Source organism: Megalopta genalis, chromosome 4 (genome assembly GCF_051020955.1).
Source record: "Megalopta genalis isolate 19385.01 chromosome 4, iyMegGena1_principal, whole genome shotgun sequence".
In the NCBI taxonomy this organism is placed as follows: Eukaryota; Metazoa; Arthropoda; class Insecta; order Hymenoptera; family Halictidae; genus Megalopta; species Megalopta genalis.
The window spans coordinates 7,831,150-7,903,238 of record NC_135016.1 but is presented as its reverse complement, the minus strand read 5'-3'; the positions used below and the strand labels follow the sequence as shown (position 1 = coordinate 7,903,238).

The window sequence follows — 72,089 nt, the reverse complement described above, 5'->3', positions numbered from 1 at the left end:
CGCCTACCAAACGGGGGGACGCAGGTTGGCCAACCGCTCTCTGGCGCAATTAACATTAGCCGATCAGACCGCGGCCGACTCAACGTTAATTAACGAAACGAAACGAAACGAAACGTTCCTCCGGTAGGTACTCGGTGACTTCGGCGACAGAGGGAACTAACTGCGGGAGCACGGTGCCGGGGTAGGAGGAGGAGGAGGAGGAGGGTGGCAGCAACTGTTTGAAGCGCAAAGAGTCGGCGGCACCTTTCGTCTCTAGCAGAAACTATCCGCGGCGGAGCTATTTAACAGTTTTCAGGCTGTCGGCAAGCGTCAGGAACAAGACAGGAGACGAGGACAGCGTCCAACCTTCGTCCGCGATGCTATGCATCGTTGCACCGGCTGCTAGCCGCCGCTGAAATCCTTTGCGGCCAGGCGGCTGCACTTGTTCATTAAAAGGGGAGGATTGTCTATCCCCGGGTACTAGGTCTTTTTAGATCCGTCGGCGGAGCACGCGTCACTCTATTGTCAGCTCGAACAAAGTCGAGCCCTCCGCGATTCATTAGAACGAGCCGTACACCCCCGCCCACAAGTATTAGAATCGTTGAAACGTTGCAGAACCTCGACCACGTGTCTGCCTTGGAACGTCAGGGTGTTAATTAATATTCAGGTGTCATAAGCCAGATTAAAATGGCGAATTAGCAGACTTGATCTTTATGGTAATTTTATGATGACCTTTTATCATGATTTTATCGTGACCTATGCGCCCTTTTAGTCGCCTCTTAGGACAAGCAGGGGTTACTGTTAGTGTATTTCGATTCCCCACCTACTGGAATGTGCGAATTCTAATCTCCGTTAATCGTTTTAGTAATATCTGAGAAGGGAAAGTGTTAGTTTAAAGATTCCTTTGAATAAATAATAAATTCAGTAAATAATTCAAGAAAAAATTAATATACAGGTTTCGTTGTATTATACAAACTTTTAATTGACCTTTCAGAGAAATGATTAAATCGATCACAGACTGAATACACGTTTTCAGAAAAATTAATTGAAAAAACTCAACGCGAATGGCACCTATTTATTCTGAAGTGCACTTTGACACGTCTGACCCATAGTGGGGATGTTTAGTAGACATAGAAACATAATCGCGAAAATTATGCATCATAATTTTCAACGTTGACTTCATACGTTCCAGAAAATTCAATCTCTTTAAATTTTTTAATTTGTTGATAATTTATATGCAGTGATTTACATGCACTTTCTGATTTCGAGTTGCATAAACTTTTTTATAGTCATACGAAAAATTCAGATCATAAAGGGATAAGTATGAATGTTCTTCTTAAGTTGTAACATAAAATTCTGTTCTATTCGTAATAATTTTAATGAATTGAGAACACGATACAACGAAATCTTGAAATTCTTTAAACACTTCTATTCTTTTTAATTTCAGCTACTCACTTTTGCCATAAACTCATAAAATTCGCAGCCTAATTATCACAATCGAAAATCCTCTGATCATTGCAATCATTGTGCAGAAAACGACACGGCAAGAAATTAAGAAACCGATTTTAATTCAGTTGAAGCTTGTTTGCAGGAAACCGATGGCTAAGTATTATACTTGTGGACGGAGGTGTACATAACTGTACCCGCGCGAACCGTCCAGAGCGGGAAACAAAGGGCCGTTCTCCTTCTCCGTAGCATATTATAATAATAAAAGTCACTCGTTACTCGACAAGTCATTCCGGTCATGCACCTACACCTCGGCAGCGGACGAAACGCGGGCCACGCTTAGCCGGGAGATCGTTTCTTCAATGGAATGGTGGGCGATCTACCATGAATGGAGGTCATTTATTCGCATTCAGCGTCCTCCGACTGCATCGTGGACCTGCCATTGTGTGCAGGAGGACCAAGACTGTACCGGGAGCAAAGTCTATGATCCGACAAAAAGATGATCGGACACCCCGTCACAGACTGGCCGGAGGTGACGTCTGTGTTTCCTCTTTCGTTTGTTCTCTCGCATCCGTTCTTAAACCGCCGCTCCTGTCTTCCAATGAAAGATTATCCCTTTACGGGACCTTAACACTCGCTTCTGACAGTTGCAGGACACGACTATATTACAATCGTGTTTGGGAGACGGCGGGACCGCGAGAATCTTCTTTTTTCCGTCCATAGAGAATGCCACGGGTCAGCGACCTTCGGCTGAGAAATTTCGAAGTGCAGTCGGTTTACTGAAGCGTGTATGCAGCTGATGAGAAAAAAGCATCAGCTTCGGAGTCCTTCGTTGAAGTTCCTATGCGACACTGTCACGATTAGTCTGCGGATTTTACGCATTTATGGCAAAATCGACTGCATAAAATTTGCAGCAGCAACAAGATAAAAAGATACCAAGAACGTCGATACATTATTTCCAATATATAAAAATTGTTACAGGATGAAACAGCTTTCTCATGGGTTTCAATCTCCGTTAATTAATGCAGACCATTTTTACTTTGCGTAAAAATCCGCGATCTAGTGACGATCATCGATGCATTGCAGATATTATGCACTTACGATGCAAATAAATGGGTACATATTTTAAGACAATGAAAAGATTGAAAGAATCGAATGGGATCACCTTATTATTCTTAATTTCTAGAGTCGATCTTCCAGTGTTCTGTGAAATTGATCCGCACTATTTTGAATTCGTAGAAACGTTTCGCGAGCAATCTAGAGCTATGAATCTTCGATATTTGGTGAATGACAATGCCTGGAGGCAGGCCGGCTAGAGCCGCAAGCACCGGCAGCGTTCGTGTCACTTGTATCTACAATCTAGCGAAAGAGTGTACCGAAATAAAGTATGAGGAGCAAAGGAGGAATGTTTGTAGCTCTCGGCCACAATGGATAGAGCGTCCCGGACCGTATCTTCCTGCGGCCGGCGCGCGGCGCATGAAATTCAAAGCAGACTCGTGTGAAACTGTTTGTGCCTCAATAGCTCAATGCGCGGGGAAGGCGGCGTGGAGCAGGCTCGCGCAACAATGTCCGGGTGGCTCATATCGCGTAATCAAAGGCGAACTGCTGAGACATTGGTCCCGGGTACGCGTCCACAATGCGAAACAAGTGGTAAGCACCGGCGCGGCGCAACACGTGCTATTGTGCGTGGCCTCGGTCCACGCACAGGGAACCCCGAAGAAAAGGCTGTAAATCCCCGGCGTTCTCTCATGCGCGTTTCATTGTGCGTTTCTGCTTACAATCTCGCTCGTTTCATGGCAAATCCTTCGTCAGGATAACCTGCAGCCTTCGCCGTGTGTGGCCCCGCGGCCGCGCCACGAAAATCCATCGTATTCATGGATCCCACGCACTCATCGCAACGAGAACATCGCCAGGCGATCAGGATCTCGGAAGACAACGTTGCTGAATTCTCGGGCGTAATGCGCCTAGGCGTGGCTTCGTCGCTTCGCTCTGACACCGATTGCCTGGCCCTGGCAAATCGTCCGAGATCATTGTCTCCGTTCGATCGCGCTTCTCCGGAAATCCTTTAGGTGACCTGTTCAGTGAATGAACCACTTAAGTGGCTATTCTAGTATGAATTTTGAAAAAATCCTGTTTTTTTGCATTGTCTTGAAGAATATAGATCCAGTGGTGAGTTTACAAAATTTTATATCAGAGGTCTCAAAATTAGGAAAATTGCAGTTGGTTGAAGGATGCAACGTAAAATGCGACTAAAATTAATTAGCAACCGCAAGTATAATATTTATTATATTATATCTAAGCTTTTTATTATAAGAAGCTTCGAACAAGGTAGATAATTTTAGTATGAGAGCTATTCTGTTTAATCTGAAAATGGCTTACCTCAGTTCACTAAATAGATCAACTGTTCCAAAGCTACTTTCACGATAGATGAGATACAAATTTTTGTTGAAATAAACTAAGTTTTGTAACAAATTATAATATTAAATAATTATTGAATTATAAACATAAATCTGAAGAAAAATGGCTTACCTAAATTCACTAAATAGTTGAACTATTAGAAAATTATTGAGAGAGCTGCGGTCGTAGAAAATTCCCTAAATTTTAGGGTCGAGAACGAAACAAAGATATTTCACAGAGCGTGTCGAACCCGACATTAAATGTCCATTAGGTGGGGTCCGGTGTTTTCCAGCTATTACGAAAACATAGTGATCGCTGCAGGCAACAGGTGGGCCACAGAAAAGCGGCATCGATCCTCCCCGTGGACCCTCGCCATTGATCGAGGAGGCCCACATACGAGCAAGGGTGGTCGAACCCAAGGGGGTGGATAAACTCGACCGTTTTCCCGACACGAGGATCGATTTATTATTGGCAAGGTGGCGGATAGCTCGTTCCAAGAGCCCGAGAGGGTGCGCGTGTAGCGCCAGACACGCGCCATTTGGAAGCTGAACTCGCTGTGATATATTGCGGGGGTGCTTTCGAAATTCATGCGAGGAATCGGGCACAATTCATCGTGGGCGTCACCGTGAAAATTAGGAAAACAAAAATAAATGAAGTATCGGCTGAACGGAGTTCTTAATGGTCTTGATCCCGGGATACTGACCATCCACAACGTAGATAAGCGATTTTCGATGAAAGAATGTTCGGTAATTACGACCCTCGATATCAAAAGGTAATCGAAATGGGTTCGATGAATATTGGGTTTAACTGAATATTGATACTTTTATAATATAAAATGCTTTTGTACGAAAGGTATTTATTCTGAATCTGTAGCGACGACTGACTTTGGTACGCCGAAAGGAAAACTGTCCAAAATCTTTAAAATCGAGCATCGATACATTCCATATTGTTCCTATATTTATTTTAGAGACGATTTCCAGGATTTTGAACTATCTTTACTATCGGATAATAACGATATTCTAATTCTAATAACGATATTGCTTGTTAATAAGAAGTCCGATAAAAGACAAGCAATAAAAATGTTCCACGTTTCATGTTTATTAAAGAATCATCCCCTAAGTTTTCTAAGCTCTATACTCAGAGTATACTTAAAATATGTTGATTGTGTCATTAAGGATTTTACTGCAGTTATCAGGTAAAATCTTCTGTGAAGAATCATCCCCTAATTTTTTTATGCTCTGTATATCCAGAAAATACTGATAATATTTCTACTCAGGAATTCATTTTTACATCGGAAACAATTCTTCAACTGCAGCTTCAGGTGAAGAAATCATTTTCTAAAAGTGTTCTGGAGGAAATTTCCGGGAATGGCACCCCAAGAATAAAAAATACCTGATCGACCGGAGATCATGTCGACAGCAGGCAACGAAAAGAAGCTATCAACCAAGTTGTCGAATTCGAAGATGCAAGATCACGGTGACGTTTCTTGGGACGAACAGCTGACACTTAAATGACATACGAGATCGTCGGTGAAAATCAAATGAAGTGCGCAGGGTGGGTCAGCGAGCTCTGGGCCCGACAGTTGCGTCGAGAAATGAGCCTGAGCGTATCGACCTGCTTCGGATGGCCACATGGTGCAATTAAAAACGGCGCCGACGCTCTTTGTGCCACGCGACCCGAGGTGCCATATGGCCCTTCGGCACCCTCTTTCAGTCCTCCGGGACTCCTCTCTGCCCTCTAAGGGCAGCAGATAGCAAAGTGGTTAAAGATTACCGGCTCGTGTTGTGGATCGTTGTGGATCCTCTGACATCGTCCGCCAGCCTCTCGAGTCAGAAGGATAACCATAGCACCAAAATTCGTGATTTCGTGGCTCCTCTCACTCGCAAGGGATGATCTCCGATCCGGAGATTCAAAAAGTTCTGAAACAGTGGGGATATGTAGAGCGCGCGTAGATATGTAACACGCAATTTTTGTTTCTTATGTAAATTCATGTTAAGGTATAGAGATTAACCCTAAGGTATTGGACTATTTTTTTATTTTATTGCTATAAATCGCAAACTGTACAAGATGAACAAAAAGTTCTTCGAACGTTCTTCGTTACTTCTTTTGTCCAAATCTATCAGTAATACAGAAAAGTGCGAACACAAATGCATTCGTACACTTTTTAAAACGCAATAACTTTTTTAGAATTAGTCTGAATGACTTTGATTTTTTTTTTTAGATGATAGAGGGACTAGTCTACTAGACAATGACTCAAAGGCTTTTTTTTAAAGTTTGCTATCACTTGGAATGAAAAAATGAAAAAATAAAAAATTAAGAATTACAAAAAATTCTCGTTTTTAACTTTTTTATCTGAGCCTGTAACGAAATGTAAAAAATGTCCATTCGAAATAAAACCCTCAAGAAAAATTGTAAGTTATCAATAGCTTGTGAGAAAGAAATTATTAATATGTCGTTGAATCGATGCTTGTAATTAATAGTTTGTCGGAAGCGTGCACCCTCTTGGAAGTCCACGTCCTCGAGGTCTATAGCATTCTTGAAAAACACGGCATTCGTTTGCCCGGCCGGCTCTGCAATTCTAGGACATTATTCGAACGATCCGATAATCATGTTAATTCGGTCCGTGCCGAGGTTGGCGCTTTTAGCCGCAGAAATTCTGGTGGAAAGTACTGACCTTTCGGGGAACGAAGGGCGGGCGATGAGGGATCTTAAAACCATTTCCGCGTGTAAAGACCGTTAACTCTGTTCGAGGACTGCTCGCGGGCACGGCGGTTAGAATAATTTCTGCGTTTCTGTGCCAACCACCGAGGACTCCGCCTTTCGTCCTTCCTATCTTCCTACCGTTAGCCCCGCTGGTTTGGAAGTGAACGGAGCGAAGCCAGCCTTTCGAACCGTTCGTTAAAATAAAACATGCCGAGGAGACTGCTGGATGACCAGATATCTGCATGAAGAGATATCTGCGGCCTTGGTGAAAGGGTGGGCTCGAACTAGTGCAAATGGGATCGCATCATTTTATAAGTCAAAATGGATCAGAGCCCAGACCATTTGATTTTCAAAATCTGGATAGAAGTCTTTGTCAACTTTAATCTATTAATGAAGTGCATTCCTTCTTTTTAATTAAATGAACAGTAGTTTCTATCGAGAATAATGCAGCCATAAATGAATTAAATCCGTAGTCCACTCTTTTCTCCGATTCCAACGAAACTCTAATTCCCACGATTTGGACTCCGTTCGTAATGCCGCCCTCTGCACCCTTTCCTCGTAAAAACGGAAAGTATTTACGGAACGAAAGAAACCGAGATACGTTTGACAAGATCGAAGGGATCTCGGACGGAAGAGAGCTCAGGTGTGAAGAAGGTGAGAGATCTTACGTGAAAATCTGAAAGGATTGCGAAAGCTGCGTTGACAACGGCCGCGTCAAAGATGATCTCGGCGTTTCACGAATAAAGAAAGAGGAAACGCCACGGAAAACGCGTCCTTTCTGCTACGCTCGGGCTGCATTCCCATGCGCCGTTCTGGCCGCAGGAAGGGCAAGGGCGGAAAAAAAGCGCGGTGAATAGAAAAAGGTTTCCTAGATTCGGGCAACTCTGTGGGAAAGAAATAAATGAACTGCGCACCGGTGTCCTGCGGTGCTCTAGTATTATTCGCCGGGACAATGGGCTCTCAAGGACGCCCTATTTCGACAAACCCGGGGACACTGTATTCTTCGGAACGGATTAATCGGACAAATTAAAAAAGGGTTCCCCCCCTCCCTCTGCTCCGCGACCCCCTTCGCCGGCAACCTCGAAATAAAATCATCCGCTTCGCTTATCGCGAGACTTCTTCTGAATGTGGAAATCGTTCGACTGTGAGAGATGTTGATTTAAACGCTGGATCCTTGGGAATTTGAACCAATTTATGAACAGTATTATTGTGTACACGGAATTTGTAAATGGTTTTGTTAATTCGTTAATTTCATATTTCTTTCGCTGGAAGCAGAAGCAATCTGAACGACCATGTTTGGACTTCCTACGTGAACTTGTGACTTCTAAGTAACAAATGTAATTCTTTGAAGACTGACGAATTACATCAACACCGAAAAATGCATTTCTTCATGCCCAAAAATTGTGTCGAAGGAAATGGGTCCGTCAAAAGCGATTCACACTTGTCAAATATGATAGTGTACATTCATAACGCCATATCACCGGGAAAAACGAATAAAAATGAAATTAAAAAATGTTTTTAGAATCTCGATTTATAACAGAACAAGGCCCACGAACACTCTGCACCGTGGGGTGCCCGGTTCTCCGCGTAAAAATTCCTGAAACCGCCAGTTTCAGGAAACCTTGGCCGAGGGAGACGAGCCCTTAAACAGCGACGTTCCACGTCACCCGGCGCGCAATTCCGAATTCCCGCGGTCCCAAATGGGCCCCGGGGGATCAGGTGTGGTCGGTGCCTTTGCGTTTTCTGCATAGGTGTCGCCGCGTCGTCGCGACAAAGGGCCCGAATCCGCGTAAAAGCGAGCACGGTCGCCGGATAGACAACGCGTCGGCGAAACATCAGAGGAGACTGCGGGCCCCGAAACGGGGCCAGGTTCCCTGGGAACGGGGAAGAGTGACGAGAGCGACAGAGAGAGGGAGGTGAAACCTTCGTCGCGCTGGTTCGCGATGCGCTCGTCGCACCCGAGAAAAAAACTTGTCAACAACGAGGCCTCCGAGGAAAAAGTGCGTTGTACAGGGAAGAACGGGAGAGAGAGAGAGAGAGGGAGAGACCGCGGACCGGAGACGAGAGATTAGCAGCGAAGCTCGCCCGGTAAAAAAGCCAGTCCACCGACTGAATAATGCTCGAATACTCCGAGGAACTCGTTGCGAGGAATGCGGGGCCCGAAGGCTGGCCCCGACGCGTCCAAGGGAAGCCTCGTACAAATTTGCTCTAATATGATAAAAACGTAGACACGCTGATATTTACCTCACAAATTTGACCGGCGACGGAATAAAGGATCGCAACGAGCGACGTGTGCTGCGTGAAACGCGGACCCCGATTACGGTACGCGCAAGGCTCGCCTTTTTCGGGCCTGAATCTCGATTTCATGATTTCGCGGTGCATCCGCATGCTGGATTAATCAGTGACCGCCTGCATTCGGATTTCGTCTCTCAATTTTTGTTTCACCGAATCTGTATGACCATAAATTTCACTTAAACAGTCGAATTTTATACTGAACAGTCTATTATTTTATATTTTCTTTTCAACGGTACTTACTGCATCGTGAATAAATACGTTCAACCCTTTTGACTGATGGTCACAGAAAGTTCTCCGAGTGCAAAAGGTTCAAACCCCATTCTCTCAATATTCTCTCTCTCAATACAGTAAATTCTCCCTAATTGACGATCAGATTGTACACAAAAATGGGAAACTTGAGAAGAGAAGATACAATTATTCAAGCCTTGCCACTTGTTTTTATAATTACCGATTGCCAACGACGATAAAAACGGGCCGCAAGGCTCGAATAATCGTATCTCCTCTTCGCAAATTGTCCATTTTTGTGTACAATCTGAGCGTCAATTAGGGAGACATAAAGCACGTCACGACTGAAATACAATTGTTCGAATTGAAGTATGACACGAAAGTGTGTAAAAACTGTACGACATTCCGTTCAGCAATTTTCGAAGGGATGCGAACATCGTAGAACGGAGATAGCAAGCCTGTAAATTCCGAAAACGTCGAAGCCTGGGTGAAGGTTTGGGAACCGATGTGCACGAAATGGTTAAAGAAAATAAAGGAGATCGTATCAGGTGGAGGCCGCGATAAGCCAGATTTCAGGGAGCAGCTTGATTTCCTTCTTTTTTTACCGAATTGTGCGGGTCCCGGCCTCGGAAAAGGACCGCGCAGTCTATTATTTGATCCGCTGGGTAAACTGTGGGGGGAAAGGATCCGTGGTGCACAGTGTGGGGGCGTTCTTTCGTGAGAATAGGTCCGCGCGCGGAGTAAGAAGTAAATCCGTGTATGGAAAGGAAAGAAAGAGGAACGGACAGGTCGGCCCGTAGAGAAAAAGACGTTCCCCGAAATGTAAACACGATAAAATCAACAAGAAAACGAGAGAAGGACCGCGGACGGGGCGGACAGAGAGGCGCAAGGAGAGCGAGATAATTCTCGATACCGTGACGACACGATCGAGAGGAACCGTGAACCGGGAGGACTCTCTTTTCTATTCTGTCTCGTTTTTCGGTTTCAATGGAGCTGGAACGTTCGACCGGTGTCCGATGCCAGGGCCCGGTGTGTACCCTGTGCACGAGGGCCGCAACGACAGGCTCCTCTATGGAAACGTAAGGTGCAAGGTATTGTCGCGCCGGCATGAATGGACGAAAGAATGGAGCCTGGAACAAGTGTACCGACCCACAATGCCGGGAATGCGTGGAATCCCGAGTGATTTATGGAGTCACTCTTCTTCGGCCGCGAGCTCATCGACGCACGCCGCAGGTTGTACTCCGCAAGAATATACACCGACGGACAGAGCGATAAACTACTTTTAAGAGCACCGGGATTCAATTAATATTTATTTACCTTCGGCCGAACATTGTAGTTCGACGCGTCACGACGTAAATATTTCAGCCAAGCGGAGCAGCGAAATCATTTTCGAACGATCTTGAAGTAAATTCAGTTAACGCGTTGATCGCCGCGTCAGTCACACATGGGTGACGCTAATTTTTGACCAATGTTGAAAATTCAGTTTCATTGTAATATATTCGAGCAAACTGAATTTCACCAGGACGTTAGAACTCTCAGATGCAAAAGAGTTGTAACGTCATCCGCTATGATCAATTTTAATTTTCTAGTTTCGGTTTAATTAATTAAATTGCTTTGACCTTGTAGGACTTTTACGAAGAAACCATTGTATCTTCCTAATTTTATTAGGATCCATAAAACAAGAATATTGAAAAAGTAATTCGTGACATACAGCTTAACTTTCCAATTCTTAACTTTTCAAAGATTTCCGCATTTTGATGAAAATTTGACAAATTTGTAGGACTGTGGAAAGTTTAAAAAAATTTCTTTCGCAACTGAAATCAACGCGGCTTTAAAGAATCAAGTCTGCTCTTTGCAACAACGTCAAAAAATTTGCTGCACGTATTTTGGTTACCGCTTGGTTACCGAAAAGAACACTGCATATTCAATCATTTGCATTCAAATCAATTATTTTCCGTAAGAATTCCTGTACGAATAAATTCTTATTCGAATAAAATCGTATTCGAACGAATTCTCGTATAAATTCGTATGCAGATAAATTTTTATTCGAATATTTATTCGATAAGGTCGAATAAATTTTTATCTACATACATTTTTATTCGATAGCGTCGAATAAAACTTTGGCCATCTCTGCTACAAAGGGATCGAAGCTGAAATCAATGGTTGAAAAGCACTGTTTCTTGACACTCGGCATTGAGAAAAAGTGCGACGCTGGATCCGACGACGAAACGACGACGACGCCCAGACAGCCCGAAGCGTCTCTATACCCGCTGCCAATTACCGATACCGTGAACATTCATAAATCGTAATTCGTTAATTCGCGGCGTTCGTGAGCGGCGCGAGGCGAGCGTGGCTGCGCGCAAGGCCTAGCGGGATTCAAAATACGAACGTCCGAGTCCGCCTGCGGCCGGAATGCTATTCATTCGGTTCGAGAGATTCTCGCGGCCATTGTTCATGAGTTATGTTCTCGTAACGAGAAACGAGGCTCGGAGAACGTGCACGGTGTTAACAGTCGCCAATCCGATCGTCCCGTCGCGAGTCTGTTTCGTGCACCTCGAGGAAATCGAATTTTCGAAATGCGAGGACAGAGATTGCGAAAGACAAACGTCGAATATCAACTAGCTTCCTTCGAAGACTCGTTTTGGAATTTCTCTGCCATTTGCTCGCTGGTTGAAGCTGTAGAAAATAAATGAGCACGAATTTCTTTCTCCCATAACTGCAACTAGCCCTTAAACAATCCGCAATTTAGTTATCGCTGGACCGCGGATTTTTGCGCAAACTGAAAATTCTCTGCCTCGATAGCGACGAACAATTTTCATTCTCAATTATTTTGAATAATTCAGATATACAAGGTGTCCCAAAAAGGTGTTCCTCTGGTCATTTGAAGCAACTTTTTCCTTTACAAAAATTTTCTCCGAGGCACCGTTAACGAGTTATTAACGAAAAACAGTGACCAATGAGAGGCGAGCTCAGCTGGCGCGAGGCGACCGAGCCAATGAGCGGAACTGGGCTGCGTGCGATGGTTGGCTGGGCCGCCTCGCGTCAGCCGTACTCGATTCTTATTGGTCACTGTTTTTCGTTAATAACTCGTTAACGGTGCCTCGGAGAACATTTTTGTAAAGGAAGAAGTTGCTTCAAATGATCCGAGGAACCCGCCATTTCCGGATTGCGAGACATTTTTGGGACACCCTGTATTCCGACGGCATTGTCGTGCGGCTCGTCGGAAATCGATGTCTGACAGCTAGCAAGCAGGAGAGGCAGACCGCAGGTATTTCCATCGTTTTCAAATATTTCCTTTGAGAATTTTCGCTGGCCACGGGCAAGGTGCGCGGAAGATTAACGCAGAATGGAATGCAGTCTCCTCCCAGCGGTTATTGAGATCGGTACAATGCTCCTGTAAACGTCTACCTATCAGAAACGATACTGGCCCTTCAAAGGTTTTCGTTACTTGGCTGAATGAGGCCATTATTCGGCTTTTACGGTCGCAGGTTGTGAACGCGGCGTGTATGCGACCCGCTGCCGAAGTCGGATTACTTTATGGAGTTTCTGGAGTATCTCAAACCTAACCCGTGTTACCTGGACTACGCCCCCTCCGCAACTTCTTCCTCGTCGCATTCTACCTGCTCGCCGCACAAATGCACCGTGCAACGATGCGCTATAACTTCGAGGATCCCGTTAATTTTTTAACGATCCGAACACTCGACGGGAAAAGTCATTGCAAAGAACAAGTCGTTCAATATTTCTCTAACTAACGAACCTGTTGAGGTTATTTTTGAGGCTATCGATCGACAAAGATCATTCGGGAGGAATTTTTCAGCTTTCGTTTATCAACATCGGTCTTGCATTTTTATGGAAAATTGTCCGAGTTTATTCTGAGACACGCTAGTCAGACGATAATGTCTTTTCTTGTTTTTAATAATTGTAATAAGTTGGAAATAATGTAACGATGCTCTTGAGTTCTTGAAACGTTTTTATAGTTTTGTGTTTTATCTATTCCTTTCTTGTGAAAAATGCATGAAAACCACATTTGCATTTTTAAAGAAATCAATGATGAAAAAACTCGATACAATTTATTTCAGGGATTAAAATTGAAATACCGATCTCGAAATCCTGCTGCTTCATGCTAGAACTGCCAAATCAGTCAAAATGATTAGTTCGCGATTAATGCTTTCAAAATTGTTATATAATAAATATCTAGAATTGTTATATATAATAAACTCGTTTATTCGAACATATATTATCACAGAATTCCAACGAGTTTAACAGGAAGTTTAACACTGAGCCTACCATGCTGATCGTTTTGGCAGGTTTCACATTTTTTAGTTTAAGACTGTTGGCATCATAAAGACTCCTTTTTAAAGAAATGATCGAACATACTGCTCGATTCAATCAATTCAATACATTATGATAAAAACAGTGAAATGCTTAAATGAATTCAGTTTCGTTACTCTCATAAGACAACGCACTTCAGTCTCGTTTATTGTTCGGTAATGTTAAATAAATCCGATCTTGACATTCTTACAGCGATATACATTATTTATTTAAAAAGATATTGTACAGTTACCGGAACGTGCTCGAAAGGTTAATCGAATAAGAAACCATGATCAGCATGAAGCAGTGACTAATTTAATTCGACTACGCTCCGGTAAAGTGATCCCGGGTCTTCTTCACCCCAGATCTCCTGTAATCGTATCAGAAGAAATTGACCAAGACGGTCGATTTTGAATGCGACAAGTTGAAAAGCCGGGAACGAGGGAGGACCCATGCGTGTGACAGTATATCCAGATTCGCCCCTATAAATCTCGGATCCAGGTCCTGTTTTCGTGCAGGGTAACTCGAGCGTGCCGGCCAAATCTCCGTGGCACAATGGGTTTCATAAAGTGGGAGGAACTTGTAAAGTGACCTTTTATGATCTCAATGAATGAGTGTCACGTGAACCGCCGCTACAATGACCGGAGATTTTCCAATTTTCTGTGTCGCCGCTGGATCGTGAGAGATCGAGTGGTCCTCGTGTGAACGAAGGTGAACGGACGCGGAACGGTATCAATTTTCCTTTAGTGTACCTTGCCATCGAATCGCTTAGAATCAGATCGCGTTAAGGACTTTGTTTAGAGAAGAGCTAAGCGTCGCGCGAGAACTGTAATTTCGATGTCGAACAAGGGAGGAAAATAATTTAGAGTGATTTGATTTCAGTTTGCGAACGATTTTAACTTGTTGCGAGCAGATTGGAAAGTGTATCGCAAAGAAAATTAATTATATACTTAATTAATAGTTATTTGTATTCTTTTATTTGTTCGTTTCATTTCGTCCTGGCCTCTAAATATTCAAATCATTTTGAAAACTACGAACGTACTGTTTTAGTTCTCACTAAAACTGCAATTTAAGCGGCAAATTGTGACCACTTCAAAAGGACTCAAACAATTTAATTACTGCATTTAATACTCTACGAGATATTGCTAAATATATATCTGAAATAGAATTTGCCGCACACGTCGTTTTATAATATTCATTTATAATAATCTTCTCTTCTCTAATTGCATATCACTTATTCATTGAAAGTGGCAAGTGTCCGCGACCGATCATTCATATATATCTCGTCATGACAGAGAATGATTTCATTTCACCATGAACACTTTGAGCTATCGCTACCCGTGACACGAAGTACGAAATAAAATGCGGAGAAAATTGTCTCGCTATCTTAAGCGATGCCCAAGTACAGAGTAAACGCCTTTCAGCCGAACTCCCGAGAAACGACCCATTTTTGACCGATCCGATGGTAGTGCAATCTCGCAGAAAAGGCATCTTTTTGAGCGATGCGAGCACGCCGTGGCGATATAATGGAAGGCTCGCTGATGTCAGAAGTGAAAGTTCGTTCGCCGCGTTTCGCCGTTTCCACTTTATTTTTATTATTCCGCGAAATCGGTTTACTGTTGTCAATGATCGCGGCGTTTTATCGAAGGGGACGCATTAACGCGTCCCGCATCGTACGGAAGAGAAATAAAAAGAAAGGACAGAGAGAGGGGGGAAGAAGAGAGAGAGAGAGAGTGAGAGAGAGAAAGAGAAAGAGAGAGAAAGGGCTCTTTCTCGTTCTCTCTTTCGAGAAACGAGTTATTTGGATCGTTCGCGCTACCGAATATCATTAGACAGGCCCCATTAACATTTTAAGCACCGTGTCCACGACCAACGAGATTACTCGTTCGATTAAGATCCCATTGATCTGTGTTAAGTACACGGGAGGATCCACTTAATGATGTTGATCAGTCAACGCGGATGACAGCGGGGCCCGGGATCGAACCGGTTGCAACGCGGCCCCTTATGTGACCCATTAGAAACGAAATTCTTAGTTACGGGACAGCTCGTCTAACAAACCTGTTCCGATTTTCGACGATCAACGCCTGGACATTTTTCTTTGGCTAATTAGCGCTTGGAGGTAACCGTTGAGTCGGGAGCAACCAGGATGTGTGCCCGAGATCTCGGTGCATTCGAAATTTGAAAGTGAGAATACTTTCGAAATCTTTTCGAAAGATCAAAGGGTGGCTAATTGGGCAATCCTAATTTATGCGATAAATATCTAATCTAAACGTCTAAGAGAGGATCAATGGCGACACCTCGTTTTGCTTCAGGAGTAGAGACAAATCTACTTAGATTTCAAAAAGCGATGCGAATGACTGGCTTCACAGAATTCGATTAAATTTATATGAAGAGCTGAAGAAGGACCTTAGTTGACCTAATTATCGACGAGAGGATCCTATTCTGATTAAAGCAGAAAGTAACATTGTAACTGTCGAAAAATAAGGAACTTAAAGTTCTGTAACTTTGAAGACGTTATAAAATTTTCCGGGAAAGTTCCAGAAAGGTTCCAGAAAAGTTCCAGAAAGGTTCCAGAAAGGTGGAATCCTGTATAAATCTTTATTTTGATCATATAAATATGCAATTAACCCCTTGCACTCGTAAGCGGCATCTCTTTTTAATTACTATATTTTTATTCATACTCTAAAGTAATCACGTAAAATATAATTGATACGAGAGACGAACGAATGTTAAACGATATCAGATAACCATATATAACATTTTCGTACAAAACGTTTCGTCTAAATGCAACAGCGATGCGCATTGTTACGACGAACCCCTGTCTCCCGAATGTCACAGAAAAATTCGAAACCATGACATCAGTGTTCATCTCGCGAAGATGGTGTCGCGATCGTGAGGAACAGCTCGTAGAATAACGGGCGAACGAATGACATCTCCTCGATTTCCTCGGAGCCTCCGCGACCCCGGTCATCGAGGGATCAGACCGAACCCCGGCGATTTACCGATCGATTGGTCATTGTTACTCGCCGTGCACCGACTCGTCCGCGAGTCCTGTCGAGCACCGAAATCCACGGTGCACGGAGAGCGATCGCTTCGGCTATCCGCGCAGACGTGTTCCTCGTCAGCCGGGTGTCCGGTAATGAACAGTTGCAGCGTCGGTCGGCACGACGACGCTTTGTTTCAACGGCGCGGATGGTCCCTGGGAGACGCAGAATCGTGCGAGGGCGTGACTGGGAACACTTGGGCGCTCCACATCTAGATTCGCTCGGTGGCCCAGTGGCCGTCGAGCCGGGGAGCATACGGTACCCGTCGTTTTCTCAGCGGCGAGCCCCGCTCCGGGTAGGGACGAACCCGCGGCGTATCGAGGGCCGAGCAACAGGACGGTGCAATGGTAATGACACCTGATACTCGAGCGTCCCGACGAACGCGTGACCCGGAAACCGACCCGAGGCCATTTTTCGAGTCCCCGACCAAGAGAAGCGGACGCGACGCGATCTAGATGCTCGCTCCTCTCCTGGTCCTGTTGTTCATCCTCCCACCAGCACCCTGTTCTCGCTCTCCTCGCCTCTCTCTCTCTCTCTCTCTCTCTCTCTCTCTCACTCACTCTCACTCTCTCTGTCTCTATCTCTCTGTTTTCCTTTCTTTCTTTTCCTCTCGCTGCTCGTCTCTTTCTCGTCGTCCCTCTTGTTTCATCCAGGTCGTCTTCAGACGATCTTCTTCATAGCGCGGTCCTGGTAACCGTGCATACATACAAGTACACAGGAACGAGCAAGATTAGAGGGACGATGGTCTCAGCTCCGACCGTCCTGGACCTACGGACTCTACGGTCTCTCGAGGTCAAACCCGCTTTGGGGCATCGTGCTAACCGCACACCGGTGGATCCTTCTACCCGGAAACGGTTTCTATCGGGCTCTCGCGGTCGATCCTAGGGTGAAGGCACACCGCGGCGCGGCGTACTGCCTCTTCTCTTCTCTCCTCACCCGCCGTCTTTCCTCCTCCCTTCTCCCCTTTTCTCCACTCTTCTCTTCTCCCGGCAGTCTTCTCTTCGTTTTCCGGTTACGATCACTCATAGGGGTTTTATGGTTTCTTTGCTCGGAGGCGGAATGCACTCTTCATATCGACGAGCCAACGTGTATCGGTTAGGAACTACGGGCCAGCCGAGAGACACGGCCACGTGAATTTTACGGACCGTGTGCACTTTTCGCCAGTTAATGCGATCCCAGCCACCTCTCCAAAGAGCACCGTGTCCTTTCGCAGTCTGTTCCGACCTTTTGTCAAAAGACCAACCGCATTGGGAGCCGACGACGTATCGCAGACCGAATCTTCCGCAAAAGGACGCTGATGGTTTACCCCGGGGCGATGCTCGGATATGTTTCAACCGTGTTTGTGTTAGGGCGATTCGCTGAGCGGAGTTTGCGGAGCAGAATAGAGGACGCGGATGTTTAACCCTTGTCTTACCAGGAGGATTCGGGGTACGGTTCGTCAGCCTTTCGATCGACGAAGATTCGAATTTACTGCGGGAATGATTAGTGTACGACGGATGGTGCGTCCATCCTTTTGCAATTTAATTCAAAGATTTCTGTGTGCCTAATATAATGTAATTTAATGTATTTGTTAACGTACGCCTTCTAGGCATGCTACTTTTTTTACAGATCTCGATAAAACATGTGAAAAGTTCCGGAAAGTAGATGATCCAATAACAACGTTCACACTCTAGATTAAGCGTTGACGAAATTAACACTAGGTTTACGGAGCACCAAAAAACAGCTGTTTTGTATTAGTTTATACAAGCAACAATAAGACGTTTATTCTGATTTTTAACGAGTGTTATTGTAACATTTGCCGTGAGTAACGTATACATTGAAGAAATAACTTCTCCTTTATCGTCATCTTGACGGGTTCCGTAAATCTAGTGTTAAGATTGAAAAATAAAGTGGTACGACATCGATTACTTTTTCAACAGTTTCACGTTTCGCGGATCCTAACGAAATCGCGAAGATGCAACAGCTTCGTGTGAAAACGAATGTTCAAAGCTGAGCAAATAATCTTATCGGCCACAAATGGACGACGCGGCAGTCGAAGTGCCAAGCTAGCAGAAAGAATTCTAAGCGACCAACGAATCCGAAGAATCCCGCGATCGGGTCGGTGGATGTCGCCTGGTGCAACAGAAAATTAAGCAATTCCGATCGGGCACGTACGGTTCGCTAGTCGGGTAGTTACGAAGATGAACCTCGTTGGAGCGAGTAGCCGCACCTCCGTGCCAGATGATTATCCGTTCTCGGAGGATCGTCAGACCAGAGGCACACGACTTCCTTCCTCAATTCCCGTGGCAATCAGACCGCGATTTCTACCCTCCCATAGACACAACGGGCAATTAGTTCGTCGAGCGTGTATCGGAGTGTATCGACCGATCGGCACGGCGGCTGGCGTCCTGCTGCCGTTCGTGATTTATGCCGCATTGTCTTCTGCCCCACAGCAGCGGTCCTATAGCTTCGACCGTTCAAATCCATCCGTCGTTTATATACACACCGATGCACACCCGCGTGCAACGAGAAAAGCCCCTTCCTTCTTCCATGGCTTCTTCCACCTCTGTTCGAATCACTCGGCCGATATCGTGATTCGGTATCGTTGTTCCATTGCTCGAACCGGCGAGCTGCTTCTACGCGTGACCGAGTCTCTCTCTCTCTCTCTCTCTCTCTCGATCTCTCTTTCGTCGTCTTTACCGATCTGGTCCCCAAGCCACGCCACGCCGACGCTGTTGCCGAGGAGGAGTGCTCGTCGCCGCGTAACCTCATTAGTCGCCTGATGTCTCTCTTAATTGCCCGCCTTCCTCCCCCGCTGTATATTTATTGGCGGTGATCGTGATCGCCCATGGGCCACCACTCGGCGCGACCGTCCCTCCCCCTAGAGGCGATCTCTATGACCCATTTAGCTGGTTCACAGTCGAAAAAGTCACTCGACGCCGGAGCGACGTGCAGACGACACGATCATTTGCACTGTTACAATGATCTTTCCTTTATCTACGGTAAGCAGCAAAAGTATCCACACGCTTTTGGAAACGGTACAGCTTTTCTAAAAAGTGGTCTGAACGGCTTAAATTTTATCGTGAATGTTAGAGGGACCAGTTCACTGTGCTATGACTAAAATACTTCTTTTTAATTTTGCTGTTACTTGGAGTACAAAAAATGTGACACGACTCTTGTTTCTTTACATTTTTACCTATGCCTGTAATGAAGATTTAAAGAGTATGTTTCGAAGAGCTCGGTGACTTATATACGTGCTGAGAATTTCATTGAAATCGGGTGACGCATAGTCAAACTATAGCAACTGAAATCGCTAGGTTTTGATTGAAATTTGCGAAAAACTGCTGTTTTCATGAACTTTAACTTTTAATTGCTCGTGACATTAACCGATTTCAATGAAATTTTCACTTATACTTTTCCAGGTACTCTGCCTCACGCCTTTATACATTAGAAGAGTCTGCTTTTCCTTTTTAATTGAATTGATCGGATCAAGAGAGAATCATTTTGGTAAATTTTCGTAAAAATTGTTTGCATTAATTGTCAGACATGGAAACCCAGCGCAATATTTTTGCCTACTTCAATCATCTTGATAAATACAAATTAATACATCAACCCCATCTCAGCTTTTATTAAACTTTTCACTGCTTACACCTACTCATTTCCGCCATAAACGCATAAAATTTGCATTAAAACGCATAAAATCTAGTCGCGGTCAAATCGACGTTTGACAATAGTCCATTTATATAACATTCGGTTACATCAGTTAACGAACCAGTTCCTGCGAAAAGCTTGGTTGGCTCAACAAAATTCGAGCGACGCCGCAAAATGTTCGACGAGCATCCTCGGCAAAGATCCGCAGTTTTCTGAAGAAGGCCCGACGACCGGCGCGTTTCATCCGGTCCCGGGAAAAGATCGGGACACGTCTCTGTCGTGTCGGTCTCGTGTCGCGCCGCCACGTGGCAATATATTTTCCAGCTAGGAGTCGCTCGACCCTCTCATATCTGCGTGCGCCCGTCCATGTATCGATCTCTTCTCACGAGTGATCGATGCGGAGATCCGAGAGGGCCACGGTCTCGTCGATCGTCACCGTCGTCGATACCGTCGTTGTTACCCGATGATTTAAGTTCCTAACCCGAGACTCCTGCTGTCAGCCGCGAACACACAGCCGCGTTCCCACTTCCACGCGGACAACGACGTCGCTGCACCCCGTGTCCTCCCACCCTCTGTTCCCTGTTTATCGGTTTGCGCGTCCCTTTTTTTCTATCCCTTTCCGTTTATTTCCATGAGTTACGATTGTTCCGAGGACTCGTCTCTCCCCGAGCGTACGTACGCGCTCGCGCGCTCCGCGCCGCGCCAATAATTTATAGAAGTATAATGGTCTACATACGGACCGCTGAGATATTGTTATTGCCCGCCGGTCCATGCTCCCATCCAGGATATTTAATATAAATATTTCCTCGGTGGCTGGCGGAGGATCGACGGAAGTCTGGGACGCATTGATTGAGCTCGATCGGGAACCGTGCCCACACGCGCACGCACACTACGGCGAGCCCGGGACACGCACGCGGGGCGAGCCGATAATATTGTTCTACAAATCCGACAGCACGCACGCGTAGACCGGGACGGAGCGTGGCTCGGATCGTGTAGCGATCCCGAAGAGAAGGAAGAGAGGAGGAAACACGGAGGGGAAAAGAGGCAGGAAAGGGCCGAGAAAAAGGAAGGTCCGCGTGGTACGAAACTTATATGTAAGGCACCGAACGGAAAGGATCGAGGGAGGTAGATCCAGTGGGCCCGGCGCAGAGGCCCGCTGAGTTATGGACACATTCGGGATTTCTTCAGGTTGTACCTGCTGGTGGTGGTTAGATGGAAAGGGCATAGTGCTTTATTGAATTGGGTTACATGATTTACGATACCGCCTCCCGATCTCGCTCGATCACCACTCCGTCGGGGTGACTCGTAACGTTTAACCCCTTCGTGGCACCACCGCTCCGAACCGAAACGTCGTTTCGCCGGGATACCGTCGACAGGTGTCGATTCTACGATCACGGGAAACAGGTCCGACGAAACGCACCACGAATACTTAATTTGGCACGCGATCCGCCGGCCTGGTGTACATCGACGCGACTGCGAAACCCTGGGACCATTTTAATGTCCGTCGAATGCAGATTTTTTGAAACAGCAAGATCGGAGACGGGCGTCTTACGAATCGCTTTCGTATAAATATTTATGCTAAATAATTATTCGAATGAATTCCTTTCGGTTGTTCTACATTTTATTCGAGTTGCAGTTATTCACTGTTCGTAACAAAGTATTCGATACATTTATTCGGATTTATTCAATTTTTATTCGAATAATTCTTCATTTTTTATTCGGATTATCCTTCATTTTTTTATTCGAATAATTCGTCATTCGTTATTCGAATAATTCGTCATTCGTTATTCGAATAATTCTTCATTCGTTATTCGAATAATTCTTCATTCGTTATTCAAAAAATTCTTCATTCTTTGTTCGAATAATTCTTCATTTCTTATTCGAACAAATCATTCGAATTCTACAATTATTCGAATAAAAATGCCAATACTCTTGATCGTTTTTCTTACGTAATTCTTTAAGCGCGTCTCATTTACCAACTGAATTATATATAATCTGCAATAAAATCTGTTGAGAAGGATTGATAAGTGAAATTATAACCGATGTTCAGCACCCCCGATTATATACGTGTGCGAAAGGTCCGCGGTTCGAGCGTTAAAAAGTTTGGGAATGTGCAAGCATGGAATGCGAATTCCCGCGGCGGGCAATAGCGATGTAATTTAGCGATGCTCGAGATACCTACCGATCGTCGTGAGGATTGTACGTGCGCGCTCGCGGAGAGATATTAGCGATAAGGTGTATCTGCATCAACCTGCCGCACGAGCGATATTACTGCGGATTGATATAGTACCGCGTCCCGGTGAATATGTTGCCTTCGTGTACTGTTCAGCATAATGACGTTGTATAGTAATGGCATGGTAATCACTGCAACTATTAATACACCGACGCGATATTTGTTCGCGGGCACGATCTTTCAGCGATCTCGAGCGCGGGCCCGGACAGCCTCGTTGCTGCACCTGGTGGTGCACACTGTTCGCGTATCGCGAATCTGTCCTCGTCGAGTCAACCGTACAACACGGTGCACAATCTAATTGTACAATTGCGACTCCTAATTTATTCTGATCACTGATCAATCATAAGCGGAAAATGCACTTTGTGACATAACCGAGTTTATTTTTCATTCGCATCGCTTTCCACCTGGCGAACGGTGTACGCATTCTTATGCGATATAAAAATCGTTTGCATCCAGTGCAAGAGATAGAAACTAAATAGAAAATGCTTCTTTTCGTTAATAATTGTAATAGATTACAGATAATGCATTGCTAGCTTTAAATCCGTTTAAACTTCCCACTTTTTTCAAAAATGTAAGTGTTCAATTTTATCATAAATGCATAAAATTGAATATCAGTGAAGTGATCGCAAAAATTGTGGATTTTTATGCAGAATAAAAATTGTCTGCACCAATAAAAACTGAATAACAACTTTAATAATTCTAATAGATTAAAAATAATTGTCCATTCTAAATTCTTCTAATGTTTCTACTGTTTTGAATTCCAACTACTCAATTTTACCAGAAATGCATAAAATCTACAGCCTAATGATAGCATATAGCAATATTTAAATCAATTATCATAAAATACGCCAACAAAATTGGTGTTTTTGTATTGTACATTTTATTCGAGTTGCAGTTATTCACTGTTCGTAACAAAGTATTCGATACATTTATTCGGATTTATTCGTTTCATATTCGAATAATCCTTCTTTTTTTATTCGAATAATTCTTCATTCGTTATTCGAATAATTCTTCATTCGTTATTCGAATAATTCTTCACTCTTTATTCGAATAATTCTTCATTCGTTATTCGAATAATTCTTCACTCTTTATTCGAATAATTCTTCATTCGTTATTCGAATAATTCTTCACTCTTTATTCGAATAATTCTTCATTCGTTATTCGAATAAAGAAATTGAATCTAAGTGATTCTACATGCGCCTTCGTGAAAATAATTTTTCGAAGAAACTCTCCGGGTCGAATGCTGCCTGGCAAAGGTGATCCAACAGAGAATTTAGCGAACGCTATCGGAGATTTCACCGACTCACGAAGCAAAGTTGCACGTGCCGCATGGGCTGGGCATATCGAGTGCAGAACGATAAAGCAAAGGTGAAATCTTTTCGCGGCTGTGCGGGATAAAACGATTTCAGTTCGTTCAGCCAGGATGCGGAGCACGCGCCGTGCTCGCTCGTACGTCAATAAAATCAGCGGGTGTGGCTCGGCTCATTGGCAAGCTCGTTCAGGGCCACTTGGATCTCGCGATGCAGGAAGAGTGCCTCGTAAAACTAGAGAGTTCGTTTGCGCATTGATCGGGAGAAATGTCTGTCGGGATCGCTTATCGACACCGCGAATCGTCTAGCTAGCGAGGGACGAACAGTTCATACTAATTTTCATATGGAATCGTCAGCCTATGGGAATATTTGTCTGTGACTATACTGAATATAGAAATTGCACCTATTCGGTGCCTCTTATTTATTTTTTAATTAGAGTTAAATTAATCGCGTATAAAAATTGCTGAATGTAGTAAGAATATTTACGAACAAATCCGCAGACTTTCGTAAAGGGTTGATTACTCGTCTTGTTGAGAAAAATTCCCAAATTGTCCCTGAAGAAAATTAGGAGACCGGATCTAGCATATTTTGCAAAAATCCAGTGCAAATGATTATTGGAACTTACGATTAGACTTACGACAAAAATGAACAGATAAAATATAAAATTGTAAAATCGCTAGAAGAATTTACATTATTTTCAAGTTATTACTATTATTAGAAAACAGATTATTATAATTAATTTAGACAAGTTTTACTTTGCATCAAGATCCACAAAGGTCTATTTATAACGTTCGTATAAAAGAGTTAGTGCACGCGATGTCAACACGTGGAAATTAATCTGTAAAATTTCGCCTAACAGAATGCGTCTGTATTTACACAGAAGAACCGAACTTGAGATATTACAACAGCACGATCGACTGACACGAGCAATACCTTTGGGCTAACAGTAAGAAACGCTTCGCATGCATACGCATTAAATGCAAAACATTACACGGGATGTCGCGATTACGTACGAACATCGGCAGATTATGTTTCGAAGTTCGTGAATCGAGGAAGAGGAAGAGCCGTTCGAAGGCGAGGATTTACAACGGATTCCTTCGATTATCTCCGCGATCGCGAACGATCTGCGACCGGAATAACTTCCGTAACGAGGCTATCGAGAGTAACGGTGTCCTCGGGGATCTTCGATCAAAGTTAATCGAGATCGGCGCGACTGGTTGTCGAGGACGCGTGACGAGCGATTGCATAAAGAATTGGGTAATCCGACAGGACCGGTATATAACGACGGATGCAAAACCGTTTCTCCAATTTGAAACGACCTCGAAATTGCGATATATCGAGCGACCAGTCGCCGGGTTCTTGTTCCTGTTGCCGGCGGGAGTATCTCGAGCGATGGCCACGGGACTTAGAGAGCGTGTACCATGAAATCGCCTCACTATATCAATCTCGCCTCCTTCTTACACGCGACTCGGGTGAAAAAGGGCGGAGCGGATGCGCCCGTGCCGCATAAATTCTTCTGGCACCGCTAAAAATACACGCTTCCGCGAGGAAGGAATAATCGGGGTCAAAGAAAATATACATTACGAGCGGGCAAATCGATATCCTGAATTATTGCCGGGGCGACCGGAGGGCGCGGCAAAAATGTATGACTGTCATACGTTACCGATCGCCCGGAGACCGCTAAGAAAAATGTCCCGGCGACTTTTGCTTATCAGCGATGAACAGGGCTCGCGTGCGCCGAGAAAATTGGCAAGCTCGCGCACGCGTTCCGAGAACCACGCCGATGCACTCGGATGTGTAATATTCGGCCATGCGACTTATGCACCGAGCATGCGACCGCCAATGACGCGGACCAGAGCCAATTTTGCTCGAAACGACGATAAGAAGTAACTATCTGGAATCGTCCAATTTCGAAATTTACAGCGCTGTTGTTTTAAAATAAATGTAATATTCGTCCTAAATAATAGCTATTTCAGACAATGAATTACTTCGGGATTTTTTATTTCAGATATAAAAAGAAATGATTCTCAATATAATATGCAAAAAAGAGGTTATTTTAAGGAATCGTTGCATCAATTTGGCTTTGAGAAATACTTTCTCCTGAAAAAGTTTATACTTCAGAGATTTTTATCTGGTTTCATTTAATGTTGTCGTGAAATAAAATAATCGAGATTGGATCACTATCATATGGGAAGATGATAGTGTTATTCGTTATTGTAGAGAACGAAATATATACAAAAGGAGATTTTAATAACTAGAATCCGGATTTTACTCAATTATGAGAAAAGTGAATAGGTCAATATTGTTACGTTATATCCAACTCAGACCATTTTATGATACTTATGTTTCTTATACTTAATTTAGAAAACTTTTCTTTTGCATAGAGAGTTAATAAAAGTTAATAAAAAAAAATCTGTTCCGAAGGAAGACAACAGTTTTGATACCGAAAATGTAGAATAAATTGATGCCTTGATCGTCGATAGCTTGATAAATAAATAAATATCACCCCAAATAAAAATGCCCGGAATAATTGAGAAACAAGCAGCAAAATGGACGACTTTCGTCTCACAAATTATTGTGAAATCTTTCCAGAAGAAACGAAGAAATGAATAAAAAAGAATCTGTTCCGAAGGCGATACAAATCTCCGTCGGATGTTCCCACGAAAACGGCGTCGCCGTCGCATCTATTAATCGTTATCCGAGCGAAAGAACCTTTTCGAATTCCACGGGCAGCGGTAACCCTCTAACAATATCGTCAGTGATCTCAGCGAGCAGCGTTCCCCGGAATCTGCCGGCGTTGGACGAGCGGCAACAGTTGTCGATGGCCAGCATCGTGGTAATTACTGTCCGGTAACAACGAGGTTCTATGTTCGGCAGTAATTTATGGCTCGGTGATATACCGCGACGTGGGCTCAGCTAATACGGTTACACTCGGCTTGCATCGCGGCGCAGCGCGTAAACTGCATCGCAAGAATTTCGTGATTCGAGCCGAGCCGCGGCGAGGCGGAGGAGGAGGAGGGAGGCTCTCGGCGGCGTAGTTAGGAATTACGGCGACGTGTCCCGCGAGCGGAAGAGCCGTAATACGATTTAACAGTGATTTAATAAGTGGACGGTTGTGCACGGTGAGGAGAATGCCTCCGATATCTTTGCTCTCCGTTCCACCGTCCCTCCGGAGCGGTTTATCCGCGGCTTTCCTCTCCGCTACGGCGGTCTCTCTCGCGCGATCTTTCTCGGTAGAGCTCCGCTGGACGCCGCCACATTGGCGCCACGCACTCCCACCCACACTCGGCTCCGCTAAAAGATGTTGCACATGCACACGAGGCGGTGCACTGCTCCGCGACGCGCCGCGCCGCGCCGCAGCGCGGCCCAACGGCGGCGGCGGCGGCGGTGGTGCACCGGCGTGTGCAAGTGCAACGTGTGCATCACGTACATCGACGATGATGTCAGAAGAATTTGCACCTGGCGGTACGCGCTTGTACGTCGACGATCGTACGCTACATCGTCCCGCAGGACGAGGAAGGAGAAGCGAATTCCTTGTCGTTAGAAAGTATGCGCGGCCGCTACGAGCGACCGCATCGCGTCGCACGTTCGAGGCCCGGCTCTCACATGGGAAATTCTATGCCCGATGGAAACTCCGTGGGCCAACGCACGCCGAGCTATGGCTACATCTCACTCGACCGCGCCGGATGCCGGTCGAATGCGAATAATTATCGGGGTGGTTGGTTTACGGCTGCTGGCCTCCGTATCGCTCGCCGCCGCGAGATAACAACGCCGGGAACGCGCGCGCCGGCTATCTGATACGCGCGCGAGCAATGTTACGCCGGAAATTATCGCGCGACCCATGGCGTAATTAATAATAATGCGTGGATCGCCCGTGTCCGAGCCGATACCCGCGCTTCGGATTTCTATAAATCCCGTATACTTCGGAAAACCGCGGTGGTGAGGTTCGACGCTTGCGTCGTCAATCGCCGACATTTTGCACGGTGTTTGACGGTGGAACCGAATTCTAAACGTGACTGAATGTGCATTGTTTTGCGATAATGACGAGATTGGATTTATTCGTACTTTGTACGGTATTTATTAGAATCGTAGTGGCGTAATCGATATACAATAATGTCTCTCTTGCTGACGCTCAGATTGTGCACAAAAATGGACAATTTGGGAAGAGGAGATACGATTATTCGAGCCTTGTAACTCGTTTTTATAGTCGTTGACAATCGATGATCATAAAAAACGAGCCACAAGGCTCGAACAATCGTATCTCCTTTGCCAAAATTGTCCATTTTTGTGGACAATCTGAGCGTCAACTAGGGAGACATAAAACACGTCACGACTGAAATACAATTGGTCGAATTGAAGTATGACACGAAAATGTGTAAAAACATAATCTTGACATTACTGTATTTCTAAAATTTGTAATTTTGTCTTAAAATGGTAACTATAGATGCTAGAATGTTCGAAAAGGCAAGAGACAAAAATGATAAAGTTACTATAGATTAATCCCTTGCCTTTTATAACATTTTAGCATCTATAAATTTACATTTTAAGACATAAGTCAAAATTTTCGAAATATATCAATTACACCAAATGTAAATGGTAAATTTATAATCTCTATCACCTGCCTTTTATCTTAACAATAAATTTGATCGTTAACAAAACAATTTCTACATTATCAAAGCTTAAATATAAAAGATTGTTAAAAGTCTAACTGTTATAAATGAACTTTACCATATAAAATGGAAATACTATAAGTCAGAAAAGTTAATTTAGATTTACAATTAAAATGGCTTCGAGTGCAAAGGGTTAAACAATGCACATGCTAGTAAACAATAACACTCCTTCTTCCTCGCAATGAGAAAAATATGGCTTACGTCATTATGATCCCAACCTACTCGCATATTCTCGAATGGAGAATAAATTGTCTAAAAATAATCGTCTAATATTATACAATATTATAAACGTCTACTATTATCTAATACTATCAAAATCATCTATAACATGAGGAAACGGTATAAATGCGAAAAAGGCGAACTTTCGAATAAGAAGCGAAGCAAGGATTTCCCGATTGCGCGGAGGGCGTCGTGGCCGAAGTCCGTCGAGGAGTAAAAAGTTGATAAGAAGACCGCTCTATCAGCGAGCGTTTCTGAATGCGTTCTGTCGCGCAGGTAGATCGTGGGGCTCGCGAAAGGCGGACGGCCCGGACTCGTTGGAGAGGGCAAGTGAACGAGATGCGGGCTGATCGATTTGGTAGACAGGTTACCGGTTCCCGAGGGGCGGCATCAGTGGATCTTCAGAGGTCCCGGCGGAGGCTACTGAATTACTGACAGCCAAATAACAGGCCGATCCCTGGCGCGATGTTCCACGCGTTGTCGGCGCCCTTTCTCTTCCCGGCTCTTCGTCCTGCTCTCCACGGGTCTCTCGCGGCTCGGACCTGCGGTGCTTGGTTGTCCCAATATGGGCCAACATATTATGCATATCGGCCATCGTGGCTCTTATCTAAACGACGTAAGTACGGGCGCTTCTCTTTGGAGAAGCCGCCTGCAAATGTTCATCGTGTTCCGGTGCTTATCCGAGCCGCTGCCATTCGTCGGATCAACTTGATTAGGCCGGGAACCCTTCGGACAGCTCCGTAAATGAAACATACCTATCTCGAGCGGAGAGGCCGGCAAGAGAGAGAGAGAGAGGATCCCCGGGACAGCGGGCACCGGTAGCCACGTCAGGTTAGAAAATAATAGCGGCAATAATCCGCCGGCTGGCAAACCGGCGCGGCGCAATGACTCACTCCTATTTCGTCGGTCGTTGCACTTCACTTTTCGAGGAATAGCGCACCGCGGACACGCTGCGCTGCTCTCCTCCGCTCCGCGCCGCGCTGCGCTTCGCGGCGAATAAGCGCGAATGCGTGCATCGAACCCGCGATCTGCAACGATCCCGCGAGTACCCCGCCTCCGCGCCCGCGCGCGCGCGCAATCGCCCGCGTGTGTACGTGCGCCGATGTAATTATAGATTGTGTCTCTGCGCGACCTCTGCGCCGGATCTTATCGGGCCATCGTGGAAAAGTATCAAGCGCGATCGTAATTATTGCGCCAACCGGGTTTTAACGAATGCTGCCCGCCTTCCTCGCCGACCGATCTAGCCGCTTCCAGATCGACGTGGCGATCGATACCCGCGTGGGAGTACGGGAGGACGAATTCGGGCGCGGCTGCCGAGAGAAAGGAACGGATCCGAGCCGACGCCGCGTTAAAAACGATGCAACGGATCGCACCAATTAATCCTGGCCACCGTAATGCCTCCTCGGCTACGCGAGCACAGTCGTTTCTTTCGCGTTGTCCCGCAGCATCGAAACGAAAATGGACAACTTGGGAACGAGGGGATACGATTATTCGAGTCTCGCGAACGTTGTAGAGTAGATTCTTCCCAATTGGCGCTCAGATTGTGCACAGAAATGGACAATTTTGGAAGAGGAGATACAATTGTTGGAGCCTTGCGACTCGTTTTAGCTATAAAAATAAGCCACAAGGCTCGAACGATCGTATCTTATCTTTCCAAATTGTTCATTTTTCTGTACAATCTAAGCGTCAATTAGCGAATTTACCGTATTCCTGCCTAAAAATAGGCTTTCTTCTACTTGTCGAACTCAACACAAGTGCTCGAAAAGGGGCACAGCATTTGGAACTGTTCACAGAATCTTCGGTTCCCCATTTTTCCAGTTTCGTCTCTTCGCGCCGATCCAGCTCAAACTACGACGAATCGTGGCGCCAAATTTCGAAGATCCTGTAACAGGAAGAAGATAAACAGCGGAATGGAAACGACCGCGAAGCCAGGGACGTTTCTCGCGAGCGGTTCGAGCGTGATCCGAGAGGAGCAGGTAGGACGCCGAAGAGATCCTACACCCGCGTGTAGATCCTTGCTGGCCGGCCTATGAATCACATAGGCGTAAGAAACGGATAGGCCAGAGCACAAAGGGGGTAAGCAGGAAACGCGTACGACAGGGAGAGCTTCGCGGCGAACGGGGTGAGCGAGAGAGAGAGAGAGAAGAGGGAGACGGCGAGGAGACGAAGAGGGACACGAGAGGTCGGCGCACCGCGGAGGAAGGCAAAGGAGAGACAGCACGCGGGGCAACCCGAGCAAACCGGGGTGGTCTCGACTTCACCGTTGACTAACTGCGACACGACAAGCTGCCATACCCGGTTAAACTCTCCCGTGGCTCGATTGCATTCGACGGGGAACAAATTAATGTTTGCTCGCCACATCTGGGTCGCCCGGAGTACCCGCTCTCGGAGGACCCGCGTGCCGAGGAAATAACCGATTCAAAAGCCTCCAGAGGATTGAGGGTTATCGATGACAAGGCGACGAAACGTATCAAAATACGCCGGGGACGCCTCTCCCGACGGATATTCGATACGTTCGGCGGGACGCGCATGATTGCAGGTGAAGCGACGCTCGCTCTGGGGTAAGGTGAAGTGGGGTAAGTGCGTGAACAGGGCAAGTGCATTAAACCTCTTACGGAGCCCAGGAAAGCTTATGCTAATGGTGCAGATCAGTGTATAAAATAAATGCGTGTCTGTTTGGAAACTGCGCTATGATACAATGTCTTTGACACTAGTACTAAGAAAACAGTCAAACTGAATGGCTTCTGATTGTTTCTTTTATAATTTTCGATATTATGAAAATGTTTACAGCAGAAATTTTTGGATAAATTTCCTTAGCATAGATACAATCTTGACATTTTTATAAAACAATATATGTTAGGCTCGTTGAGAGCTCGATAGTTCTAGCTTTGAGCTTTTTATATGTATAAAAGGTTGTAATAATTGATATGAGAGTACAGAAGGGAGTAAAAATCGATTTACAGAATTCAATAAATTTGAGAAGTGAATTCTTGTTAGTCATAGTTATACGTACTCGCAATGATTCATAATTGAACAGTTGCTAATAAATTTCTAATAAACGCGAGACAAATAATGTATATTTATTGTGCATATACCTTTACTTCAATATTTAAATATTGATGATAAAGGCATAGAATTTGATTTCAATTTAAAATTCACGAACAAGATGCACATTCAGTAAATCATGTTCCAAAATTCTTAAAACGAGTCTGGCACGATATTATAGGACTAGCAGTTCATAATATTAACAGGATGAAACATAGTATATCGATATTAGACGATCATTTAAGCTATTTAGCTCTATTTTAAATTGCATCTACTCACGGCTATCACAAATGCATAAAAAATCTGCAGCCTACTTATAAATATATAAATTGCTGATTCTGATGCGAAATGAGAATTGTCTACGATAATTGCAATCAGTTCATAAAGAAGTGTCTTTCACTGTTCGACAATCTCAATGATTAAACAACAAATGCTCAACAAAAGTCTGATTACAGTAATGTCCCTCTAATTGACGCTCAGATCGTCCACGAAAATAGACAATTCGGGAAGAGAAGATACGATTATTCAAACCCTGCAGCTCGTTTTTTTTAATAGTTGTTGACAATTCGTAACTATAAAAACGAACCGCAAGGCTCGAATAATCGTATCTCCTCTTCCCAAATTGTCCATCTTTGCGCAGAATCTGTGCGTCAATTAGAGAGACATTACTATACTTGTATTACTAAATCCTCATAAAACGAATCGAACGCTTCGTTTCGAAGAAAGTGTAGCCACTTAGCGAAGCTAATAGCAATTAGGGGTTGTGATATGCTACCGATCTAAGGCGTCGCTGATACATGGGAACGGTAGCGCGCGTAAATGGTTCCCGTTAGCCGATATTCCCATATGGCGATCCCGTCACTGGCGCGAATCGAGAGAGGCATTCGCTTGCACGAAATTTGTCACGGCGGGGCGGCGCTCCCAAGAACGCCGTATGCGGACACCTCGGTGCCTGGAACATTGACTTGCACAAGTGCGACGCGAAAATCGGCTTGGTCATCGTAGAGCATCGACAGAGAAATATCAAGGCTGCGAGGGTATGTAGCGTGCTGCGGGTTAACCAGCCGCGCAATGACAATGTTCTTCTCGCACTTTCTCGCCTCGATTACGCAAATTCAGGATCGGCACCGTGAGATAACAGAGGAGGCTTGGTTCGGAGGTGACTGGTGATCGTTAAATCGTTTAACGAACTCATTCTAAAGTGGTACTTGAAACGGTCACGCAAGATGTGTTTGCACAATGCGTTTGAACACTCTCGGGATTAAATTCGTTTCGGACGGGCTGTTAACAGCGATGTTCATTTCTCCGCGGTTGTTAAAGTGAACTTTTATACTGCTCCTCTATCGTGTCGCAGAAACGATTACTTAATCGTTACATCAATGGATCTACCGTACACTAATGATGTTAACCCTTTCACCGTTGACTAAGATGAAACAGGGCGATAGAGGAAATATCTACTTTTTATATTATTTTCGTGACGTTATGTTATATTCGTATTCGTACATGTGACTGCCATTCGGTTCATGTTAGTTTCAATTAGATTGGATTCGTATTATAAATCACATAAAGATTATGGAAGATCGAATGTTTCATAATTACCACGGAAGCCTCGCGTGTACCATCAGGTACTCGTTTCTTCATTTCCTTCAATAGTTCGTGGTAATTGCTGACTAAATGACCTGGAATAACTTTTCGTGAAAAAAGATGCATATAAAATATTTTAAATAACAGAGACTCAAAAATTGTGGACATTTCGGTTGCAATGTGGCTCTTGCCTGAAACACTGACTCTCGACAAAACATCGAAAGGGTTAAAAACTAATCGGCGAACCCGATTTGACAGTGTCGAGGAAAATAACACCGGTTCTAGACGAAATCTCCTATCCGCGAGTCGTCCGAAAGTTGTAGGAGCGCTGAAAGGTCTCCAAAGCGTGGAGAGTGACGCATATTGAGCACCGTACAGTAAACTTTGATTTACGCAGACGAGTTTCAATGTTACGTCGTCCCAGTCGCAGAACTTTTTCGAGGCACCCAGCTCGGAGATTTAGCGACAAACGAGTTAACAAGATCCCGAAGTGTGAAATTTGTTGCAATTAAGGGACACCTGGTCGAGAGGAGTCGGGGCGAACAAATTATTATACGATAAATTGCATCGTCGGGCGTCGACTGGTCTACAATGACGACCGAAAATACGATGACCGGGTCATAAGCGAGTGTAAGTAGTGGACTAAGGAGCCGGAGATAACGCGGGATAGAGACGCGGTGGCTTAAACATCCGATAAGGGGCAGACGGCGCGGGACGCTTAACGATTTCATAAACGAGATAGCGGCGGAGGGCAGGGCTAATTAAGCGATATAATCCGTGCGTTCTGATGGCCGTTAAAGGCAACATCAAATGTACACTTATCCAGCCGTGGAAGATACTTAAGATAAGCCCGCAGAACATCGGCCTGCCTAATTATCAATGACAGTCGTATACCAAAGAACGATTATAATGCGTGCCGGTGTCTAGCGCACTATGTTTTAACACGCTATAAAATAAGCCATATCTCCGACAGCTCCACAGGCAACCAGCACCAGCCTATACGCTTTCAATTTGCCGAACGCAATAGTCCGCCGACGAAAAACGCAATCGCCGCGCAAAGCGGCAATTACAGTTGGTGCTCATGGACGCAGGTTTCATTGCAACCAGTAATTCTCGTTCAACCAGTTCCCATCTGGTATCCACCTCCTCGTCCGATATCACTCGATAATTAGTCAGCGGATGGCGATCATAGTTTCTTCAAATCTTAAGAAATCGCTCGCTTCCTTCGAACGGGGGGTCCCGCCAGCCAGTTCTGCACTTGGTTGCCGCCTTCACGGTTGCTGACTATAGCGGCAAACGATCGTAGACCTTCGCAGATTTCATCGTTCGTTGTATCTCGTTCACGAAAAGCAAACAATTTATCAGATAGGTTCAACGAAATAAATGTTATTGTCTAAGTTCATTGTCAATGTTCTGATTTATGCTACGAACATTTATTTAACCCTTGCGGTGCTGAATAAAATGAGAAAATATAGTAGAAGAAGTATTTACTTTTTATATTATTTATATGGTTTTATATCATATCTAGATTGTGCAGATTATGCAGATTGATTCACGATTAATTCAGAAATCGAGGAACTAGTTGTTTAATGTAATCCTTAGGCACATTCTCATTTTTTTAAATGATTCTGTACGAACTTGAAAAAGGAAGATTCATTTTGTACTATAAATGCATATAATATAATTATATGCAAAATCTATGAATCACAGAAGTATGAATCGAACTTCGTAAATAATCCAATAAATAATTAGATGAATATACACGATAATGACCCAACATCCTCCCTCAAGAGCGTAAAACGTATCATCTTGAATGTTCCCGTAATTAATTGGTAATCGACGATTTCCTGCTCGATGATTTTAATCCATAAATAAATAAATAAATAAAGAGTACAGAATTTAATAAAACCGTGCAATTACGAATCACGGCCAATTATTTGGTAGAAAACGTACCACTGTGCGACGTACACGTCCGGCCGCATCGAAAGAACCGAGTTTCGGCAAGAGGGTTTTCACCCACCGTGTACCCCATAAGGTGCAGCCGGGCGCAGGAGGATAAATAGGCGGGTCCCGGTGTTGCCGAGCGGTTGTACCTGTGCAGGACAGGTCCGTGGCCAGAAGTTGATCCACGATTATGGCCGCGACTGTCCTTGTTCCTTCGATCTGGTCCGATAACCGGGGCAACCCGGCGCGGAGCGTATTCGTGGAGCGGTTTTCGGCGAGGAATCGTTTTCGATGTCGAGCCAATCTGCCTCGACCCGGAATGTGGCGGGTACCGGGCCGCGGACAACCCGCTGGGCCACCGATTTTTCGACTCTTAACCCCGGTGATCCGCAGGACAAACGACTTTCCGGCCGCGAATAAATTCTGGGCGGCCCGCGTTCCCGAACAATCCGAGAATAAGACTAACCGAACCGGGCGAGTTATGCGGCCCGCGGGGGCCGGACGGCGAAAAAGGGCCCGGCGGCCAATAATTGAACTACAAACACGGGGCCCATTGTTGCGGGCCTCGGTCCGCGGGGTCCGCGGCGAGAAACGGCGCGCCTCGCGATGACATTTTCTATCTGCGGGGACACCCACTCTCGATAGGAGGACCGCAGGTGTGTCCTTCCGTTTCTTTTTCGTGCGGCGCTCTTTTCTGCCCGGCGTAGACCACACCGGTCCAGGAATGCACGGCCACTTTCTTCGTCTCTTTATGGAAACGCGAGAAGTGTGCGAATCGGTTCCTCGGGTGTCCGTGCACCGCGGCGGCGAACAGAGGAAGGTGGAAGCCGCCGAGTGCACGATCATCGAACAGAGACGGCGAACCGTTCCACGGTTTGCGAGTCAGACCGCACCTGCACGATTCCTATTCCTTACATGCAATATCACTGTCTCCCCCGTGATTACGGCGTACGCGGACGCTTACCGGGAACAGAACGCACCTGATTGTGCTCAGGTGAACTCCCCCCGTCGCGACCACGCACGCGGATACCTCGCGCTACGCTGCTTATCATATCGTAAGCCTCCCATTAATCACCGCTTAGTCCGCGCACGCTGACTACGTCCCGAACGAGCCGCATCGCTGCATTTCGATGCGTCGAATCCCCGCGCCTGCCGTCATGCAATCTCGCCGCCGCGGCGTTCGCCGTGTGCGCCGGTTGCCTGCAGGGGGGCGCGGACTTTAAGTAGCGAACCGGCTGACCCCGGTAAAAGTGCATCCAGCCGCAACGATGATTACGAAGATTTAAATACGATCGCGCACTTTTGTCCTCGATCGGCAACGGCCAACAATGACCGGCAACGCGGCTCGATCGCCGGACCACATAGACCGGTGGACATAAAGGTAGCCATAAAGAAATCGAACACGACTGTGCTCCGACGCTGGTGACCATTGACTGTTGTGGGCGTCGGGGAATAAACATAAACCTCTCCGGCGGCGGCGGCGGCGAGCAAAAATCGACGACAATAGCGGATCCAATCTCTAAGAACAAATAGCTCCAAACTGGGCGCAAGTGTCCTTCTTCTCTGAATTCATTGCTCCGGGTTCCGCGTCGGTTCAATGCTATCCTCGAAGAACCTTCTGCTGACCGTGCTGACCTATCGCCGTGATCTACGAAGGATTTTATTTGGATTCACTGAAATTATCGTGATCTCTGTGACTGCTTTCGGAAAGAGAATAATAGATAAGGGATAAGAGAATAGATACAGTGGACAGAAATATAAATTAATCTATGTTATATAAGTTATGTAAGTCTATGTTATATTAATAAAGTTCGAGTGAGCATGTACTTCGGCGAAAGTGAACAGCTGTTGCCTCATTTTGTTTATAAAGAATATTTTCCTTGCCACGATAAATGGGTATTTCATTATGATTTTAAAATTGGAACTTTGAGATCCACAGTCTAATGATCAGTGCATTGTGCGAGTAATTTAGCGTTTGAACTTCTGCATAAGCGAAAATGAACAACGTTTAACTGACTCATTTTTAATCCTCATCTATCACTGCTGTCAATGATTTCATTCTAAACTTATTCAACTTCATTTCTTAGGTTTTCGTTCTCCGAGAAGGCATTTGTAAAGTGAACTATTAATCCTTTCAGTATATTGGCCTTCTGTTATTGCGTCAAAGGAACGAATTAGCTTTCCAAAACATTAAAAATCTAATGAAACTCGAACGTATTCGTTCTCGAAGTAGTAACGCTTAAAAAAAAATATACACAGAAAGTTAGCCTATTTAAATAAAATTTGATAGTACAGTAAATTTTTCCTAATTGACGCTTAGATTGTACACAAAAGTGGACAATTCGGGAAGATTATTCGAGCCTTACAGCTCCTTTTCATAGTTACCAATTGTCCACTTTTGTGCACAATCAGATCGCCAATTAGGGAGAATTTACCATAGATTGCATGGATACAGATTCTGTGAAAGAAAAATTGTCAATTTCGAAATTACCATAATTATCAACAGTCTCGTTATGTCCCTAATGAGCTGACGAGGGACAGACGAGTGCAACCCTTTGCAATCGAGTGGTGACTCTGAGGCACCACTAAAAAAAAATTTTTTGTATCACGTTTCACGATAATTTTTATACTAACAAAGTCTAGATTTAAAAAATTATTAAAAGTGTAACTGTCGTTACGATTCACTACGAGATTCAATTTCATATGCATAAAATGCACTTTGTCATACAAAATGGAAACGCTATAAGCCAGAAGAATTGGTTTAGATTTATAGTTAAAATGGCTTCGAATGCAAAGGGTTAAAGTAGAAACTTGGAGATCCGCGAATAAGCGAATTTTAGAAAACGTAAAAAGCCTAAAAGCCCGCTTTATTGGTAAACCTGGTCCCTGCTGCGACGCCTGATAGAATCGTTGGACTTTCCCGAAGCCTCGCGGTTTCCTGATAATAGAATATATCGCGACTCGAGTTCTATTACTCATAGTCCGCCGGGGTATACCTTAACACTCGGTTTGATTCATGGCGCGGTCATACTCTTGAAATCGTAAGAAGAGACGCGTCCTGGGAGGGACACCGGGCCCCTGTCAGGGATTACCAACCAAAGGATCCTCTTAACAACTGCCGACCAATCCATGGGTCCGCAGCGGCGGATATATCTCGAGCGGGCCGTGAATACGAGTCATGGTACGCTCGTAAAAAGGTGAGCCGGTGACAACCACTATGACGTGAAATTTACGACGCCGAGGTCGTAGCCCAGGTCGAATCGTGAACACCGCCGGACAAGTTGTCGTTGACGTTAGCAAAAACGTCTCCTAGAGCTGTCTCACCTATGGCTCGCGCGTTTATCATCGAAATGGACACCGGATGGCAGTTTCTCCTGGCACCGATTGTTAGCCGATCGTTCCGATTTCCAAAAGCGATCGAAATTGCACTTTGATTCGTGCGGATGGAACAAAATATTCAGAGGTCACAGCGCAGCGGATTGAATGCTACTTCATTTTTCAAGAGGCTGCAATGTCTTCAGCTGCGTATTCATTTGTTGCTTGTCATATCACCGTTCGGTATCGATGTGCCCGGGCAAATGTGAACGGACAATTACGATGTGGAACAACAATACGATACGATGACACTATCGGACTGTCGAAAAGACATTTCATACTTACAAGAGAACTGTTATATTTTGAAGTTGTTGAATTAAACCAGTTTTGCGAACCAGCGTACATAATCAATGAGCAATTTTTTCTACAATAGAGCAGGCAATAGTACTTGCTTCTGTCGGCGATTATCGATGATTCCATCCAAGATTACGTTCTGGCAATTAACAGAGCAATTAACAGATGTATATAGAAAGAATATCACGGATATAGCTGACAAAATGATCGACGATAACTTGTTCTAGAGTACTTAACACAATAGTTGACGCTGTTAGGCATTAAAATTCTAAAAAGCTCAATGCTAAAAGCTCAGCTTAAAGTCTCAAAAGCTGAACGTATAATTTTATCCAACGCGTGTCCAAACTCTGCTACATCAGGTTATTTGGAATATCGTTGAAGAGACGCCATTCCCATTGTCTCTAAAAGCAGCTGCGCAAAGCACCCTGTGAACACCAATAGTGTGAGAGAAAGTGCGAACGCGTGGAATAAGAAACGTTGTAGGATCAAGTCCGACGATTCGAACGGCAAATGATCGTCGTGGCGAGGCGTGAACGTCAGGGATTCGGGGACGGAATTAAAGAGACGTTGATAGCGGCCGGTTAATACAACAGCCGCGTCTCCGCGAGATTAAGACACTTTTAAGATGGATGATGTGACAAAGCTTTGATTTATGGTCGCAGCGTAATCGAGTTGGGAAGTGATAATAATTCGTCGGTGTTCGTCGTGCGCACGACGAACACCGGTTCACATTGTCGTTCGGGGCGACATTAATGTGGCCAAGCCTTCTACCGCCGTCTAACACCGACTAACACACAGGCGCGCCGGATCGTCGTCGTTTCTCATTAATATTTCAATTACCAACTCCCATTTACGATCGAACGGCCGCCGCCTCTCGGTTGTGTGAGACAGCATGTATAATGAACGGTAACTTTGTCATTGTGCCCCGACGACATCTCGGTCAACCGTGAGCGGCATTCCTATCAAAATTCCGGAATAGATTTACCATAATAAAATGATTATCATTAATGTCCCTTTTATGACGGGGCAATCTACCGCGACGAGTTCTACAGAGGAGAGGGATTTCAGCGTTTTGCGGCTTCATCAGTTCGAGCATTCGATCGGACTGCCTCTCTCGCATAATGCCTGGTATTACGGGCGTAATGTGTGTTTACGACTGCGTATAATGCAAAATCAACGTCGCGGCGGTCGACGATGCCGGGCGACAGTAGAAACGGCGAAACGCGGCGACTCGATTCGATTCAGTAACATAACAGCCCGGCTATTATTTATTGCTAAACGGTCCCCTCGTTTTCCGCGGTTTCCGATCGAGCATCCGAGCAATTTTTCAGCGGCGTTGCGTCAGGATAACAGGATCTGCGCCGTGAATCGGTCCCGATTTAAACGACGCCCTTGCATTCCGCGCGAGTCACTGTCTTCAGCATCGTGCAAATTTTTGTCACCGAAATATTTCCGATCGGTACGCCTTCCACTCGGATCTCCGCGCGTTCGTCGCACGCGTGCAAACAGAAATTTCAATGAACCGATTGTCTGCTAGCTACGAGATATCTCGTAGTGGGTGCTGCAAGTTTAGATTCGCTACAAATGGCTATTTGAGTTGGGAACTATTAGAAAGGATGAATGAAAAGTGTATATAGTGTAGAAAACATATTGATTATCAATCAAAAATACTGTAAATGCCATTGCGATATTATATCAGTAATTTAATATTATTATATTTTGTAAAACTTCATGTTTTTCCTTTCAAATAAAACTGTGGCACCCAGGGCAAGACGCGCGAAATTTGCGTGGCAGTCAATGGGTTAAGTAATTCTGTCACTTCAATTGAAACTGTGACATTTGTTCGTACACTGTTATTTACTGAAATATTCTAAGATATTATTATATTCCATTTACTAAAAACTTGATCTTCGTTTAAAAGAGAACTGTGACCGTCAAAGTACAATAATGTCTCCCTAATTGACGCACAGATTGTTCACGAAAACGGACAATTTGGGAAGAGGGGATACGATTATTTGAGTCTTGTGTATTTGTCGTTTTTTATAGTCGCCGATTGCCAACGACTATAAAAACGAGCCGCAAGGCTCGAATAATCGCATCTCCTCTTCCCAAAATTGTCCACTTTAGCGCGCAAACTGAGCGTCAATTAGGGAGACATAACTGTAATTCTACAAATGTCTTCAGGCATGCGCGAATTTGCAAAACTAGTTTGGAGGATTGAGTAACGATTTATGGATGATCACTTTAACAAACAGGCAGACTAAGTGCCTATTCATCGCGCGGGAATGCAGTCAAGCTACACAGGAAAATAGTGTTCGTAATAAACTGACGCTCGCAGTTTTCAATGAGACGACACGAAATAATTTGCGCTTGCGCTTCAAATATATACGAAGGTGCGTGCAAGGTTTGAGCCAACTAGGTTACATCGTTTCCTCGAAATGAATTCCCAAAATATGACTAGACCATGTTAACTCCTTGTCGTATAGGAATAAAATTCAATTTTCTATTAATCGATATTTAATATTGTTTTTCTTCTACAAAGTTGCGATAACTGGAAAAATTGTAATCATTGCAGCTGTGAAGCTAACGATTTGGCAAAGAGCTAAATCCAAAATAGTTCATCTGATCTACAGTTCTTTCATTTTATATGACTTATTAGTGTATCTTATGCATACGAAAATGATGTTTGTAAAACAGTTAAACTTTTAACATTAGTTTTTTAAATATGAACAAATTTGATGATGTAGAAAAGACTTTGGAACGTGATACAATGATTTCTGGTGTTTCCTCGGAGTCGTCACACGAGCACAAAGGGTTAACTATCGAAGAAAACATGCCCGATGGAAACAGCGATGAAAAAGTAATCGGACATTAAATTTTCGGGCGAATTTGTCGCGGGTACCGTGCCGGGGGTTAAATATCTTGCTAGCCGCTCGGAGATCGGGCGAGCGATCGAAATTAATTTCAATGGGGAGTGTTTTATGGCCCGCTGCGTTTCGAGAGTTATTTGAAGTCGCGTCGTACGGTTTCGAAAGTGCTGGCGTCCGGAATTTAAGGATCCTTCACGGCCGAAGGAAACCTTAAACTCACTTCGCCAGCCCCCATGCGATATTTTAAGGTTCGCGCGTTTTTTTCATGGCGACGCGACATCAGGAACCGTAACCCCTTGACCCCGGCGACTCGCCGGAGGATAAATCGTCCGGCGACGGGGGCCCGCGAAGAAAATTCGTGGAGGCCCCGGACGGGATCAGCTTTTTGTGTCCCCCGTGTCGGGTGCAGGTCCGCGTTTAATCGGCCGGCCGCGTAATTAATTGGCCGCGGTAACGAAGCGCGCCTTGCGGAGGGCTTTCGAGGACCGAGAGGAGCCGGCGGAATTACAAACATTTATCATCTATTAATTAAGCGATTAGTCCGGCGTCGCTAACGAGAGCCTAGCGTGCGACGGGAATTTCTTTGGCTCGCGTCTTCTAATGCCGCCGGGTAATTTCTATCCGCCGGGGCCCGGGGCCCGGGGCCGAGGCAATCGAGATAATCGGATTCTAATTCGGTTCATTATAAATGTGGATAGATTGCGACGCGTTTTCTCCATTACCCCGCGATCTGTTACACGTTACTTCACACCGTCGCATCTCGTCGGCACTGGGCCGCGCAGCAGATTAAACCTTTGTAGCAATTATCCCGGCGAACGTCACCGGTCAATTATTCTGTGTCGTGTGTTTCACAATGAGCTCGTCCGAGGCCTCATAGAGGCCTCGGAATGATCGGAAAAGGCGATCCGAATTATCTTCGGTTCGAATGGTCGACTGCTGAAACTCGCTGCGATAGTGTACGTATGCACTGTCGAAGCAAGTATAATAAATTCTCCGTAATTGATGCTCAGATTTTCGAAAAAAATGGACAATTTGGGAAAAGGAGATACGATTATTCCCCTCTTATATGTATTAGATATATCTCCTCTTCCCAAATTGTCCATTCTTGTCCAAAATCTCAGCATCAATTAGGGAGAATTTACTGTATTAGCAAAAATGCTCGGATGCAGGATGCTAGGTCATTATCGTGTATATTCATCTAATTATTAATTGGATTGTTTACAAAGTTGGTTTCATCTTGCGCGATTCGTAGATTGCACATAATTATGCATTTATAGTACAAAATGAATCTTCCTTTTTCAAGTTTGTATAAAATGATTACATTATTATATTAAATTATTAATATTATATTAAATAATTATTATATTAAACAACTACTAAGTATAACCTTAACATAACCTTACACTTCGTTTTTATAATCGTCGACAATCGGCAACTATAAAAATGAGCAGCGAAGCTCAAATAATCTCTTCTTCTCTCCAATTGTCCATCTGAGCGTGAATTAGGGAGAATTTACTGTACAAATCACTACAATAGAGAACGACAAAATACAGGAAAAAATGCAGAAAGTTTAAAGAAATATATATAATTGTTACTGCTCAATTCCGTTCGAATTTCGAGCCGCTCGAATATCCGAACTTACCGACCGCCCTTCCAGTGGATTTCTTTTCGGTCGGCTGATTTACGATCACGACCGATCAAGGATCTACAAATCGCTGCTCTCTTGGATAAGGCTATAGGCCGTCTGCTCAGAACGGAACGACAATCGTTACAGTTTACGTTTGTATCTGCACGGATTGAAATGGCCGGCGTGGGCAGCTGAGAGAAAAGACGCAGGTAGATTCACGAGAATATACCACGATCCTGGATCATGCAGGTTCATAAACCGTAAGTACCATTCGGACGGAGCCGAAAAAATTCAATTAAAACGTACATTCGGTGCAATTTTGAAGAAAGCTTAGGGTACAAATACAGTAATTTCTCCTTAATTCGCGCTCAGATTGCGCAAACAAATGGACAATTTGAATAGAGAAGATACGATTATTCGAGTCTTGCGGCTCGTTTTTATAGTCACCGATTGTCGACAACTGTAAAAGCGAGACACAAGCCTCGAATAATTATATCTCTTCTTCCAAAATTGTCTATTTTTATGTGCAATTTGAGCGCGAATTGAGGAGAAATTACTGCACTGCAATTTTCTAGTAACCAATTCGAATCACCAGCAATTTCCTTAATTACGCAACGAAAATAACCTCCCCCCCCCCCTCGAACGTATCTTTACAAATTTCACTAATCGTGGATTAAACCGCTTCGAGTGCGTAAAAATGGCGCGTGCATAGCTATTTGTTAAAAAGCGCATTTCGGCCGCGGCTGCTTCGAGCACCGGACAGAGGCGGAACTGGAGACCGAAAACGCGGCTCGCCCGTGGAAATCTGCGTCGGGCATCGGTCTGGCCCTTTTCTCCGGTTCTTTTCGGGCGCGCGTGGGTGCATCATGTTCTGGTTTCGCCATCCGGCCGTCGCGATTGTCCGGTGACGCGCCGCCCCCACGATTTTCTCCGTGTCTCGGCGGCGGGAGGAACCCGAACCCCGGGATAGAGGTCTATGAGGAACATTACAGAGTAGAATTTCGCGTAGGTTGCATCGTGTCGCCTGTGAAGCGTGGCGCCACCGTGGCGGGACAATCCGCGTTGCGCCGATGCCACGCGCTCGTTTTACAACCCGCGGCCACGGGACACACTTCAGCGTGTTACAGTTCCACGTGGGGCGCGTTTATCAAACGGTTGCGCAACCGTTGTCGCGAAATTGATCGCGCGGAATACTCCGTTACAGGCCCATTATTCCATTCCTCCTCCCGAGCGTGGGTCGTACGGCCCGACTCCGCTCGGCTCGCTCGGCCGCGCTCGGGCACCGGGCCCCGATTCAGTAATTGCGGGGAACAGCATTTTTCATCGGGACGCCCGATCGGATCGGATCGGATCGGGTCGGGCCCGGTCCGGCCCGATTCAGACATGATAAAATTATCAGAAAGAAAGATGACGGCGATTTCGTCGATAATGAACAACGATGAGGTACCGTTGCAGCAGCGTCGGCCCGGGAACCCGGGGTGAGGGTGCCGCAGATCGTGATCGATGTAGATCATTTCCTCCATCTATCCACGGCAATCCTTGCTAGTCCGGTATGTCTCCGACAATACACGTGCAGCTCTACTTTACGCGCGTTTGTGTGAGCTTTCTGTTCGGTTCGCGCGCACACCGGCCGGTCGAACGCGACCCGTTTCCGGGTCACGGCATGGCAGGTTGACGCCGGAGGTGCCCGAGAGTTTGCCGTCCCTAACCGATATCTCGGGTACCGGGGATCGATTAGCATTGGTTCCTGGATTATCGTGATTGGCTCGCGGGATGATTTGCAACGCGAAGCTGGACGAAGAGAGAGCGAGAGGGAGAGAGAGAAAGACGGGAGAAAGAGACGGGCGAGACAGACGCTTTTCCTTGTCGCGTGACCGGTCACTGGGACACTACGTAGAATCCAGCGGTAGAACCGGAATAGATTTCAGATCACAGTTATCGCCCGACGACTGTTGAATATCCGACTTTTATAGCTGCGGCACGTCGACGGGGACTTTTACGCCGCGGCGGCCGCGTCCATTGTGTTCCCACATACATTAAGACGGTTATCCAGTTTGCCGGGGCTGCGGCCGTAGAGGATACGAAAAATGAAATTAGAAAGGAGCGTTTGCGCCGAATAAATAACTTTCTCGGGCCCGTATATGTTCCCTTTTGTTGACCATACAATAAGACCTGCTCCGAACCAGGCCTTAATTGCGCTGAAACGGTTTCTCGTGAACCAATAAAGACACCTGCGAGCCACGAGAACCGCGCGCTCCAGCTTATCCGAGTCTTCCAGATTACGTAACGATTCATGCCTAACCGAGTGTGGGACTCGCTGTCTTTCAAGCTGCTGCTGCAGCAGCAGCAGCACGCTCCGGTAGAGCATAAGAGAGAAAGAGAGAGAGAGAGAGAGACTCGGAGATTCGAATCTCTCTTCGACGAGCAAAATCGTATAAACTCCGAAGATACGATCTACAATCGGCCACGCCTCGGGAGAAGACCGAACTCGCCGGCTTCACCGTATACGTCGGATACGGTTTTTGACGTATCCAGCCTGGAATTAGCATAAGGCGCGTCCCGTGGGCTTATCGGGAGTCGATACCGCGTTTATTTTCCGTATAAACATGCCGAATAACGGAAGCCATCACTCTGCCGCGACGTAGACAATAGCAGCGCCGCGGACCCGGCGATTCCATATAAGATCTGCGGATCGAGCGCAAGGATCTTCGCGACCACCCCGCGCCACGAGATCTACATTTTAGATCGCGTACGCTAAACAATGGCGGAGTATAAGTAAACATTTTGAAGCAAATGGAACGTTTACGAGAGATCCAGATGATACCCGTTCGAATAATCAAGTCAATAATCAAGCCTGCTCCGATCGAATAAAAAATCCCCATTTGCGTAAAAACCGACAACACACACAATGATTATCCGACGAAACGCATGATCGTGAATTTAAAAAAAAAAGAGTGAAATTTGAAACTGATATCTACCGAGCAACGATTTCTACGCTATCATCCACGGATAAGATACCGACCAACGATGATTCAGGGAACAAATGATAAGGGACCGACGAACGACAAGCGAACATACTATACGATCAGCTATAGGGAACGCAGGTGTCTACGGTAACGGAAAGACCGTTTCGCGGTGTTTGCTGCAGATGGACGAGCATTTAAGGGTCTGCTGGCTCACGTGCGAGGCGTCGCAGCAAAGGGATTCAAACAACGGGCCCGAGGAACCCTAAAGTTCCCGGGCACAGCGTGACCGTCGTGCGGCCCAGTGACCGTTCCGTGTTCCCCGGCTCGTAACCTGCGCCGCCGTGTGAATCAGTGATGCCCCGCGCGGTTTTCACCGGTGAAAACCGCTCGTTCAACGTGTTTACGAGCGTGGTCGGCCATTTTGAAGCCGCACACAGGCAAAACGGTTTCTCTGTGTGCGACAGGCAAATAAAGTGAAATGCCTGTGCTGCGTGGTGTCCTGTCGGCCAGTCGCAGGAGGTGAGAAAACGCGCAGACCGCAGCGGCCGCCGCGTTCCATCGTGCACACGTGAGTACAATCGATTGTTCCGAGTCGGACGCGTTAATTTACGAGGCACGGCCGCCGCGTTATCGATTCAGGAGCGCACCGGCATGCTTCCGAAAAACAAACGGAGCGTCTCGATAGAATCTGTCCCGTTGTCGGAGCGTTTTCAAGGGTAACAGGTGGGTATCGCCGGAATGATGTAAGACACCGCGTGTCTAGCTCTAGCATTGACTTTCTCCGATTCTTTTAAGGAAACAGCCACGGTGTGGGTGTCGCGTTAGCGCGACAGAGCGCGCAGGAGGTGAGGTCATACACCCATCGCTACAGGTGGTTCCTCCTCCATTCAGCGGAGCCGCCGCCGTCGCCGCGCAGTGCGCCTTTTCTCAGTGATTCAACGGGCACGGAAGATGATCGGCGAAACGCTGCACCGCAAATGCTCCGCTCTGCTAGTCCTAGTTTTCGCGGTCACTGCCATCCCTGCCAATTACTCGGACATTGATCTGCCGGATGATCACATCAAGTATTACTTCAACTCGTTTCCCACGGTCGAGGAGCGGTGCCGCAACGACACCGCCTGCCCCTACAAGGTAATTAGCGGCGCGATCGCACGAGATAAACAATAAACATTCGGGAAACAGTCGCTTTAACGGGACCGGCTACTTATCCGGCCGCCAATCGCGCCAAAGCGCGCGCGCGCACTTTTCTCGCGGATCCTCGGCCTAACGCTAATTGAATTTGCAAAGAGACAAATTAACCCTTGGGAGACAAATTAACCCTTGGCGCACGAATTAGTTTTATCTACGTCTGGCGTTTAAAACTTTTCGCGTCGATTGTACGAAACGGACGGATTGGATAAACGCGGGTTTCTTCGGCGAACGACGTTGATACGGTGGAAGTAATGTAACAGTATTTTTCTGTTTTTTTAATGCAGTAGTATTTGTGTGTTCACTCGTCCGCGTTTCATTCGTCAATTTTTGCTGTCACGGCGTGAAATCCTCGGTCTGGCGGAACTGTAAATCTGTTTTTGAAGCCGTTTTTTGCGCGATTGTAAAGTGAAACTTGACGTCATCCGATTCCCCCGAGGCAGCTCTTGCGCGTGCATAGAAAATGAAACATAGTTTCGTGTCTAATAAAGTTTCTATCACAGTTTAAATCTGTTCTTCGTTAACTCGGGAGTGAAAGGATCGACCGTGAATTATTTTAAAAAATCATGGCTGCAAATTTTTGTGAGAAGCTAAAATATTTTAGAAAAATTGCAAAAAGAATAAGAAATGAATAGTTCACTCGTTATTAAACTAATTTGTACACATTTACTTTGCATCTGTCTCCATAAAACCGAAATAATACAAGAATAATCTCAAATTTGTGTAACGTTTTCGGTTTTGTATTTCACTTAACAAATTCTGCCATAAATGCATCGAATCCGCGGTCCAGTAATCACTGTTTAAAAGATTATTAAACCGTTGCCGGTAGATAATTCAGCTTTCTCAGAGTCCGCGGAAGTTCTACACTTCGCGCGCTCGTTTCTCATAAAAATGCATAAAGTCGGCAATGCAACTGCTACGATATTTTCGCCGGAAATAGCGCGTGCAACTTTCCCAACGACTGCTTAACGAACGTCTACCGTAATTAAACCTTCTGCCACGGTTTCACACGATTGACCAAGAATTTCTGTTGCAACAACATTTTGTGTCGAACGTAGGACAGTATAGGAACGAAGTCCTGCTGGGGTTACGAGCTGGATTGCAATCCGGAAGATTCGTTCTCGGTCGCCCGATGCCCCGGGGACCACAAAGGCTGGGTGACCACGAAGAAGGCTCAATTGGACACGTTTTACGCTCAAGGTGATTTCGGGTACGTGCGCGACCAGCGGAAAGAAATGTCGATCTTCTGCGAGCCGTTGTTTCTGGTAAGTTTCGAGTCTCGTGATCTCCGATCGAAAGAGATATGGTGTGCGATCCGATGATTTCGGTTCACGCAAGGTTTCACGTGGTTTCCACCTTAAAGGAGGACTCGTCCTTGGAATGCTCGGAGCACATGCGATTTTGTAGAGCGAGGAACGTGATGATTAATTTCGAGGATTTGCTCAGCAGAAAGGAGCCGATTCGGTACAAGATGGACGTGCTGAAGGAGGGCCAAATCGGCGGATACTGCGCGTGAGTGAGAACACGACGATCGCGAGAAGAAATCCCATCCATCCGCTACGACAGTAAACGATTTTTGCCCCGATTACGCAGATTGAATGAGAAACGACTGGAAGCGAACGCGGACCACATAAGTCCGTTGCAATCGTGGGGGCCCGAACTGAGGAACTTCCGGACGTTGCCGCGGCCGCCGATCGGCAACGGCGACTGTGATATCGTGATCGAGAAGCCGACGTACATTATGAAGATAGACGCCAGTAAGTGACGAGAACGAACGATCGGAGAGAACGCGGTGAACCGCGGCGCCCCGTGTTCGCGAAAACTGCTCGCGCGTCCGCTCATTTGTTGAAGTACGTTTGTTTCAGTAGTAAACATGTACCATCACTTTTGCGACTTTTTCAATTTGTACGCGTCATTGCACGTAAACCTATCGCACCCCGCCGCCTTCAGCACTGACAATCACGTAATGATCTGGGAAAGCTACAGGTAACTGACACCGGCCAAACAGAAAAACAGAGAGATATTAGATAGCAATCGTTCGACCGTACTTTCAGTTACCGGTCCGCGTTCCAGGACACCTTCGAGGCTTTCACGAGAAACCCGCTGTGGGACCTGAAAACGTTCCGCGGGGAAACCGTCTGCTTCAAGAACCTCGTGTTCCCGTTGCTGCCGCGCATGATCTTCGGCCTCTATTACAACACGCCTCTGGTACACCAGCCTTTTTTTCTTGTTCCACGAAACCGACCTCGGTACTGGCATAGTTTCCCCGAACAAACGAATAAATATTTCAGATCTACGGCTGCGAGAACAGCGGACTGTTCAAGGCGTTCGGCGATCATGTTTTGCACCGACTTCGAATACCGCTTCATGAAAGGAAGAACCAGAGGATACGCGTCACTCTGCTCAGCAGGGACACGCAGTATAGGAGAATCTTGAACGAGGACGAGCTGGTGAAGGCGTTGAAGGAGAATCCCGAGTACAAAGTCAGAAAGGTAATTTTGATGGGTAAAACTCTAAGAAGTACGATAGCGTTGACTATAAGTCTGCTTCTCGAAGAGCGCGCCAACGAAAGCAACACGGGTTTTCCATGATATTTCAACGATTTCTTCAACTGTTTTATCAACTGTTTTATCGTCCACATCAATTTTCGAACGCTGTGATTTCAGGTGGTGTACAACAAAAAGGTTCCATTCAAGAAGCAATTGGAGATCACGAGGAACTCCGACATCTTTATTGGTATTCACGGAGCTGGACTGACGCATTTGATGTTCTTACCTGACTGGGCAGCTGTTTTCGAGATGTACGTACGCATTGTTCGACTTGTTGGCGATTATTTCTCAGATGATCCGTGATTTAGATACAACTGCGAGGATCCAGGATGTTACAAGGATCTCGCACGGCTGCGCGGCGTGAAGTACTTCACGTGGGAAAACACGTCGAAACTGGTGCAACAAGATCCCGTAAGCAAGCTTTTTTAAGTGCTAAAAATATAAAGGGTGCCCCAAAAATGTCTCGCAATCCGAAAGTGGCGGGTTCCTCGGGTCATTCGGAGCAACTTTTTTATTTACAAAAATTTTCTCCGAGGCACCGTTAACGAGTTATTAACGAGAAACAGTGACCAATAAGAATCGAGTACGGCTGACGCGAGGCGGCCCAGCCAAGCGGCGCACGAAGCCCAGTTCCACTCATTGGCTCGGTCGCCTCGCGCCAGCTGAGCTCGCCTCTCATTGGTCACTGTTTTTCGTTAATAACTCGTTAACGGTGCCTCGGAGAACATTTTTGTAAAGGAAGAAGTTGCTTCAAATGATCCGAGGAACCCGCCATTTCAGGATTGCGAGACATTTTTGGGACACTCTGCAGAAGCGCCGTAATGACCGTGTCGATGTTGAATCGTAGGGAACGCATCCTGACGGAGGTGCCCACGCGAAGTTCACGAACTACAGCTTCGACGTCGACGAATTCCTCCGTATCGTTGCCGAAGCGAAAAGCCACGTGAAGAATCACAGCGAGTTCAAGAGTTTCATGAGCAAACGAGCGCGTAGCAAGAGGTCAGAGGTGAAGAACGAAACGAGCGCGGGGAACGTGAAAGAGATCGATACGCCCGAGTCGAAGGAGCAAGCTAAACTGAAGCCTGTTGTTCAATCCAAAGATGAACTATAGCGAATTTCCTTAAAAACCAACGAATTGTAACGTGTATTGTTATGCCGGTTGTTACGCTCGAACGAAACAAAAACGACTTGTTACCAATTAAGTTACTCTTTACTTACTTTTATACCGACATATGTACATACTTATTTTGATTAAAAAAGAAACAAACACGAAACAAATACGGCATACAATGCGGTGAGATGTTTCCAGTGGCGCGAGATACGTCCGTTCCGTTAAGTATACTTCGCCTGCGGACGTGCAAATTCCTTGGCGCGTAAAAAAAATGATACGAAAGGATTACAGCTTGATCTGTATCTGCTTTCTGTACAGGTATAACGTCGACAATACGTTCACGGCCATGTAAGCGACAAGTATTTCTATGGCTCTGGCCTGACTTACATACAACGTGGGCACTAGCATGTTAACGCCGCCGGTCATCAAGTTTGACAATAAGAAAAAGAACAGGCCGTTGTAGTTTATGGCTTCCAGTATCTCGATCGCGACTACATTTTTCTCGGACTCGTCGGCCACGCGTTCTCGCTTGTTTCTTAGGTCCGCCTTGTGCGTTCTCGGCTTTCTGTCCGTACTATCGGGATCCATTGTTGCACGAATTAAAATGTCGCTGATTATCTCCACCAGTAACAGCAGCGTAAGCAACATAACGCCCAAGGTGAGTATCCACATACAATAGCCAGCGTTCGCTAGACGTCTGGACACCTTGAAATAGGAATCGCAAAACAAAGTGGCCGCACAGGTCTGTGCCGCTACCAAAGACAATTTGATGCACAGTATCATCGACTCGTTGTAGCTGGCGTCGATACCGTAACCGAATAATTTCATATGGAACGTTCTTGGTTTGTACTCCATCCAATCTTGTATGCTCGAGTTATAGTACGTGGAATGTATTAATCTGCCGACAGCCACGCCTATCAAATAGAGCCCCACGTATCCGGGCACAGAGACCATTCCCTCTCTGTTCGCGGACACAAAGTCGTCCCTTGGTTTGTTGCTCAACACCCACTCTTTCAACCCTTTGGTGCTTAAGATGTATTCGTGCATCGTTAAAATCCAGATGCCTGATAATAGGGAGTATTTGGAGCTAATGGTACTGGTTATGGAGCTGGTGAACAGTTTAACGAAAGCTAACGTTATGAAGAAGTTCCAGTGGATACCGTACTCTGTGACGTGCTTTTGGTACCCGATAACTTCTATGGCAATGGAACGACCGAAACCTAGTATCAAAAGGGGAATACAACTCTTCACCGATTGCTTAATGTTACTCGATAACGTACGAATGAATCCTACTCTCTGCTTCGGGACAAAATCTTTGGATTCCGGTGCCACCAAGGCATTCGTTAATACAAACAGTCCTACACCCGTGTCCATTAAACTGTATCCGAACACTTCAGTCTTGGCAAACTTACGAGGGAAGATACGAAAGTCTATAGCTAGTATACATATCGCTGTTATAATGTTGGTCAATGCTCTGAAATTTGTGATAAATGGCTTTCTAACCTGACTAGGCCTACTATTGCTGTTCGATGACTTTGCGTTAAGTCCTAGCACTAAGATATTAATAATAGATATCGATAGCATGGCACAGCATACAGTGATGATGTACTCCGACAATACGGTGCAGCATAAAATACATGGGATTATAAGTATTGCAAATTCAATTATCACTCTAATATTCTTATGAGTGAAATTCCTTATAAGTCCTACCGTAGTAGTAGCCAGAAGAGTGCTACATACATTTGGTATGATCGCATGCACAACTTCTCTGGCTGTTGTTCCACCATGATTAGAAACAAATGCTTCTTGCTCTTGACGATAAAGATTTGTGTACCACGTGCTTGACATTTTTGTTAAAGCAACAATTATTGTTCTTGATGAATAGGTTCCTGAAATGAAAGATTTGAATATACTATTATTCCAATATTTGTCATACGCCGCTAACAACACACAAACGCTTGAAATACATTCACGATTGAATAATTTTATGAACTTACGTGAAAATACATATTCTTAATTCATTGTTCTCCAGCTGGTTTATCATATCAAGCAAATTGATGGACGAGATAAAAGATATTCTCCTATTACAAGCTGTAACGTCGAGCTTAAATAACTTTTTAATACTGGTAGTGCCATCCGTGGCAGAATGCTGAAACTCATAGCCAGTTAAAGTTACTTCAAATAGGAGCTATGTCAAGTTAATTTACCAATTATATGATTACAGTGCAATTTTAATCGGCTGTTTTGTGTAATATCGATGCAGAAGACTTTAGTGAACGTCCCTATCTTCTTCTTTTGTTTGGTTTTGCTTCACATTTGTTATATTTTACTTTTTTCCAAATCCATGTATTCTCCTCGTATACGAATTTTAGTTCGTCAATCCACCGCTAGATGGCGGGTCGAGTACCATTTTCATGAAGATCTACAATACTTATTGTTACAAATGTTATGTATATTAGCTAATCTTTCATATTATATTATACATATTTTCAACAACACATTTATAAATAAAATAACTAATTTCTGTATGAAATACTCACAGACATAGATGTCTAAAGTTGTAATTTTTGAATAAAGAAAAAAGTGAAAGCCTATTTAAAGAGGAACTATAACAAGCCATAATTATGTAATTCTGAGATACAGATTCGATAGATCGAAGTACTGTGAATATTTTGAGATCAAGAACATAAATTTTGAGTCATTGGTTTCTCAGTCATTTAACGTTTTCTAACGACTAAGTCTTCTGACTTTAAATTCTATAGCGCCTCAGTTATGGATAACGCCACCAACTCGAAAGTACAGAAGCATTTTACTATTATATGATTCGGATATTTGGCTTTATGCGACCCTGAAACTTTCAAATCTAAAAATCTGTGTAGTTTGAATGTGTCGTTCGTCGCTTGGCACCCGAGAGACTTGGTACTCCAGTCGTTGCGAAAATCGACAGCATCGTCCAGCAGGGCAGATGAAGGAGCTCTAATTCCGGCCGATGATTCTCGAGGTAGGTTAGCGGAAAACTATTTCGACCGTCAATGTATATCCGTTACTTGTCGTAAAACCGCACTGGCAGTTCACCCATTAATCGATTCTCGCCTGTGCCCGTCCATCTCGTAATTCTGTTTCCGTGGTTTCCCGCGAAGCCCTGCGGTAAAACTTACTCCGCAACAGTGGAAACCTTTTCTGTGTCTACTTTTAACCGGGTAACCCGACCGGTTCCATCAATTGTACATTTTAATTTCACCGGCGAACTTATTGAAATCGATAGCTCCGCGTAATTCAATTTTCCAACGGTTCGTCGAACAAATATTTTTCAATTCAATCGAAACCTTCCCTGCTCGATCGTTCGTTCGACTATCTCCGCAGCGAACGCATCTACAGACAGAACTGCTAAAAATATAGATTTTTCGATATCGTCGCCACAGTTTCGGTTTCAGATCCTGGAAAAAGTCAGCGTTAATTAAAGCGAAGCTGTGAAAAAGTCGTCGTGCCAAGGGTCGTCGTGCCTCCGCCATTTTTTTTCAGACAACATGAAGGATTAGGAAGTTCAGAAGGAAGAATTGCTTCTAAAAGTTATCAGCTATTCCAGACAGAAAATTATGTTAACACGTCGAATGCCACGCCGGTTTTACAGAAATTGTCCGTGGCGCCACGATGAATTTTCTTTTACGTGATACATATAATGTTGAAGTATTATCTGGAATAGATAAGTCACAGTGTCTAACCATGTTTGACATGTTAATCGCGACAGGGGTCACTGTTTGAATCGTCGATGGTAATAATACAAAATTTTAGATATTGACATTTGGCGGCGGTTCGAGTGTGGAAAAGGAAAGGGGAGACGTTTCGTTCGGGGCCCGCTAGAGGACTCATCTTTCTTTTCGAATAAAATTTATTAATACGATTAACAAAAATATACTATTACAAATACAGTTTATCACTAGACTTATAATAATACTTAGTAGACATGTTCTGCTGGGTAGTCCCTGCTTAACTTAACAAGCTTAACCTACTGTTCGGTCGTGATTGATGCAATCTTTTACAAGATTGCTTATCGGATGCGTTGTATGTTTAGATCATATTTGGTGTTAAGTTTGGTAATTATCTTATTTTGTAGGAAAAGTTCTCGACAAAAACCTACTTGCGACAATTACTTACAAGGCTAGTATCCCGGTATGTTTGTTTAAGTTTTGAGGTATTTGATTAGTTTATTATTTGTTTCTACTCTCCGTCTTTTTCTTCACAGTTCTTCGTTAAATATATTAAATACTTGATATGGCAATTTATGTTTAATTTCAAAAGGTGCATTGTAGCTTCTTATGCTAGTTAAGTTTTTGGTAAGTTTGTTGTTCCCTAGTTGGTTTCTATAAAAATTTTCAGCTAGTTCTTTAATATACTCTATGATGGTTGGTATCGCTGTCTCTTCATGCATATCCCTGATTCTTGTATAGTTATTTACTGATAATATGAGTCGAAGACATTTATTTTGATATGGACATTTATTTTGATATGCTAGAGGACTCATCGGTAAGGCTATCCTAGCGGGCCCTTGCCTTTTTGCGTTTGCGTTTGTAAAGTGTTTATTTATAAGGCATACAGAATTATAGTGGACTTAAAAATAACTATAAAAATAAACGAAAAGTTCTTATAAAATATCGCAATACTAATGTATAGATGAACATTAGGTCTACAAATTATTATTTATTAGCCGGAGGAGTATCGGAGGATTACCCCTCGTTAAACTAGTTATTTCACTGCACAAAAATGTCGCAAATATATCTGTTTTAGTCTTGCTCCCCAAAAGCCTTTAACAAAATCGGAGCTCGCATCATAATTTTTAAACTTGGGCCCTTGCCTTAGACGTAAGGGTAGGATGAAGTCTCGGTGTACATATACGGATCGAGGCGGATCGGCTACTAGCGGGAAGAGGAGCCCTCTGCTGGCAGGTCTGAAGGTAGCCGCCACAGACATTTGTTTGAAATTATATTTTGTCGCAGGGGTTACTGCGACGGTTTATATAAAATAATCCGAGAGAGTTTTTTTGGTTTTTATATAACGAGGACTTTAATATAGCTTGTAACAAAAAGGCGATGGGGGGTACAGTGTGTAAAAGGTAAAGGTAAACGGGTGACGGATGAGACAGAAATACGAACACGTTGAGAGTCGGAGGAAAACTTGCTAACTAACGTCTCCCGGTCGAGAGGTCCTCGTATTTATTGGGGAGAGCGTATTGAAATTGGTAAGGGAAAGTCCTTGGGGAGGGCGAAGGCCTTTCCCGAAGATTTTCCGACCGGGGTGATCCGGAACCTAAGGTCCGAAGCTGTGTCTCGACGTTTTTATTGTTTTATGGCGGTGTGTACGCCTTGCGTCGGGAAAACCCGAAAAAGGCATCTGCACACCCCGCTTTTGGAGGACGTGGCTTTTCATGTCTGGTCCGCCACAATATGTATCTCTATCAATTTAGGCGCGTCGGTCACCGGTGGCCCCCATGGCGTCACCGCCAAGTTAAGTGCCGGTCACCGGTGACCCCCGTGGCATTCATCGTGTTAACCCTTTCGCTACGGCGGTTCAGTCCGCCGTAGCGCCCCTCCTGAACGGAACCACCCGCCGAAATTGTGCACATTGCGCGTGGATAGTGTATTTGGAAAGAAAAGGGATTTTTCTTTAAAACAATATAGTTATAATTTCTGCATAAGGTATAAAGTTATTTAATAGGTAAAAAAAGTTTCATTAACAATGGAAAAAGTGAAGAAATAATATATAATATACAGTAATAAAATAGAACATAATATTCATAATACAAAACATAATACATAATAATTAGTCCTAAAGTTAGTACTTTCGATTTTCTATCCCTTTATGACATGTAACACAATAATAATGGGAAATGCAGGTAGAACAAATATAACTTGAATGGTGTGTCGTTTATTTCGGACTGTCGTTTGTTTGTTTCGTCAAAAGATTCACGCAATAGTAACAAGAGGCGGTGCAGTCCAAAAATTAGGTCGCGATTTTACCAGCATGTCGGATATATCCGGCGTTCGTCCCCAGAGGGCGATCATGTGGATGTCGGATATATCCGTCGTTCGGAGCGAAAGGGTTAAACGCCAGAATCGTCGCGATAAAGCGGAGGACGCTGTATGGGAGTTGTTTTATGGAAAGTCGGATAGTTCGGTCGATATTTTGGAGTTGGTACGGCGGCCGTGACGAATTCGAGGATGCCAAGTGCGTCTGCACGAAGTTTTACGGCCCGGCGGATCTAAGTTCGTAGGTTGCCGAGGAGAGCAGGCTATAGGTAAGTTCTGATCGTGCAGCAGGCAATTATACGCGAAAACGTGTACGCGTATATTAAGCGCGCGTACCGGCTACGCTAATTGCATTGTTTCCCTCCCAACCGGCGTGTATCCAGCGTGTAATTTATAACTTAGGAAGAGGTCGTAAAGGGAATCGTTACTAATGACATCGTAAAACCGATACAGGCGTCGTGTGTTTAACGCGCGTTCCACCGTTTGAAATATGAACGAACGACTTCCGTTTCAGTTAAAACAGCCCGGGCTTCCGGCGTGGAGCGGGAGGAAAGCCGTGCTGCCACAATTAAAATTATGTTCAATCTCCGCGGCGCGATTCATTCCGCGGAAGAAACGGCCGGTCGATCGAGTGCTATATTTTCGAACGGGCGATCTTAGATTGCGACAAAGTAAATAATTTAGTTTCGTTCTTGAGATTTTTAATGAGTTCAGAATAATCGAACGGCATTGTTAATGGCCCCTGCATTTACCCCCACTTTTGGCACGAATGCATCGAATTCGCGGTCTAAATTAATTTATAAAGCGGAACAACTTTTGTCTTATAATGTCTGCATCGATGCAGTCTTTCAGCAAATTTTTATTGAACAGATTAATTATTTGCGACATTTTACCATTTTATATTTTCTTTAACCTCTTGCAATGATATTTTATTCTGTTTTATTTTATTAGTACTTTTTCGTAGGTTTTGTTTCATCTACTGCAAGGATACTAATTTCTAATGTTGAAAATCATGTTTATTGTAATGTATTTAATAAACTTGATATTACTAGGATTTTTAGAGCATAAAATAGTTGAATTAATATTTCATACTTTCAACTTTCATAATTTCAACTTTCCAGTTTCGATTTCATTGATTAAGTGATTTTGATATCGTGGAAATTTTTGGGGTTGATATTCGATACTAATCGAATTTTCAGTTATTGTGCCATAGCAATAGAAATCTAGATAATCTCTTTTTACATGATAATCTCAACATCTCGTTGCATAATGCTACTAGAGACAACTTGTCAATTCGCGATTAGAGTTAGTACCATTAAATAAATTTTTAAGCAGTTTCTAATCGTAAATTAAGGACTTTCAGAAATTATAAAATCACCACAGTGTTAATAATTTCTGTTAATAATTTTTCTGATAAAATAAGACAATTTCTGTTTCCACTATGTCTGCATTTACTAACATTCTCAAGTTTTGCTATCAGAAGAATTAAATTTTGTTTTTCCATTTATGAGAATAACATTCGTATTTAGTAAATTACGCGTGAATACTTCTGGCTCGTTAAAATTATATCTGAAAATGGAGGTTAGAAGAATATTAAAAGGACATTCTTCCTGAAAATTGTCTGCATACCGCGCGATAGGGTTGCGCGCTATATTTAATAAAATATCGGAGATGCGGAGATGAACAATAATAATAATAACAATTATTATTATTATAACAATAATAACAATAATAATAACAATTATTATTATTATAACAATAATAACAATAATAATAACAATTATTATTATTATAACAATAATAACAATAATAATAACAATTATTATTATTATAACAATAATAACAATAATAATAACAATTATTATTATTATAACAATAATAACAATAATAATTGACGCGCTCGTCAATAATATTAACATTGAAACGTCATTCCCGGGAAGGAAATTTGCGGGCGGAGGAAAAATCGGAGGTGTTTTAACGAGGTTTACTCTGCGGGCTCACGTCTAGTCCAGTCACGGTCTCGAATTCCATGGTGAAAATGCCGCGAGACGTAAAATTTCCCTTGTCAATAGCTCGGACAAGTGTAAATTGTGCGACGGTGAAATCGTGTGTACAGCACGTTTCCTGCAAGCGCGATTCTATGTAAGTTGTCAGCGGCAGGCAGCCGTGGGTGGCTTCCAGGTGAAATTACTGAAAGTTTCTATGGTCGTCGGCGATGGAAACTTTTCGCTGGAACGCCACTCTTGCGCTTCACTTTCGTTTCTTTTCTTTGTCCGTCTCTATCCCTCTCTATTTTCTTCTTCTCCCCTTTCCACCCCTGGCCCTCCCGCTCAACCGCCATGAATAACAATAATACAACGTTGAAATCAATTTCGCGTCTAGCACGACTGCGTTTCGCAACGAGGAATCGAAGGAAACGTTTCCATTCGAACGGCGGACGCGCGTGAAGGCGACTTCGCAGCTTTACGGATCGTTAAAATTAAAACCGTCGGCGTTATCGACTTGTTTTCCATGGGGCCCGGTCCTGCGGCTCTTTAACGACTATTTCACACCGGCTACCAACTTATTTAGGTATCATTCGAAGCCGCGGAGACGCGCGGGGACTCGTATACGTAACTTTGAAAATAAGGACGCGCCGTGAAATTATTTACGGGCACGGTTATTAACGCGAGTCCCCTAACGGGCGTTCTCCGACGAGAATTCTGCCAATTTGCCCGGAAAGTTTTTTGCAACCGGATATGGAATAAAAAGGATTCATTTATTTTAACGATCTCGATTAGGTTCGATCTAACACCGAATCCACCGATCGAAATTTTTCGGTTTTACATTTCTTCGTTTAAAATCGTTGGAATTACAAGGAATCTTCGTAGAAAATGCCAGAATAAATTTCTTAATTCGAACACAGATTGCAATAAAAACAGTCTTGTAATTTTCATAATTATATCGTTATATATAACATAATTATATGTTATATAATAACGTAATATAACATAATAACATAATAACATATAAATATGTTATATATAACGATATAATCATGAAAATTACAAGACTGTTTTTATTATAATATATTAATTTTATATATTAATATATATATTAATATAATATATTAATATTATATTAATATATTATATAGTAGTTAGTATATATATATAATATATTATATTAATACAATATAATATTAATATATAAAATTAATATATTATAATAAAAACAGTCTTGTAATTTTCATAATTATATCGTTACATATAACATATTATAATTATAATATTATAATATTAATATATTTTAATATATTATAATATTAATATATAAAAATATATATATATATATATCAGGGCTCGGTAGGTTTAACGTCGAACGTTGCGAAAACGGTAAAATAATTTTGCACGCGATAAACGTGTTTCCAGGCCACCGTGCAGTGCTTCAAATTCGACCGGCCCACCAAACAGTTTGTAGTCGGTCCATGAAGATGGTTTACACGGCCATTCTCGTTGATTACACGGCGGCGTTGTACGTCGTATCCAGTGGGTTTCGACTAATCTTTTCCGCGCAGCCCCGTGGCCCGTCTATTTTTCTTGTCTTCCCGGAACTTTTATGAACGCAGTATGTGGCAATAAAGGTCCGGCCGGAAACGCGGGCAAGAAGGGTGACCGTATAAAAGGCGGAGCCGAGAAAAAGAGGGTCGCCGGAGGATGTGCCGTCTTGTCCGGCAAGGATTCCACGTCGTCCGGGGTCCTTCGGTTTAATAATACATCCCGGGACCGTTAATCACCGCGTGAAATATAATTTAATACTTCGGCGAGCGAGGGCCGACCACTAAAAATGACGAACGGCCAGGAAACACGCGGCGAACTCGCCGGCCAGCCCCATAGCCGCTTGTCCACTCACCCAACCCGTGTCCTCGCTCCACGGAGCAATAACGATGAAGGGGTTGGCTATCCTACCGGCGGCGACCCTTTCGGTATAGGTGTCCATGAAAGAGCCGCGCGACTCCCCCTGTACATTACATTCGCCCACTGTGCCGCACTGAATAGCCCCAATTCGCGGCATTCCTCCGGACACACGAGACACCCTCTTTTTTTCGCTGACCTATTTCTTCGCCGAATTCCTCGGACCGTGGAAAATGGTGCCTCGCAAGTCGCGCTGCTGGATTACGGTTTAATCGCTGTACAAACGATGAGCAATCGCTTCGGATCTTGACTCAACACTTTGAGAAACGTCGCTTGCATCCTCGGCTCCAAATGCGGTCATTTCTCCAGGAAATGTTCGGAGGTCGGAATTGAAAACGGCAGATCTGAGAATACTGAGACGCGATTCTTCGGGCCACGCGGCTCGCTTTTTGTAGAAACTTGGCGCGGTCGGCGAAAAAAGGCAGCGGACAGCATGTCGGTATACATTATATAATATATATAATAAATATAATATAATATATAATATTATATTATATAATATATATATAATAAATATAATATAATATATAATATTATATTATATAATATATATATATATATATATATATATATAATAAATATAATATAATATATAATATATATAATAAATATAATATAATATACATGATTTATTATTATTATTATATATATATATAAAGATGACATAAATTTTTTATTTCTAATTTTTTGCCACGATTCGAAGGCAATTCGAAGGCCACATGCCACGACTAGCGCAGGGAAATTCATAGCAACCCGAAATTTGGCAATTCTGGGAGAAATTGCTGCGCCTCGATTCCTTTAAGTTTCAATTGCACAGGTCAGTGAACATTATTTAAACTTCACGGAGATAAACCATGACATTGTAACTCACCGATGTAACGCTTGATTAACATTATTTTTACCTACCTTTTGTGTATGGCATCAAATTAATTTTATAAAAGCTACAGGAAAAGTTCAAAAGTCGTCAGAGGGAAAGTAATCGACTAGACTGTCGATTTGTATGAAAAATAACAATGTTCCTCGTCGATTGCACGAAACAGAGGTTAGATAAAAATGTATTTCTTCTTTCAATGACGTTCACGCGGTGAAAGTAAAATGCATCGCTATTATCAAATTCTTTTTGCATCTTTACCGCTCTGTGTTTCGTTTACCCACTTTTACTGAAATGCGTAAAATCCACGGTCCAGTGATCAAACTTGGAAAATAATGTTCAACCGAAACGTACAAAGCTCGGTCTTTCGAATCGTTACGTCGAAATAATATCAAACCGCCGTCCTCGCGCAAGATTTCAGAACAATCGTTTCAGCTCTTTGTCGTAATTTTTCCGAAATTCTGCACACCGTCCGTTCGAAGTGCCCCGACTCTTCGGATCTCCAATTACACAGTTCGCCGAACGATATTTAGCTTCCACGGCGAACCGCGCCCCGCAATTCGGATTCATCCTCAAGTTCCCGACAAAAGAAAATCCGTTCATTAGGAACAATCACGCCGACGAACTTTCGGGCTCCGCGGCTCTTCCGCCGCGAGGATCCTGGCCCGCGCCGGCATTCACCCGAAGTCGGGTTAACGTCCGCGACAATGGCCACGATATGCCGTCGAATGAAAACAGTCGGGCTCGCTTGCGCACCTTTTTTCCGGGGGGCGTGGGCGCGCGGTTTTTATCGGCGCGCAAACGCCGCTTCCGGCTATCGCCCGAGGCGTGAATCGCGGAGGGACTGTAATGGAGTTCCAGAGGAGCGAGGTGCTCGCCCAGAAACACGTTACGATTCCTTTAACGAGAACTTTTTTACCGGTGTACCCGGGCCATTTGTTATGGCGCGCCGGAAACGGCTATTGCGCCATTCATGGGAAATTAGAGAGCCCTCGGGCCGTTGCGGGCTTCCTCGCCGGCCCGGCCTGCTGAAACGCGATTTCTTTTCAATCGAACTTCAAACGCGCCCCTTCCCCCTCCGTCACCCCTCTCGGCCGGTAACCCGACCGCGTGTGTGTTTAATCATCGTTTCCGCGAGATTCTACGCTCTTTTCTACGGGCTTCGTGGCCGCGGTTCGATCCGAATCGACTGGTCGATTTGGCAAAGCTTCCTTCGGCATCTGTCTCTGAAAGAGATCATTCGAACGTGTTCTAAAATAAAAGTACCAGCCAACAGCCGCGTTCTTCGCCGCTGGATGCAGATTGTTCTGTGATTAAATGCGAGTTAACGCCTGCATGAAATATTATAAGTCAACCCTTCGCGCCGTAACAACGAGTATTGGCGATGATGATTTTATATACGTAATCTACTAGGTTTATTTATTTATTTATTATGTAATACAAGGCTTGCGATGAGTGCTGGCATACATTTTTTTGATATATTATGTTTATTTATATTTATTGGTACTTCTTCTGTACTTAATCTGAAGCAAATATTATATTGATACATCAAACAGCTGGCTTGATTTGACTTACACTAACCTAATCTGCTAGATATGAGTGGATGAAAACTCAAGACGAAGTTGTGTGGTTTTATTAAAGAAATTATCGAGGACGAAGAAGTGTTTAATCAACGTAGTTGCGAATGAAATCGCAGTGCAAGGGGTTGAAAAATATATGATAGGGACGAATTGGCAATATTACTAATTATTAGTATTATTATTTATTCTAAGTTCGTCGCTCTTAACAAAAATGTATAAATTAAATTGAACAAAGAATTAATTAACGTCTTCCTGAAATAATATTGAAGAAAGTATAAGGATGGATTGATAATTGTTTCTATGCATATCTCTGATTATTACGAATTAATTAACGAAGTTATGATAAAGATGAATAGTCAATTGTGTCTTTACATACCTGGGATCGTTACAAACTGTTATCATTATTATTATTATTTATTGTACAGGACTATTAAAATCCGTTAATCTGAACGAAGGTACAAATGAACTTAAACGGAGAATTAATTAACGTCATCCCGAATGAAATGAAAAGAAATTACGATAAGGACGAACCATCAATTTCGTCCAGCCATATCTGCATCCCCCGTTCGTAACAGCGAGTCGTGGATCATCCACGGGGATGCTAGTAGATTGTTGAATATCATTGAAGCGACCATCGGTCGTATTCCGGCGATTATGTCAGTTCCGAGGGACTCCTGAATTATGGAAGAAAGTACATATCAGCAGTTATAGATTCTGGCTACGTTCGAGCCGCCATTACCGCATCGTTTCGCCCTCCGAACATAATTAACTGCGCGCGGATCTAGGGCGGGGAGGAAGGGAAGCTACGCGAGGAGCCGCTTCTATAGTCTATCGTAATAGCTATAAATAAAGGTATTAGAGTGGCCGTGAACGAACCACTCAATCGTGTAGACGCAACGAGACTCTCTCTCTCCATACCAGCCGGAGCGCGAGCTACCCTAGTTTCTATATAAATTGCCGAAATATCCACACGAGCTGCCGAACGTGAGCCACGCCGAAGCAGAGGGTTCCTGAGATGGGGTAATAAAGATATAAGGCAGCGTTTTATAGACCCACGTCGCAGTTAGGTCAGAAAGCTGTTGGTAAACGCCATTAGCGATGGCTACGAATAATGCGCGAGCAAAGGCGATCACGGATTCGATCGTTGAGTGATCGCTTTGCTTCGCGGGCCTTAAGAATTCACGACGGACCTGAAATAGATTTTTGAGATAGTAGATAGTATAAATAATACTATAAATATAATATATATAATAGATATAATATAATATAATAATATAATAATAATATATAAATAATAATATAATGGTATAATAATATAATAATATCAATAATATAATATAATATAATATATATAATATATATAATAATATATTAAATAATACTATGTACAAATAATATTATAAATATTTTTATCTTCTCATGTGATGCAGAATTTGGCAAGTAAATATGGACATAGCATTTCAATTATATTTAATCACGTAATATCCATATATAATTAATATTTTAGAAAAGGTTTATTTGCCAAATTCTGTACTACATGTACAGTCTATTTATTACTATTTTTACTATTACTATTACCATTATTACTACTACTATTACTATTTATTACCACATTATAGTCTATTTATTATTTTATAAAAGTCTATTTTTCTCTAGATCTGAACTTGAGTAGTATATAAGGGATGACGTGCAAGTTGGAATTTAGTTCACAATTATAACAGTTGATCTTCGACTTCGACCGCAATCGAACTTATTCGTCTAATATTATGAAAGCATCGAACGCTTCGAATTATTCAAATTTGTCGTCCGCGAATCGATCGAATCGATTCGTCACCGACTTAAACCCGTTGCTATTCTCTCAAAAGACAACGTTCAGATCGTTCCACGATTTGCTCCAGCGGTCCGACTTCCATTTAGGAAAGATCCGAGAAACGTCGCCGGGTGTTTTCGAAGAACGACATCGCACCTAATTCATAAATCATCCTTTGATTTCCTAACAGGCGGTATTAACTCGGCTGATTCCGCCCCGCGCGAGGAGCACACGATCCCGGCCTCGCCTACCTTCCGCTAACCGTTTCGTAATTTATGAGAACGAGCCGTTGTTAGCGCAATACTTACTTAAAAACTTGATTTATTCGTGCTTCGCGCTGTCGTGTTTCGCCCGTGCTCGGTTCTCGGGATATAACGGCGATCGATGTGTTATTTATGTCGATGGAACAGCCTTATTTAGCTGCTCTTCGTGGGTGGCGATTAGAATCCGTCGGAAAAACTGGGCTCCTGCGCAGCAAAATTTCATGAGTCGCGAGATAAACAGAGATTTACAAAGACGCTGCAAGAAAATAAAAACTAGACTGCGGACATGACGTATTTATGGCGAAAGTCGGTGGTGGGAGGGGTTGAAAACAGTGGAAAGATTCAAAGAAGATGAAAATACTCGTGCATTAATTTCAACTTATTGTACATTGTTAAAGGTAGAAAATTATGAAATATCTTAATTTTGCAGATCCGCAGTGTAATAATAACGTTAACGGTAAACACTAACCCTTTGAAGTACCATTTTCTTCACAATTACAATGATTTGAACATTTACGATTGCGATCATTTTATCGATGAAAAACAAAACTATTTATTTTATATCTATATTTACCTGAATGCTTAAATATTGATAATAAAAGAGCGAAATTTTATTCCGACTTGGAACTCGATAATTTTCTTTTAAGTAATAATTTTGAAAAGAACTCGTCACGTTCTATCAATCTAAATAATTGGATGAATTACGGATGGAATTATTGTGGTTTTCGGACAGTTTTTTAGAAATTACCTGTTGGTCTACGATTTTAAAGGAATTATTACAAAGCTGCCGCACGATAAAATACTAACAAGTTTTTGCTGGAAATGGTAATAAAAAGGTGTGACAAAGCGTTAAACCGCATACTGCACGCCTCGCGACGTTTTGTTTTACGACAGCCAGGATCTCCGATGAGAAACTGTTTTTAAGCGGAGATCGTTCCGGCGAGTTAATAACACGTGGCGGCGTGTTCGTGGACATTTACAGCGATGGCGTTTGATCGATTGTAACGAGTATGAAAGCAGTGTCGTCCGGGGTAGATACAAGTTTGCCAGAAGAACTTCATTTCCATCCATCTTGCTTTCGGCCGTCATACGCCGCGCAGCGATTCAAGCCGCCATGAAAAATAGACGTTCGCCTTTAACGATACATAATGCTTCGAAACGATGAACAATATTTCCCGCCACGCGCTCCCGTCGGAATCAGAATAAATTTACATTTTGAGCACGGGGAAGACACACGGTATATTAAACCACCCCCTCCCCCCGCCGGCACTCCACGACAGAGCAACGTGTCGTATGTGTGTCTCGGTCTTCGAGTACGTACCCTGCAAGCTGTCTCACCGGAATCTCACGCTTGCCGCGTGTCTCGCGATCGTTTGGACCACCGAGATCGCGAAAACTATTCGGCTTCCGAGCGCTCGAAAAAACTGTCGTCCGATTTTTATAGAACACGTGTATAATATTTTTCTATAGAATATCTCGGAATTATTGTACGAACGGGAAATGATGGGTTCCTGAGGCTATTTGAAGCAACTTTTTCCTTAACGAAAATGCAATCCGCGGCTTCGTTTATGAGTTATTAGCGAAAAACAGCGACCAATGAGAGGCGAGCTCGGCTGGCGCGAGGCGACCGAGCTAGTGGGCGGAACTGGGCTTCGACCGCTCGTTGGCTCGGTCGTTTCGCGCCAACTGATCTCATCTCTCATTGGTCGCTGTTTTTCGTTAATAACTCGTAAACGAAGCCGCGGATTGCATTTTCGCTAAGGAAAAGGTTGTTTCAAATGACCTCAGGAACCCGCCAATTCCTGCTTGTACAATAATTTACACCCTGCAGTACTCGTACGCAGTCCAGAGCTGACGACAAACCTTGCGATTTTCAATCGAGCTTCGATTAAAAAGCTGGAACGATTTCAGTATCTCCTGAAAGATTTTTTGAAGTCCGTGGACACAGAAGTGCAAGAAACGCGCGCTGCGAGCTTAAATAATGTTCGCGGGGAATAAAAGTGGACAAATAAGAATGGGCAGCAAACATCCGTGTTTGCGGGACACGCGGAATGTCGTTCCGTAATCGGCCGAATATTTACCGGCGTTATTTGCACTGGCATCCGCCGCTGGAAACGAAATATTATCAATATGTACATACTACATGCACGCAATAAATTATTGTACTAGATTTCGTCGGCGCTCGAGATAAATACCGGGCCGGAATCGCGGATGCTCCTCGCCGAGCAAATCGGCAAATTACATAAATTGAATTGTTATCGGGCGTCGGCAAACATCATCACACTCATCGTTGCGCCGTTTTCAACGTAAAGCCGCGTTTACGGGGCCGCGTTAATCTCGCCGAATGGCCCGACCAGAAAAAGCCGCTTCGGATCGCCATTATTCCGGCCCCCTTGTTCCTCGAATTATATTATTGGCGGCCGGCATAATGATCCTTCGGAAATTACGATTCGTCGCGGCGCGTCCGCGATCGGCACTTCAAAAACCGATCGCGGCACAACTTTTGCGGATGTTAAGCAGTTAGTTAACTGTGGCGCCTCCTTTTCAGGGCGAGCACCTATGTGTGCCGCGAGAATCAAGCGACGACGAGTATGCTCGTCGAACGCAAAGTAAGTGTCGCTGTTAAAGTACTGGATCAAAAAGGCGGTTTTATTTTATAGAGTTAAGAATTTTATTACTAATATTTAGTTACTCACTTGACGTTAGCATATATTGCATACATAATAAACGAAAAACGCAGGGAAAATCAATTACTTGTAAAAGTTAAAAATTCAAATTGCTGCTGTAGAGCTTGCTGAGAGAGTAGAGAGTAGAGAGCTGCACGAACACGAATATCGTGATTCTTTTCTAATCTTATTTTTGTAACAATGTAAACACCGACGAGTATACTGGTCGTGACATAAAATAATGCCATTTCTCCATGACGAGTACACTCGTCAAACACAGTTAACTGATTAACCCTTCGCACTATGATTTCTTTTGTAGACACCTTGATCAGCTATTCTTCGTCTTCAATCATTCCCCTAATAGAATGAGACAATTTTTGTATCTTGTATATCTTCATTTACTTCGGTTTCTAGATTTTGATAATAGAACAATGAAGTTTTATTTTGATTCAGAAGAAACGAAGAATGTTCGTATCTAATAGATTATGCATAAAATCTTCATCACGAGTCTGACACGTTGTTATATTGCCAAGGGTTGAAGGAATAATAATCGAGGATTAAACGAAAACACTTCTCCGGAAGGTAGATTGTTGCAGACACAGGGCCATCATCTCGGTCATCAAGTGTGCTGGATGAGAAAGTGCTGGACCCTTCCGAGTATTTTCTTCCGTGTCAGAAATATAAATGTCAAGGAAACTGTGAACGAGGGGAGCCTCGAACACGGCGCCCCGAAAGCGTGCGACGATCAGCAACGTGTTGCAGCGTCACCACACCGTCATAACTCAACATCCCGGTCGACTTCGGTCGCCCAAAGTCATCTGCCCGGTGAGAGGAGCCGCGCAACCCCCGCGGATTATTTATGGGGTGCAACCCCGGCCGAAGGTTCGCCCCGTTCAATTTTTAAACGGCCCCGTCTCACGTCCGCGAGAGAGATTATATGCGGTCTCAGCGAACAGTAATCGGTCCTGATTCCTCGGCAGACCCGGGCAAGCAGATATAATGGTGGAAAAATCGATTTACAGATAAAGGCTGCCGGGGTGCCTTATCCGTTGCCTTCCGTCAACGCCTTCTATCTTTCGCAATATTTCCGGGCGAGCTGTTCACACGCCACTGAGTAGGCTCCCAACCGCTTATTCTGGCAGAGCAAACTGAGACGAATGGGCAAACCTGCTGTCAATCTGTGCGCTGGAATTATTCAACGATTTCGGATCGTATCTGTCGCTAGTTCTCATGTGACAGTGACAGGTAACTTAAATGTCAGAGTGTGTCACTTGAAGCAACTTCTTCCTTTACAAAAATTTTCTCCGAGGCATCGTTAACGAGTTATTAACAAAAAACAGTGACCAATAAGAATCGAGTACGGCTGACGCAAGGCGGTCCAGTCAAGCAGCGCACGAAACCCAGTTCCGCTCATTGGCTCAGTCGCCTCGCGCCAGCTGAGCTCGCCTCTCATTGGTCACTGTTTTTCGTTAATAACTCGTTAACGGCGCCTCGGAGAAAATTTTTGTAAAGGAAAAAGTTTGCTTCAAATGACCCGAGGAACCCACCACTTTCAGATTGCAAGACATTTTTGGGACAACTTGTAGAAGGGACATGTCACGTTCCCTATCCTTCCCCGAGGCTCGAGTTGCTCTGTGACCACTGTCAGTTATTTAGCAGTGACTTTAGTGCGACTTCAGCAACGAGACTCCACAGAACAGCTAGGTAAGACTAGCTGTTAAAGGGCTAGCCAAGGTTAAAGGGCCCGATGAGTCCTGCATATACTAAACTATAGAGCAACTGTCAAGATTTACTCTCAAATAGACACCTGTTTCTAAAGAGACGTCGCTACTTTCAACAATCAGCAATCGTTAGAGTCAATAGTGGAAGCTAATCTAGGCGATCATCTATTACTGTTCAATTACTTGAAATTACTGTACTTTCAAAAAAGCAACAATCATCGGATGTAACAGTCAAAACAAATCCAGCTGTTAGGTCTGGACTAGGACACCCTCCTAGATTGACTCTGACCTCTTCGAAGGCCCAGCGATCACCACAATCAACAGCGAAAGCAAAACTAGGCACGACGCCATTAATTTTCATCCGCAAAGAATCAAGATTAATCGATCCGTGAATGAAATTGGCAATCCATTACCACCGATCTCATCTTTCGGCTTTCGAACTTCGAAAAGCTTAGTCATACCAGGGGGAGGGTCGAAAAAAACAGATCTCGAACGAAGCTTTCCGTGATTCATTCGAGCCGGAACAGCTGACATACCCATTACATCGTTCTCTCAAGCTAATTGTTTCTTTCGCGGAACACGAGAGGAGCGGCCACTCGATCACGCGCTCGATGATCTATAGCGAGGTAAATCTTGTTTAGCGAGATACAGGTGGCCATCCCACAGACCGGATATGGAAGCTTGATGGATAGCAGGCACGATCTTGCGGTGTACCGTGGCTTAGACGCCAAACATAGTGATACGGCTGCCGGCGTGGAGCGGCCGGGAAAGCGAGCCTCGCAGGATTCGTCTTCGGGATCGTTATACGCGTGAAGGATCTCCTGAATCCCTCTGGAGACGCGTGGCTCGCTGATAACGTTAGATGGAACGATGATACGCGAACGGTGTCACTGGATATTCCGGTTTAATTGCATCAGTCGTCGTCCGCTGCCATTACTCTCGCAAACAAAGTGCGGGAAGACGAGTTCGGGAGCGGTGCATCCCGGGTCAATTAATCTTTTGCTGGGGATCAATTAAGAAGACTCATTCGACGCATTCGTATAACCAGGGAAATTTTGGAAAAATTCGATGGAAATTTTGCTCTGCTAAAAAGGCTACAAAAGTCTCCTTCGGTCTGCACCGTGCAGAATTGGACATTGCTCTATTCGGTTGGCCAATGATAAGTCATCGCGTGTTTCTTATCGGTCAGTTTAATAGCTGAATTCGATGGAAGAGCAGAAACAGAATCGACTCCGCGATCGTCGCACGCGAAAGAGGTGTGGCGTGGACGTCGCTAAAGAGACGTGGATCATTGGATAATGATAGGATGTTCCATCCCGTTCCATTCTATTCGGTTGTAATCCCATCCTCCCTAACACAACAGTCATCATGTCGTCGTGGTACGGATCACTTAGGGATCATTAGCTTTATGGCGCTTCCGCATGGCCAGCCGTTCGCGTGCAAGTGGATATTGCTCGCGACACGGTGTTGCGTTCCACGGGTCTTTCGGCGCAGAAAACGACGAGTTTTCTCTCGCGACAATGGACACCCGAAATTGCAGATCCGCGAGCGGATCTTCTTTTTCCGTGTCGCCGTTAACACGACAGTTTAACCCATTTGCACCGCAAGAAAGGACGAACGTGTAACGACCAGACTGCGGATCTTTATGCAAATTCATTCTCATTGTCACGAAATGTTTTATAAAATTCTGGGAAAGGGGATTTCTTACGCGAACCAGGAAATTCGTTGCGGCGAACGTAGAATAATAATGCAATTCATTTTTGTTAGCCGCTCGCGCTGGGATTTCTTTCGTAGCTACTTTTATTAGCGCTTCTTCGCGCTTAATCATTTCTTTTTCTGTTTTTTTTTTTTTTTAATAGAACAAGACAATTGTTGTTGCTACACTGCAACGGGTTCGCATGCGCGTCTACAAACAATGCGTTCTACAAACTCGTGCACGCCGGAAATGCAGAAAGATCCGCGCTCAAATAACGAGCATTGCGTCAGGCATTTTGCACAGCATTATATAAAACGGTCAGCGCATAAAGCAAGCTCTACAATTACCAAACCGACGAACCGTCTTCTTTCTTGTCTCGACGAAGTCGTTCGAATCCCGGAAAATCGAGCGAATGATGCAAACAGGTTAAATCGATGCGGCATCAACAGGTGCAGCTAATTTCTATTCCATCAAATATCGAGCCCGTCTCG

General features: G+C 44.2%; 2 protein-coding genes across 4 annotated transcripts; one reads left to right on the top strand and one right to left on the bottom strand.

The window, feature by feature from the left end:
* The first annotated feature begins 46,371 nt into the window (after positions 1-46,371).
* On the top strand, positions 46,372-51,106 carry Eogt (EGF-domain O-GlcNAc transferase). Of its 3 annotated transcripts, XM_033478281.2 has the most exons (12): positions 46,373-46,735; positions 46,807-46,890; positions 46,963-47,298; positions 48,414-48,620; positions 48,719-48,867; positions 48,949-49,112; positions 49,221-49,341; positions 49,410-49,563; positions 49,647-49,847; positions 50,022-50,155; positions 50,213-50,315; positions 50,752-51,106. In XM_033478281.2, the coding sequence occupies exons 3-12, from the start codon at positions 47,119-47,121 to the stop codon at positions 51,013-51,015; spliced, it is 1,677 nt and encodes a 558-aa protein (XP_033334172.1). In that variant the 5' UTR covers positions 46,373-46,735; positions 46,807-46,890; positions 46,963-47,118; the 3' UTR covers positions 51,016-51,106. The 3 variants fall into 3 exon arrangements, with proteins under 3 accessions (XP_033334181.1, XP_033334172.1, XP_033334163.1); XM_033478290.2 differs by having other exon boundaries at positions 46,372-46,890; positions 49,224-49,341; XM_033478272.2 differs by having other exon boundaries at positions 46,373-46,890.
* LOC117225016 (uncharacterized) lies at positions 51,093-53,139 on the bottom strand. Its single transcript, XM_033478300.2, has 2 exons — positions 53,013-53,139; positions 51,093-52,904 (listed from the first exon to the last, which is right to left on the bottom strand). The coding sequence occupies exon 2, from the start codon at positions 52,861-52,863 to the stop codon at positions 51,301-51,303; it is 1,563 nt and encodes a 520-aa protein (XP_033334191.2). The 5' UTR covers positions 52,864-52,904; positions 53,013-53,139; the 3' UTR covers positions 51,093-51,300.
* Between the last annotated feature and the right edge of the window lie 18,950 nt (positions 53,140-72,089).

What these genes read in the sequence shown, in the direction of transcription:
- Eogt (XM_033478281.2), top strand. Translation starts at nt 47,119, where the DNA reads ATGATCGGCGAAACGCTGCACCGCAAATGCTCCGCTCTGCTAGTCCTA. An exon ending in TCTGCGAGCCGTTGTTTCTG is followed by an intron (nt 48,621 to 48,718) that starts GTAAGTTTCGAG and finishes TCCACCTTAAAG; the next exon opens with GAGGACTCGTCCTTGGAATG. An exon ending in TCTATTACAACACGCCTCTG is followed by an intron (nt 49,564 to 49,646) that starts GTACACCAGCCT and finishes TAAATATTTCAG; the next exon opens with ATCTACGGCTGCGAGAACAG.
- LOC117225016 (XM_033478300.2), bottom strand. Translation starts at nt 52,863, where the DNA reads ATGTCAAGCACGTGGTACACAAATCTTTATCGTCAAGAGCAAGAAGCA.